Source organism: Ahaetulla prasina, chromosome 1 (assembly GCF_028640845.1).
Source record: "Ahaetulla prasina isolate Xishuangbanna chromosome 1, ASM2864084v1, whole genome shotgun sequence".
Taxonomy (NCBI): Eukaryota; Metazoa; Chordata; class Lepidosauria; order Squamata; family Colubridae; genus Ahaetulla; species Ahaetulla prasina.
In genome coordinates, this window is record NC_080539.1 from 1,410,075 (window position 1) to 1,480,918 (window position 70,844).

At 45.2% G+C, this 70,844-nt stretch overlaps 3 protein-coding genes across 4 annotated transcripts in view; 1 reads left to right on the forward strand and 2 right to left on the reverse strand.

Moving 5' to 3' along the window:
- The window catches only part of LOC131188595 (dehydrogenase/reductase SDR family member 13-like), an 8,727-nt gene extending 4,063 nt beyond the window's left edge, over positions 1 to 4,664 (forward strand). Inside the window, exons 3-4 of the mRNA XM_058163948.1 lie at positions 197 to 508; positions 4,141 to 4,664. Of these exons, the coding sequence (XP_058019931.1) occupies positions 197 to 508; positions 4,141 to 4,400 (572 nt within the window). The 3' untranslated portion in view covers positions 4,401 to 4,664. The remainder of the gene's footprint in view (positions 1 to 196; positions 509 to 4,140) is intronic.
- A 16,257-nt stretch (positions 4,665 to 20,921) lies between these two features.
- On the reverse strand, positions 20,922 to 35,798 carry LOC131188593 (dehydrogenase/reductase SDR family member 13-like). Its single transcript, XM_058163945.1, has 5 exons — positions 35,619 to 35,798; positions 34,075 to 34,193; positions 31,665 to 31,788; positions 27,619 to 27,930; positions 20,922 to 21,433 (listed from the first exon to the last, which is right to left on the reverse strand). The coding sequence occupies exons 1-5, from the start codon at positions 35,752 to 35,754 to the stop codon at positions 21,174 to 21,176; spliced, it is 951 nt and encodes a 316-aa protein (XP_058019928.1). The 5' UTR covers positions 35,755 to 35,798; the 3' UTR covers positions 20,922 to 21,173.
- Positions 35,799 to 41,279: 5,481 nt separating this feature from the next.
- On the reverse strand, positions 41,280 to 54,517 carry LOC131187820 (dehydrogenase/reductase SDR family member 13-like). 2 transcript variants are annotated; one of them, XM_058162483.1, is made up of 5 exons: positions 54,352 to 54,517; positions 49,041 to 49,159; positions 47,220 to 47,343; positions 43,826 to 43,972; positions 41,280 to 42,526 (listed from the first exon to the last, which is right to left on the reverse strand). In XM_058162483.1, exons 1-5 carry the CDS (start codon positions 54,485 to 54,487, stop codon positions 42,234 to 42,236), a joined length of 819 nt encoding a protein of 272 aa, XP_058018466.1. In that variant the 5' UTR covers positions 54,488 to 54,517; the 3' UTR covers positions 41,280 to 42,233. The 2 variants fall into 2 exon arrangements, with proteins under 2 accessions (XP_058018466.1, XP_058018465.1); XM_058162482.1 differs by having other exon boundaries at positions 41,281 to 42,526; positions 43,826 to 44,137.
- Positions 54,518 to 70,844: the final 16,327 nt, after the last annotated feature.

The following is a 70,844-nucleotide window of genomic DNA, read 5'->3' on the forward strand; positions in this document are numbered from 1 at the left end:
CTATCAGGTGTTTTTGAACAAAAATGCTATAAATTACGATCACCTGACACGTTGCCAAGGACAGGCCAGTTGCTAAGCTCCCAAAACGCGATCGTGCGGCCACAAAGGGGAGCCACTGGAACTTCAGAGCCGGGTTGTAACTGTGAACCTGTTCATAAGCCAAGGACTACTTGTAATCCGCTTATTTTTCTGGCAGGGGTCTTCCAGGCTGGCCAAACGGCTGATGGCTTTGACCAGGCCTTCCAGGTCAACCACTTGGGCCACTTCCTGCTGACCCACCTGCTCCTGGACCGGCTGAAGCGCTGCGCCCCGAGCCGGGTTATAATTCTGTCCTCAAGTGCACACATGTTTGGGAAGATTGACTTTCGGACCATCCACAAGCCGGTGGAGGGAATGTGGAAAGCTCTACGTTCGTACGGTAGCAGCAAACTAGCCAACATTCTCCACGCGAGAGAGTTAGCCAAGCGGCTGGAAGGAACCGATGTTGCCTGCTACGCGGTTCATCCAGGTGAGTGGAAGTCCGGCTCCAAGGTGCCCCAGGTGGAGCCCCCCCCTCCATCCGTATGGGGCTCTGCCAGGCATTTCTCTCCAACTGGGAGCTCCCTCCACCCCTTCTGCAGAAAGACCCCAGGAGTTTCCTCCATCAAGCTCAGCTGGCGAGGGAGAGGTCTCCCACCTTCCCAGGTTCAGAATCCTAGGACCTTAGAGTGGGAAGGGCCCTTGGAGGTCTTCTAGTCCAACCCACTGCCTAAGGCAGGGATGAGACTCTCCCCAGTCTTTTACTCTTCTTCTGCCTTTTCCGCTCCTTCCTTCCTCCTCCTCCTCTCCTCCTCTCCTCCTCCTCTTCCTCCTCCTCCTTTTATTCCTCCTGCCCCCCCCAACTACTCCTCTGCCTTCTCTTCCTCCTCATCTCCACAAACCCATTCCCTTTTAACATTAAGTTACCCAGTTGGGTAATCAAACATCTGCAAGAAAAGAAGGAAGCTCAGAGACCACCAAAGACCCGCCAAGCTCCTCTTCCTCCTCTGTCCTCCATCCTCCTCTTCACAAACCTCACTCCCTTCTAGCACTGATGATGTAACCTAGCTGGGTGATGAAACTTCAACACTTCAACAACCTGAGCTACAAATATTTTATACATTATTATTTAATATTATTTGCTTGTATTAGCCATCCCACTGCAATGGATTCATGTGTTCAAAGCAGCATGCAGGCTCTCTCACACACACACACAAAATCACATACACACCATTAGCGCTCAATGTCAGCTCTTGGTGTTCTGAAAAATTTTCTGTGTTGCCCAAATGGCCCATGATTCCTGGGGAGGCGGGAGGGAGGGAGAGGTGCTGTGCGAAGGGGTCATACAGGATCTCGACTCCTCCCCATCTGGGCAACTGGAGCAAGTTGGAGTATTTGTGCAAGTATTTGAATGTTGTGGGCTCCTGGGTGCTCTCTGAGCTGGGTGGTTTTCTTGCAGATGTTTCATTACCCGACTAGGTGACATTATCAGAATCGGCAGATTTCTGGACAGACTGAAATTTAAGATGCCAGGAGCTGACAGGATGAATCCTTAGTGATGCTGGGGGAGCAACCAGATCCAGAGAGTCCTTTAAATCCTGTTTGTTTGTTTTTTCACTTCCTTTTGCTCCTCAGTAGAAAACGAGCATTCCTGCCAGTCGAGGTGGAGACTTTTCACCCTGCATTCTTAGAATTATTTTCACCCTGCATGATTAAAAATTATGGGAGGCCAAAGGAAGGATTTGTTCAGAAGGGCTGAGCTACTTTTCTATCTCTTTCTGGAGCCTTCCAGCCGATCCTGGGCACGGAGGGTCCTGGCAGCCAGAAGGCTGGGTATCGTGGCCTGAAACAGGGGCAGGATTGTTCCTCTGTCTACGGAGATTTTCCGTCATCCAGGTCAGGGTTGTCCCAAAGGTGCTTTTTTCAAGAGGCAACTGGACTTTCTGGTTTTTTTGCTTTGAAGATATTTCGCTTCTCATCCAAGAAGCTTCTTCAGCTCTGACCGGATGATGGGGAACGGAAGGATTTCTACTCCTTGCAGGCAGCTGGTTATTTGCATCCTTTTAGAGCAGTGGTTCTCAACCTTTATAGTGCTTTATAGTCCTTTCATACAATTCCCCACGATGTGGCGACCCCAACCGTAAAATTATTTTTTTTTAGGCAGCGATCTCAGCGCACCTCAGCAGCCGCAGAAGGGGGGGGGGAAGCGGCAAACTGTGTTTTTTTAAATTTATCGCGCCTGAAGCCGTATTGGCTAGCGATCTGAACTGCTTGCGATTGCCTTGAGGACGGAGGCATTAAAGCGGAGACTCCTCCCCTATTAAGTTTATCGCGGCTGAAGCCAGATTAGGCTAGTGATTGGGAGTGATTAAAGCTGGCTTGAGAGGGAGACATCAGAGCAAAGATTTCTCTCTTTTTTAATTCATCGCACCTGAAGCCGAATTCGGCTAGCGATTTGAAGAGCCTGCAGCTGGCTTGTGGGGTCAACCATTGGAGCACGATTCTTCGACTCGCAAGTATACTTCCCATATTTCCGATGGTCTTAGGCGACCCCTGGCAAATCGTCATTCGACCCCCAACGGGGTCGCGACCCACAGGTTGAGAACCGCTGTTTTAGAGGGTCTTTGAGGTCCCTTGGAGATTTCTCCAAGTGTTTTCTGCTCTATGTTATCATCCTGCAACCAAGAAGGCTCCACACCCATTTGCACCACTCAGGTGACCCTGAGGACACCGACAAACCTCCAGGTGGCCTCAACGACCCTCTAAAAGGATGAAAATGACCAGCTGTCTGCAAGGAATGTAAATCCTTCCCTTCTCCACCATCCTCTCAGAGCTGAAGAACCTTCTTGGACGGCAAGTGAAACATCTTCAAAGAAAAACCAGAAAGTCCAGTTGCCTCCTAAAAAAGCCCCTTTGGGTTTGTTCCTGTGGGCTTTGAGGCTCTGAAATTACTGGATGGGGGCCTCCTCCTCCCCCCACCCCAATGATTGCAGATACTCATTATGGACAACCTAGTTTTCTGCCATATGGAAGCAAGAAAAGAATAACAGGGAAGGAATAACTTCCCCACAGTTGTTTCACGTTTACACCCACATCTTCTAACCAACTCGGGGAAAAGACAGAAAAGTCATTATACAGGGACTCTGGGCCACTGTAACCGTCGTAGATATGAGTCAATTGTGCCAAGTGGCTGAAATTTGATCATGTGACCCTTGGGGATGATGCATCAGTTGTAAGTGTGAAAAATAAGTTACTTTTTTCAATGCCATTTTAACTTTGAATGGTCGCTAAAGAAAAATATGATAAGTTGTGGACTGCCTGTATTAGCCAACTAATTCCTATGGATTCGTGTGTGCAACCACACACAGATATATGCACTATTTTAACCAACTCAGGGAACAGACAGATGATTATGTAATATTATCTATTTGAATCTATTAGCCACACAATGAAAATGGATTCAGATGTACAATGCAGCGCACACGTGTTCACACACACACAAACAAACTCCCTTTGCACCATTGCCCACTCACTTCAGCGTTGGGTCTTCCAAAAAATATTTAGAAGTTGCCCCAAGGCTGCCAAAGGGCAGTAGTAGGTTTCAAATCCCCTCGCTACCGGTTCACTCGTGAATGCTCATGTGTGCGCACAATGCTTCTGTGCATGCTCAGAAACATCCGGATGGGTGGGCGGAGCCTTCCACCTGTCACCTTTGGAAGCCATTCTAGGCCGGAAGCTTCTGTGCTGCCACTTTCTCATGTGTAGGAAAATAGGAGCTGGGATTTAGTAGAGGAGCCCATTAGACATAATAACATTCTTCCTGCCAGTCAAGGCCAGGCCAGTCCTGCAGCTGGAGAAGGACTGATGTCTCGAAATGGGATGGTTGGCGATTGGAGCATGTGATCGGCAGAGGAGTCAGGGGGTGGTTTTGGAGTTTTGGTTTGACCACTGCTACCAGTTCACCCGAACTGGGATGAACTGGTGGCCACCCACCACTACCAAAGGGGCAACAGGGGTTGTGCGAAGGGTTCATTCGGGATCTTCTCCTCCATCTGGGTCACCTTGAGAGGTGCTTCCTTCCGTCCTGGGCTGTTCACACAACCAACTCTCTTTTGCTTTCAGGATCTGTTAGAACTGAACTTGGTCGCTCTTTTTTACGGTGGGTATTTCGGGTGTTTGGGTTCATGAAGCTGTTTAGACGAGATTGTGATGCTGGCGCTCAGACGACCATCTACTGTGCCACTGAGGAGGGCATCGAGAGGCTGACCGGGAGATATTTCGTGGACTGCCGGCCGAAGGTACCCTGGCCACAAGCCCATGATGACCAGCTGGCCAAGAAGCTCTGGGAATTCAGTGAGAGGCTGCTGGGACTGACCACTTAAGACGGGAAGAGACAGAGACAGAGTTTGGGGTCACCGAAAGCTGGCATCCTATTAACCTGGAAGATCAAACTGCAGGGAATCTGGAAACTTCCGAGAGGTTGTGGTGTGGCTGAGACAACCGTTGAATTTCCAAGAACTTAAAAAACTGGAAAGTGTTGTGGGGTTTGTCGTGGAGAGTTGCTAAGCATTGGCCATAAGAATCTTTTAAATAAAAAAATAACTCTATCAAGTTGTTGGTCTCTGTTTTCTCCACCAGTGCTGGAAGGGAGGGGAGCTTGCCAGGAGGAGGAAGAGGACGAGTCTTGCAGAGATTTCATAAGCCAACTTGTAGTGGCCTGTAGGCCGCCCTTCCAGCAGTCAAATCAGAGGAGGAGGTATGGGAGTCAGGATCAGCTTCAGGGCAACCTGAGAGCTCTGAGGGGGAAGAGGGAATGGAGCTGGCAGAGAGAGAGAGAGAGAGGCGAAGCCTGGGCCATCCATCAGCCCTCCGATGGAGAGTCAACAGCCCCCAGGTCTGGAGGTGGCTGATGAGGAAGAGGAGGAGCAGCTGGGTCCAGTGTCTGATGTGCCGATGCACAGAAGGCAGAGGAGAGGAGAGCAGTGGAAATCTATGGGCCGGCCCTTGGGACGGAAGAGCCACCACTGCTAGTGAAGCTCTACCCCAGCCCTAGGAATAAAAGGCAGGGCATGGAGATGAGTAGGTGTGGTAGACAACTATTCATCTCCCTGCCTGACAGTCTTGTTAGCCTGCTGTGAGACAGAAACTTTTTGCTGCTGGAGCTCCTAATAAGGAAGCGTTGATTGATTACAGAGGATTTGTCATGTTTGGGGAGCTGGGTCAGAACACAACTAGATAATGTCAGAAGGCAGTGGCATTTGCTCTCTGTTTACCTACAGTGGGGTTTTCCTCTTGGTATTGCCTTGATTAGGCTGCTGTTTACTGTGAAGCCATTGGTGAGCCACTTGTAGATAAACAGAGAGAAAATCCCCCTTCCTTCTAGCATTGATGCTGTTACCTAGTTGGGTGATGAAATGTCTACAAGGAAAGAGATCAGAGAGCACCTAGGACCCCACAGCCCACCTCCTCCTCCTCCTCCTCCTTTAGAATTCACTTCTAGTTGTACCTGGATATTGTCCAACAGCAATTTTGGCTCCTTGTGAAAACAGACCTCCGGAAGGTAGCTACCTACTTCATTCTACAGGTAATCCTCGACTTTTGACCACAACGGAGCCCAAAATTTCTGTTGCTAAGCGAGACAGCTGCTCATTGAGTTTTCCTCCATTTTATGACATTTCTTGCCCCAGCTGTTGACTGAATCACTGCAGTTGTTAACTTAGTAACACAGTTGTTAAGTGAAGCTTTCCTTATGTGTCTAATCACACTTGGCCAATAAAAATTCTATTCTATTCTATTCTATTCTATTCTATTCTATTCTATTCTATTCTATTCTATTCTATTCTGTTCTGTTCTGTTCTGTTCTGTTCTGTTCTGTTCTGTTCTGTTCTGTTCTGTTCTAAAATTCATCAGTGAAACAACTTGCCTCCAGAAGTTGTATATGCTCCAACACTGGAAGTGTTTAAGAAGAGATTGGATAACCATGTGATGCAATTAACACTTAACCGTGGCAAAAAGGTCATCAAACTTGCCACAATTCACTTCACAACTGCCTGGCTTAGCCATGGGAATTCAGGTCCCAAATTGCAGTCGTAAGTCGAGGACTACTTGCACTTGCAACCTATGGAGGAATTTTTGACCCGGGCAACTCAAAATGAAAAAGACCTCCCCCACCACCACCACTTGAAGATCTGCAAAAGACCCGCTGCCTCATTGCTACAATTTCAGGCTACATGAACCAAACGGTTTAATTCCCAGTTCTGGAAGGAACCTCAAAGGTCATCTGTCCAACCCTGCCAACCCCACTCCCTTCTAGCACGGATGACATTACCTAGTAAGGTAATGAAATGTCTCGAGGGATGGGAAGAAGTAGCCCTTTTCAAGACTAGAAAAAAAAAGGCCAGGATGGAAAAAAGAGAGACCAGCAACTGGAAGGAGTTTCTTTCTTTATTTAAAGGTTTCTTATGGCTGCCCACCTTCAAAATCAACACTGGGCGGACTTCCGGTGGCTCCGCGGATCGTTGATGGTGGTCTTTTGCAGACCGCCAGTCCCGTGATCTCGTAAAGCCGCTCAGACAGCGAAAATCAGCTGTCTGGCGGCTTGGAAGCCTTCCCCTTGGGTGAGGCTTAAGGGAGGGAGCTCCTTCATTAGCCCGGAAAAAGGCTCCGGATGATCAGGAGGCGCCTCTGCCTTGTGCACAGCCAAACGTCGCGTCCACATCTGCGTTCAATTTTGGATTATAAATGGATTTCTACGCAGACGGAGCAAAACCAGAAATATTGGCAGTTGCAAGTTAAAATTTTAACTCCCCAGTTTGTGGATATGACGTATGATCGGAGAAGAAGAAAGGAAATGGTGTCTTTGTAACAAGGCCATGAAAGTGAAAGTTAAGGAAGCTTTCACTAATGGTGCTGGCGTTGATTTTACAGTAAGAAGTTAAAGCAAAGAGGAGTATAAATAGACTTATTTAATCCAATTACATTGTTAAAGAGAGGATTGGAAGATTTACTGAATTTTTACTTTTTCTTTCCTTTTTCTTTTTTTCTTTCCTTTGGACTTTGTAGAATAAAGTTAAGGAGAAATGGCTTCTAAGCAAACAGAGTTAAGTGTTGCTAAGAACGTTGAAAGAAGACATGAAAGAATATTTAAAAGCTCTTCTAAAAGAAGTTTTTGAGTTTCAGACTTCGGTAATAGACCAAAAGTTTAGTGAAATTGAAAAAGATGGAAGAAACTAATCAAATTAATTTGGATTTGCAAAAGAAAATAGAAGAGGCCCAGAGGGAACAAAACAATTTGCATTTGAAATACAAAATAGAGGAAGTACAGTCTAAGGTTTTCTAGGAGAGGTGCTAACTGCCTACAATATTATATAAAATAACTATCTTTGGCACATATAGGAATCTTTGGCAGCAGTGCACGGGTGCACATTCCCAAAACAATTATGACAGCCAAAGGCAAGGAAATTGATAGGTTATCGATCAGGATCAAAGGCATATATATTTACAGATGGGACGCAAAAACATTATTATTTCACATTCTGCAAATTTTTCTGAACATGAGGATTGGGAAGAGTACATGACAATACTGAAATTCTTGTTCCTCTTAGTCGCAGGTCGCCAATAACTGAACATTCACACAGGCAAATTAAACAGAAATCCGAGCGAGGCTGAGGGCCTGAGAATAGCTCAGAGCAGGGGTCCCCAACCTTTCGGACCTCAGGGACCACTAAATCATAATTTTAAATCCCGTGGACCACTAATATGATCTGCCTAATGACTGGCTGGGTGGGCGTGGTTAGGTGGTCATGTGACTGGGTGGGCGTGGCCAACTCAATGTCACTCATGTCAAGGGGCGCCTCACCAGCCCCTCCCCTCCCAGGCACTCCTCCCCTCCCCGCCCGGGCTCCTTAGGGCCCCAACAGGAAGCAGTTGTTGGAGCTAAGCAGCCACCATGAGAAATAGTTGGCAAAATAGCTCAGTTCAAACTGGATCTGACCGAGAAGGAGGCTTAGCAGAAGCACCTCACTGAGGACTATGAGCATAGGCTTTCCAAGCAGAGGGAAGACCTGCCTCTGAAGGGAGTGCAAGGCCAGATGCCGGTGCCTGGAGACCCAGCAGGCTGAGATGGTCAGCCAGTTCCAGGCCATGATGCAGTCCCACTGGAACAAGGCCCTCTTTGCCACCAGCGGTGCTTCCCTCCAGTCTTCGCCCAAAGCCCTGCACCAGGAGGCTGAAGCAGACCCCAAGTCAGAATTTCTCCCCCTCCTGACCCGTAGAAAAAGACCCCGAAGGGGGAGACTCTGCTGCAACACAAACATTCATTGCACGTATCTGCCCCAGGGGCTATAGTTTGATGACTTCTGATTTTAATGCAATATAAAATAATGTAAATAATTTTTCTGCGGACCACCAAAATTTTCTCGCGGACCACCAGTGGTCCACGGACTACCAGTTGGTGACCGCTGGCTCAGAGGAATTTTTGGAGAGTGAGATTCCAGTGAAACGGGAATATTTTATTCAAGGAGGTCTGAAAGAGTAAACAAAGGAGACCCTCCAGAAAGATTCACAGTTGATGAAGTAAAAAGCGTGCAACCATTTTTACGATTGTTATAAATTATATACGGTACTTTTCAGAGTGTAAGATGCACTTCCCCTAAAAGAGGGTGGAAATGTTGGTGCGTCTTATACACCAAATACAGCCATTTTTGGCTTCCCGAAACCCCGCCCTGCGGCGTCCCATTTTTATTTATTTTATTTTATTTTTTATTATTCATATTTGTATACCGCCCTATCTCCCGAAGGACTCAGGGCGGTTCACAGGCAAATAAAACATTCATATACACATTAAAATAACCATTAAAAAACTTATTCTAATGCCAAATTTTAAAATATAAATATTAAAACCCATTTAAAACCCCAATAAATTTAAAATCTAGGCCAGTCCTGCACAGATGAATAAATGTGTCTTGAGCTCACGACGGAAGGTTCGGAGGTCCGGAAGTTGTGAGTCCTGGGGAGTTCGTTCCAGAGGGTGGGAGCCCCCACAGAGAAGGCCCTTCCCCTGGGCGTCGCCAGACGGCACTGCCTAGCTGACGGCACCCTGAGGAGTCCCTCTCTGTGAGAGCGCACGGGTTGGTGAGAGGTATTAGGTAGCAGTAGGCGGTCCCGTAGATAGATAGATTTTTGCCAAAAACAGGCCCGTTTTTCACAAAAACTGGATGCGCAGAGGGTTTGGGAGGCCTGCAGAGTGCTCCTGGGGGCTGGGGAGGGCAAAAACTAATTTTTTTCTTGTTTTCCTCTTTGAAATCTTGGTGCATCTTATACTCCGGTGCGTCTTAATAGTCTGAAAAATATGGTACTTCCAATCAATAAATAATAATAATAATAATAATATTTTAATTTATAGACCGCCCTTCTCCCGGAGGACTCAGGGCGGTGAACAGCCAGTTAAAATACAAAACAAACCCATACAATAATTAAAAACTACCCCTAAAAAACTTATTCAATTGGCCAAGCTAAAATACAATTACACCCTATAAAATCACTAAAATTTAAAAACCCCAATAAATTTAAAATCTAGGCCAGTCCTGCACAGATGAATAAATGTGTCTTGAGCTCACGACGGAAGGTTCGGAGGTCCGGAAGTTGACGGAGTCCTGGGGGGAGTTCGTTCCAGAGGGTGGGAGCCCCCACAGAGAAGGCCCTTCCCCTGGGCGTCGCCAGACGGCACTGCCTAGCTGACGGCACCCTGGGGAGTCCCTCTCTGTGAGAGCGCACGGGTTGGTGAGAGGTATTAGGTAGCAGTAGGCGGTCCCGTAGATAGATAGATTTTTGCCAAAAACAGGCCCGTTTTTCACAAAAACTGGATGCGCAGAGGGTTTGGGAGGCCTGCAGAGTGCTCCTGGGGGCTGGGGAGGGCAAAAACTAATTTTTTTCTTGTTTTCCTCTTTGAAATCTTGGTGCATCTTATACTCCGGTGCGTCTTAATAGTCTGAAAAATATGGTACTTCCAATCAATAAATAATAATAATAATAATAATATTTTAATTTATAGACCGCCCTTCTCCCGAAGGACTCAGGGCGGTGAACAGCCAGTTAAAATACAAAACAAACCCATACAATAATTAAAAACTACCCCTAAAAAACTTATTCAATTGGCCAAGCTAAAATACAATTACACCCTATAAAATCACTAAAATTTAAAAACCCCAATAAAACCATTTAAAAGTTTTTAAAAGTTAAGCCAGTCCAGCAAGATGAAACAAATAGGTTTTAAGTTCGTGGCGAAAGGTCCTAAGGTTGGGCAGTTGTCGGAGTCCAGGGGGAAGCTCGTTCCACAGGGTAGGAGCGACATTGTTTGGCTGACGGCACCCTAAGGAGACCCTCTCTGTGAGAACGCACCGGTCGTTGGGAGATTGAAGCCGGCAGAAGACGGTCCCATAAGTATCCCGGTCCTAAGCCATGAAGCGCTTTAAAGGTCGTCACCAATACCTTGAAGCGCACCCGGAAGACCACAGGTAGCCAGTGCAGTCTGCGCAGGATAGGTGTTACGTGGGAGCTCCGTGACGCTCCCTCAATAACCCGCGCAGCTGCATTCTGGACTAACTGGAGTCTCCGAGTGCTCTTCAAGGGGAGCCACATGTAGAGAGCATTGCAGTAGTTCAGGCGAGAAGTAACGAGAGCATGAGTGACTGTGCATAGGGCATCCCGGTCCAGGAAGGGACGCAACTGGCAGATCAGGCGAACCTGATAAAAAGCTCTCCTGGAGACGGTCGTCAAATGATCTTCCAAAGACAACCGCCCATCCAGGAGCACGCCCAAGTTGCGCACCCTCTCCATCGGGGCCAAATTGGAAATAAATCAATACTTCCAAAATTACCTGGAAGTATTAAATTTATCTCCAGAAGAACAAAAGAAATGGAAAGAAGCTATGGATCAGAGGTGGGTTTCAGCAGGTTCTGACCAGTTCTGGAGAACCGGTAGCGGAAATTTTGAGTAGTTCGGAGAACCGGTAGTAAAAATTCTGACTGCCCCCATCTATTCTCTGTCTCCCGAGTCCCAGTTGATCAGGAGGAAATGGGGATTTTGCAGTAACCTTCCCCTGCCACACCCACCAAGCCACGCCCACCAAGCCACACCCACAGAACCAGTAGTAAAAAAATTTGAAACCCGCCACTGCTATGGATGAAGAGATGTTGTCTATGCAGAAGAAAACAAGTTTTCCTTCCAATGAGGTTACCAGAAGGAGAAAAGAAAGATGTTCATTAGGACTAAGTGTTTGTGCTTACATTGAGGAGTGAAACCGTAAGACTAGCTTTAACCTTGGCACCATCGGAAACTTATAAGGTGCATCCATGGAATCCTTCTCAAGCTCCCTCTGAGTTTATTGAAATTAGCTCTCTTGAAGTCCAAGACTCTAATTTGACTTTGTTCTACTACTTGTGTTTGCATAATGTTGAATTCCACTTGCCCCCAAGATTCCTATAGCTTCAACACCTTCTATCATTTCATCTCTGTTAGTGAGCATTAAGTCCAATACAGCTGATCCCCTTGTTCCCTTGTATACACTTGTAGTTGAGTGCTGCCTCCTGCATGAGGCAATCGAAGCTACGATTGGTTGCTGTGGGTGTAAAGGGGGAGTTTCCCTTTTTTCCCGCCTTTTTCATCTGTGGGCTTTGTTTACTGTTTAATTTACCTCATGATGTTCCTGTATTACTGACTATCTTTTCTGCTGTAGATACAGATCTTAAATAATATATTCATTTATATAAAACTACAGGTTCGTGTCAGTGTCTCTGATTTCATTTGGACAGTTGCCGCGCAGTTGCCTGACCCAGATCCAACAAAACCACTTCCAGGAATGTGGCTGCCCCAAAAAATATGGAGCCCCCTGAATAGAACCAGGACAAACCGTGACAGAAATAAGGCAAAGCTCTTTAAGTGGAGAGTGGCTGAGAGTCCGCAGTGCGACTGGGCTGCATCGGAACTCTTGGGACATTGAACTGAGTGGCTGGAACAGTAAAGTGTACAGTGGTAGATGATTGGTTGGAGGTTGCTGCCTCCTGCATGAGGCAATCTAAGCTATGATTGGTTGCTGTGGGTGTAAAGGGGGAGTTTCCCTTTTTTCCCGCCTTTTTCTTCTGTGGGCTCTGTTTAACTGTTTAATTTACCTCATGATGTCCCTGTGTTGCTCTCTTGTCTGCTGTAGATATAGATGTTAAATATATTTCTTTATTTATATAAAACTACAAGATTGTGTCAGTGTCTCTGATTTCATTTGGACAATTGCTGCGCAGTTACCTGACCCAGATCCAACGAAACTACTTCCAGGAATGCGGCCGCCCCGAAAAGTATGAAGCCCCCTGAATAGAACCAGGACAGGCCGTGACAGAGTTTAAGGCGAAGCTCTTTAAGTGGGGAACAGCCGAGAGTCCGCAATGCGACTGTGGTGCATCGGAACAAACAATAACGCACATAGTCCAACATTGTCTCTTCAGGAAATTTCAAGACCCCTGGGATGATCTCATCGCAATCACAGCAGAAGGAGTTAGATGGTTAGATATCAAATGACGTTGTTCTCGACATACCACCACAACTGAGCCCCAAGTTTCTGTTGTTAGGCAAGATAGCTATTAAGTAAATGTTGCCCCAATTTACGACCTAGCTTGCTACAGTTGTTAAGTGAATCACTTAAGTGGTTGTTAAATTAGTAACAAGGTTGTAAATTGAATTCCCCACAGACTGTTTTTTTTTTAAATTTGAATTTATATCCCGCCCTTCTCCGAAGACTCAGGGCGGCTTACATTGTGTCAAGCAATAGTCGTCATCCATTTGTATATTATATACAAAGTCAACTTATTGCCCCCAACAATCTGGGTCCTCATTTTACCTCCCTTATAAAGGATGGAAGGCTGAGTCAACCTTGGGCCTGGTGGGACTTGAACCTGCAGTAATTGCAAGCAGCTGTGTTAATAACAGACAGACTTAGTCTGCTGAGCCACCAGAGGCCCTGACTGTGTTTGTCAGAAGGTTGCAAAAGGGGATCACATGACCCCAGGACACTGCAACCGTCATAACTATGAGTCAGTTGCCAAAGGTCTGAATTCTGACCATGTGAACATGGGGATGCTGCAATGGTCGTGCAAAAAATGGTCCCAGATCATGCCATTGTAATTTTGAACAATCACTAAATGAATTGTTGTAAGTCAAGGACTACCTGTATAACATCAATCGCATTGTGACTCTATGGGGGCCATATTATGGAGATTTTATCATGATTGTATCCTAACCTAATATTTTACCTCCTCTGTCCACCCATTTGATATACAAGTATTTGTTGACGTTTTATTTAAACATACATTTGTGTTTGTGTGTATAGTGTGTTTTATCTGTGTTGCATATCAGGGATCGCATGATCGCTTTAGATGCCACATGCTAAATAAATAAATAAAAATAATCAGGCAAATACCTGGATGCAGGGGAACAGAGGAACGGAGAGAACCTCACGGCAGGCGCTTACCCGTCTAATGTCGTACACGGCCGATTCTCCTCTCGCTTTGTTGCGGCATGCCAGAATGACCCGGGCGCCTCTCTGGGCCAGATCCACCGCTGTGGCCTTCCCGATCCCTGCATTTCCACCTAGGAAAGGGGCAAAGAAAAGATCCATGGAGATCGCCCAACCTTTGATGGGGATTCAGGAGCCGGGACTGCATTCCTGTGCCTGCAGTTTTTGTGGTGTTGCAAAGTGAAGCATTTCTTTGTCAGCGTTTCTCAACCTTGGCAACTTCAAGATGGGCGGACTTCAACTGCCAGAATGAAGGTCAAGGTCACCTGAGTGGTGCAGACGGGTGTGGAGCCGTCTTGGAACTGCTGAAAGGACTGTGTTGTAGAAGGCTCCACACCTTCTACATTTGCATTACTCAGGTGAGGACAGAGACAAACCTCCAGGTGGCTTTAACAGGGGTGTCAAAATCAATTTCATTCAGGGCCGCATCAGCTCGATGTCACTCATCAAGGCTCCGTTTTCAGCCCTGACAGCCTCCTGCAGCCCTCTGTCAGCTAAAACGGCGCTCGGGGGAGGCCACACATGGCTTGACTTCGTTTTTTGGTGGCCGAGGCACCAGGGGCCGGTCCTTTGCTATTTCCAGGATGGGCCCGCAGGCCACATCTAAGCACCGCGTGGTCTGGATCTGGCCCACGGGCCTTGAGTTTGACGCCCTTGCTCTAAAAGAATGCAGCTGACCAGATGCCTGCAAGGAATATATTATATCATCAGAACAGAACAGAATAACAGAGTTGTAGGAGACTTAACACCATTTCTTGCACATGGCAGTCCAGTCAGAACTGAAGAAGCTTCTGGCATGAGAAGCGAAACATCTTCAAAGAAAAACCAGAAAGTCCAGTTGCCTCTTGGGGAAAAAAAGCACTTTGCGGCATTCCTATACCTAACTTTGGAGGAGGGCAGGGAAAGGATTCACTGAGATCACCCAGCCTTTGATGGGAATTCAGGAGCTGGGACTGCATTCCTGTGCCTGCAGTTTTTGTGGTGTTGCGCAGTGAAGCGTTTGTTTGGCAGAGTTTCTCAACCTTGGCAACTTTAAGATGGGTGGACTTCAACTCCCAGAATTAAAAGAGTGCAACATCTTTAAGCTGCACAGGTAGAGAAATCCTGGCTCAGGGCATGTTTTTCACAACCGTTCCATAGCAGTCTTATATCATTTAAAAATAGCTTAAAATTATTCAGGTGTAATACAAGTAATCCTCGATTTACAACCATTCATTTAGTGACTGTTTGAAGGTACAACAGCACTGACATTTTTTTCATAGGGTTCCAATATTTCAAACACATTTAACCTGGAACTAAGGCGGAAGATCCTGAGAGTGAGAACAATTTGCCTCTGGGACCCGTTGTGGCTGCTCCACCCCTGGAGGCTTTTGAGAAGAGCCTGGGCGGCCCTTGGACTGGAGTGGTGGGAGGGAGGGTCCAGCTTGGGAACTTTAAGACTTAAGAGCTTAATAGCTGCCTGGGGGATTCTGGGGTTGAAGTCCACAAGGTTGGACAGCCCTGGTAGAGGGTCTCCTGCTGGAGCAGGAGGGTTGGACTAGAAGACCTCCAAGGTCCCTCCCGACTCTTGTTATTCTATTCGTCCTTCCGAGGCTCCCCCTGGCTGGTCCAAGCAGGCTCTCCAGCAGCCCAGCCCAGCCTTTCCCGCGGCTCTTCCGCACCGGCCTTCCTTCCTTCCTTCCTTCCTTCCTGGCCGGGGCTCCAAGGCAGCCCCGGGGACGGCTGGCATCTGCGGAGCCTCCCGGGTCAGTTCTCACCCGGTTTCTTCCCGAGGGGCTTTTTTTGGCCGGACTTTCTCGGCTGCGTCTGAAGCGCCTTTGGGGCAGGCAGGACCTGATGGGGCAGAAGCTGCGCGGACTCTGTGGGTCGCGCTGCGCTTTTGCTCCGGGATTCTGATCCTGCGCGGAGCCATCGAGGTGGGAGGAGGGTTTATGGAAGGAAGGACGAAAGAGAGGCAATGCCCCCCCCCCAGGACCCCCCCTCCACTTCCCTCCCAGCTGACCTGTGATGAGCACCGTCTTGCCCAGGGGTGAAATGCTCCCGGATTGGACGGGATCGTGCGATCCGGTAGCGATTGGTTCGGAGGACCGGTAGCAAAAATCCCTGGTTCCGCCCTCCCTGCCTCTGCTGAGCCGCACCATCTGCAGAGGTTGGTTTTTTTTACTTTTAAAAGCCAGTTTTGCTTCAGCCGAAAGAGGCCTTTAAAAGTAAAAAAAAAAGCCTTTGAGGATCCCGCCCCTCAGCTGAGATCGGCAGCCTTTAAACTTAAAAATTAAAATTAAAATTAAAGGCTACTCTGGGGATCTCACCTGAGTTCCTCATCAGCAGAACCTTAAAAAACATGTTTTCTGTAGAAAACATGTAGAAAAACTCCTTTTAAAAGAGTCTAAGCCACTTACCTGATTACTGATCGACCTCATGGCTCTGCTCACAGCCCGAAAGCCCCAGTTTCACTTTTAGCACAAGACAGAACTAAACTTAGCTAATCTATTTCACCACTGAGTGATTAATGCTGTCTGGCTGAGGAACTCTAGGAATTGAAGTCCACAATAAAATAAAATAAAATAAAATAATAAAATAAAATATTTGTGCAGCTTTCTGAGATTTGGTGTGTTTCTGTAGTGTTTCACTCTAACTACACAAACACACAAAATCTCAGAAAGCTGTATGTGGTATTTTGTGTGTGTGTGTGTGTGTGTGTCAGTTGTGTGTGTGTAAAGTGTGAAAGTTGGTTTTTGAGCTTTTTGTGGCTGTGAAGTGTGAAGTGCAGCTGCTTTTACATTGTGTGTGAGTCAGTTGTGTTGTGTTGTGTTGTGTGTGTGTAAAGTGTGAAAGTTGGTTTTTGGTACCTCTTATTGTTTTTTATACTTTGTTTATTATTTTTATTATTTATTATTGGCCACGCCCACCCAGTCATCTGACCACCAAGCCACGCCCACCAATTAAGCCACGCCCACAGAACCGGTAGGGACAATTTTTAGATTTCACCCCTGGTCTTGCCCCGCAGGCTGACCGCATTCCGGCACCAGGTGGCCGGCACCAAGTAGTAGTAGAGGAGCCCGTAGAGCCCCAGCAGCAGCGCCGCCCCCGCCGCCAGCGCCCCCGCCGCCTCCATGGCCCGATCCCCGCTGGCCCCGCAGCCCCACACCGCTTCCCTTTGTATCTCCCAGGGCCCCGTCCGGCCCAGTCCCGCCTCCCGCCCCGCCCGGGCTCGGGAGAGCCATGGCCACCCGCAACGCTTCCTTCCTCTGGCTCCCCTCCAGGCTGACAAGGGAAGGAAGGAAGGAAGAAGGAAGGGAGGGAGGGAGGGAGGGAGGGAGGGAAGGAGGAAGGAAGGAAGGAAGGAGGGAGGGAGGGAGGGAAGGAAGAGAGGGAGGGAGGGAGGGAGGGAAGGAGGAAGGAGGAGGAGGGAGGGAGGAGGAGGGAGGAAGGAAGAAGGAGGGAGGAGGAGGGAGGAAGGGGGAAGGAAGGAAGGAAGGAAGGAAGGAAGGAAGGGATGGAGGGAAGGAAGGAAGGAGGAAGGAAGGAGGAAGGAAGGAAGGATGGAAGGAAGGAGGATGGAGGGAAGGAAGGAAGGACGGAAGGAAGGAAGGAGGATGGAGGGAGGGAAGGAAGGAAGGGATGGAGGGAAAGAAGGAAGGATGGAAGGAAGGAGGATGGAGGGAAGGAAGGAAGGACGGAAGGGAGGGAGGGATGGAGGGAAGGAAGGAAGGAAGGAAGGGAGGGAGGGATGGAGGGAAGGAAGGAAGGGATGGAGGGAAGGAAGGAAGGGATGGAGTGAAAGAAGGAAGGATGGAAGGAAGGAGGATGGAGGGAGGGAAGGAAGGAAGGGATGGAGTGAAAGAAGGAAGGATGGAAGTTGGAAGGAAGGAAGGGAGGGAGGGAGGGATGGCAGGAAGGAAGGAAGGAATGGAGGGAAAGAAGGAAGGAAGGAAGTTGGAAGGAAGGAAGGAAGGAAGGAAGGAAGGAAGGGATGACAGGAAGGAAGGAAGGAAGGGATGGAGGGAAAGAAGGAAGGGAGGGAGGGAGGGATGGCGGGAAAGAAGGGATGGAGGGAAAGAAGGAAGGATGGAAGGAAGGAGGATGGAGGGAAGGAAGGAAGGAAGAGATGGAGGGAAAGGAGGAAGGAAGGAAGGAGGATGGAGGGGGGGAGGGAAGGAAGGAAGGGAAGAGGGAAAGAAGGAAGGAAGTTGGAAGGAAGGAAGGAAGGGAGGGAGGGAAAGAAGGAAGGAGGGATGGAGGGAAGGAAGGAAAGAAGGGATGGAGGGAAGGCAGGAACGAGGAGGGAGGGAAGGAAGGAAGGGAGGGAGGGAAAGAAGGAAGGAAGAAATTTGGAAGGAAGGAAGGAAGGAAGGAAGGAGGATGGAGGAAGGAAGGGATGAGGGAAAGAAGGAAGGAAGTTGGAAGGAAGGAAGTGATGGAGGGAAGGAGGAAGAGATGGAAGGAAAGAAGGAAGGAAGGAAGGAGGATGGGGGGGGGGAAGGAAGGAAGGGATGAGGGAAAGAAGGAAGGAAGGAAGTTAGAAGGAAGGAAGGAAGGAATGGAGGGAAAGAAGAAAGGATGGATGGAGGGAAGGAAGGAAGGGATGGAGGGAAGGAAGGAAGGAGGATGGAGGGAAGGAAGGAAGGAAGGGATGGAGGGAAAGAAGGAAGGAAGTTGGAAGGGAGGAAGGAAGGAAGGAAGGAGGATGGAGGGAAGGAAGGAAGGAAATGGTTGTAAGCTGGTTTGAGGGGACTTACACTTGGCCCCCAGCAGCTCTGCTGCACACTTGCCATCCCCTTGCCCCTTCCTCCGGGCCTCTCCTGGTGGTCTCCCATCCTATCCCTGAGGATGCCTTGCTTGCAAAGCCGCATGGAAAGGGAATGGGCCTCTCTCTAACCCCCAGGCTCTGCCTTCTGCTGCTGCATGTCAAGGTTCCAGAAAAACCTCTTCTGCATAAAAAACTCAGAAGCCATTGTTTTTCAGAGTTCTTTACTAGCATGAGGAAACTGGCACACGATGAGTGAAATTCCAAAACTGAATTTCCGGATTCTTTTCCCAGTTATACAAACCCCAAGAGTCCCACCCCCCTGACCCCTTTGATGGTCACATGGTCCCACGTTCTCCCAGTTCATTCGAATATCTTCTTGCCACTCTTCCTGCAGATGTGAACACCATCCGACCTTGACCGCTTGAAGAATGTTACCATACCCCTCAACCCCCCTTCTTTCCCTCAGGGGAAAAATGTGGCAGCATCTGGAACCCTAAAGTCTAATATGGTTTCCAGGCCTGACACTGCATGCCTGTCCCTTGGCCCTGTGCCCAGCTCCTAAGGCAGCCCCTCCCTTGAGAAAGGTGCACCATATTCGAGGGGCGCCCAATCTTGTCGATCAGAAAGTCTGGGTAGTGAACATGGCAGTGCCTGCAGACCACCAAAGAGGAGAGAAGGAACTGGAGAAGATCACAAAATGCACAAACATCTGCAAATGGAAAGCAAAGTTTGCACCAACAGCAATAGGCGCCTCGGGTGCAGTCCCAAAACATCTGGCGCATCACTTGAACACTCTCTGCATTAACAAATTCACCACCCAGTGACCCCTCTTTCAAACCAGCGGTCCCCTCTGTCCATAATCTTGCCCTGATGGGTTTGTTCTTCTATGCTGTGCCATGTGTTTGTGAAGTGGTTGTTTTGTTTCTCCAATGTACGGATCTGTACAGGTCTCACTGCTTTGTACTGCATATATCACATTGCTCAGTTTGTGACCGGGCATTTTCTCCTTGGAGTGGACAAGCTTCTGCCTTAGTGTATTTTTGGCTTTAAAGTGTGTAGGTATGTTGTGTTGGTTGAAAATCGTCCTGAGCTTCTCAGATATTCCTGCAACGTACGGAATGACAGTGTTGCTTCACTTATTGTTCTCTTTGTTGTCTGTTATGGAGTTGCTCCTGCTCAGTCCTTTTTTGGATTTGATGAAGGCCTAGTTGGGATAGCCATAGGTTCTGAGGACTTCCTTGTTGTATTTTAGTTCTTTTTTCTTTTCCCTCTTTGCTGGTAGGCAAACTTTCAGCCCACTGGGGCAGGGTTCTGATCACTTCTGTTTTGTACTCCAGTGGGTGTGAGAATCAAAATGTAAATACTGATCTCTCTCTCTGTGTGTGTGTGTGGGGGGTTTCTGTAAACTTTAGTATTGAGGCTTCTGTCTTCCTACTGCACTGTCAGCCTCCACTCCAATCCTCACATATTTTTGTACAATTTATATTCAGTAGTTAGAATGTAATGGGTTCTTTCTGTAATGTAAAATAGTTTAAGGATGTAAGATGTATCACTGCCCTATACAGGGTAAGGGAAGAGGGCCCTTTAAGAGTGTTGTCTGACATAACAGAAGGGGAGGGGTGATTAACGGTTGAATCCGCAAGAATGTTAGAGCGGGCTTTTTCAACAGAGACTGCATTCCTGAGATGATTAACAGCTAGAGACCAAGCGGAAGAAGATTACCACGGGGCGGAGAAGGAGCTGGCATTGGACCAGACCAGCCTGACCTCCTGAGGAGAGGAGGGACAAATGGGGGGATATGGAATGTTAGCCATATTTTGTCTCAGATCCAACTTTATACTGCTGCAGTCCAGATATATCTAGTAAAAGTACTTTTCTTTATTTGCAAATGAAATCAAGGTGTATTCTTTCCTAGATATAATCAGAGGCAGCCTGACATGCACAGTCCAGGAAATCCAGCATGTTTTCCTTGACATCTTCCTGAGTGAACTTAATGTACCTGCCCATAGAATTGATGTGTTTGTTGAAGGCTTCCAATTCCTGTGTCTTAATCTTGACCCAGGTATTGTCCAAAAAGCTATACCACTGGGTATACACATACCAGTAGGGGTATGGGGGGTATCCTTAGCATTATTCCCTCAAGGCTCAGACTGGGAGAGGCTGAATCCCCTTCGACAGGGGGGCTCCTGTGACAGAATGAAATGGGCCAGATGCCCAGGAAGGAGGGAGGGAGGGAGGGGTGCATTCTAGAGGAGGAAGAGGCAACATAGCATAGATATTATATGTGGGAGAAAGAGGCTCAGGCTGGCTCCTCCTTATAATATGCAGCTAATATGCATCTTGTACATAGTAAACTGCTTCGATCTGGCAAGATTCTGTCTCTAGGTATTGAACTATCAAGGAATCTTTTTGACATAATCACTGCCTGTCTTTCTTTGTTTTTGGATCCTGACATTTCCTGACTCATCTCTGTGCTCTGCTCTATACAGGTAGTCCTCGACTTACGACAATTGAGCCCAACATTTTTGTTGCTAAGTAAGACCGTGTTCTGACCCAGCCTTCACAAGCAATGAGAAACCACTTGCTCACAAGTAAAACGTGCCCCTTTTAAAACAGGGCAGGAACAGTCTTTATTCACAAATGAGAGTCTTTGGGCAACACTGGGCAACTCACCGTGACACATCCCACAATGCTTTCCAATTTTTAAACTTCTTGGAAATTCAACCCTTCAATTTCCACATCAAACACAACCTCTGGGTAGCTTCCAGATTCCCTGCAGTTTCATCTCCCAGTTTAATCGGACTCGCGCTTTCAGTTACTGCAAACTGCAGTAACTTTCCCATCTTAAGTGGTCAGTCCCAGCAGCCTCTCACTGAATTCCCAGAGCTTCTTGGCCAGCTGGTCATCGCAGGCCTGTGGCCAAGGCTCCGAGAGCCGGCAGTCCATGAAATACCGCCCACTCAGCCTCTCGATGCCCTCCTCGGTGGAGCAGTAGATGGAGGTCTGGGCACCTGCGTCACAATCTCGGCTGAACAGGTTCATGAATGAAAGCGACCGATGCAACCACCATGGAAAGGAGCGACCAATTTCAGATCTAACAGCTCCTGAAAGCAAAAGAAAGTTGGTTGTGTGAATGGCCGGGATGGAAGGAAGCACCTTCCCAGAGGTGACCCAGAGAGAGGAGGAGGAAATTCCGAATGAACAACACCTGTTGCCCATTTTAAATATTTTTTCGAAGACCCAATGCTGAAGTGAGCAGGCAATGGTGCAAATGGGGTGTGTGTGTGTCTGTGAACATCTGTGTGCTGCACTGCAAACCTGAATCCACTGTCGGGTGGCTAATAGATGCAAATAAATAATATTACATAATGATGATCTGTCTGTTCCCTGAGTTGGTTAAAATAGCATTTGTGTCTTTGTATGTGTTGTCACACACATGAATCATTGGAATTAATGATATAGGTAGTTGTCAACTTACCACAGTTTGTTTAGTGACCATTCAAAGTTACGTGTCGAGACGTGTGGCCAGCATCATAATGAGACGATGCGAACCATGGGAGCTTCGGAAAGAGTGTTGAAATTCCATTTGATTTGGGAGTCCTTAATGGACCATAGCTGTCCTGGAGGGACAGCGAAGAAAGAAGGCACCAGCCGGTGCGAATAGGGAAATTGCGAATTCCCAGTAGCATCGGCACCCAGCCTTCGACCCAACGACAAGAAAAGGCAGCCATTAGGAGCTGCTAAAGTTGGGACAGCCACACAAAAAGATTGAGCAGGAGGGAAGATCAGAGCAGAGTATTGTTACCAGACGAGCGATTGGCCAACTCACAGGTAAGAAGAAATTTTTTTTTTAAGCTCAAGAGATTTTTTTGGCTTGAATTTAGCAGCTAATTGGCACGCGGAAATTTAAAGTGAGAGGAAACAAACAGCAAAGAGGATTTTTAAGACAAAAGCCCAAAAGAACTAATGTTCCATCTGGAAAATTGGTTTTGGAAGAAAAAATAAATATTAAAAGGAGAAGAAAATTGAGAGAAAGCATATTTTGCTAACAAAAGGATTAAATAGAGGAAGACAAAGGAATTAGTTTTGTGGATTAACATTTTGTTACTGGGAGTTGTGGATTGGAAAGAAACATCACTGGAGAGAAAAAAAACAATATTGCATTGTTTAGACAATTAAGAGAAAAAGGAACACCGAAGGAGTACTCGTTTAAACAGCTGTGGCATAGCTTCAAAAAACTGGAGAGATCTAGATTGGAACTAGGACGACCCGGGGAAAAAAAGGAAAAAAAACATCTGAACTGGCTTGCATTTGGAAACAGAAAAAAAAGGGCGGGGAAGAGACAATATTTTGGACTTGAATGTGGACTATACATAAGTTAAAATAAATAAATTTAAAAAGTTTTTCTCCTTATATTGAAAACATGGAGAATTGGGAGGAATTATGGGAGATGCTTCAAATGGTGCGAGGATCCTTTAAAGGGAATAAACAAGGAGAGCTGTGACTTAAAAATAAAAAAAGAAACAATGAAGAAATTATGGGGAAACGAGAGCAACAAGAATATAATGCTGAAAAAGAAATGAGCGAGGATAAAAATACAGATGATCGTATTGGGATTGATAGTGGGAAAATAGAAATGAAGAGGGGGAAGGATACCTTGAAAAAGAAAGGGGAAAAAGAAAGAAAAGATTGAAGGGAAAAACTAAAAGAGTGAAAAAAATAGATGATTACACTGGGATTAGCAGTGACAGAATAAAGAGAAGAGGAGGAAATGGAGAAAAATTGAGGGAGGAAATTAAAAGAATAAAAGTTAGAGAAAGGAGATGGAAAAGAAGATATAAGAAAGAGAAAAAAAGAAGATAAAAGAATGGGAGAAAGGGAGAAAAATATTAAGAGATGGGATTTTGGAGAGACTGAAAGAAAATGGTTAAAGGAGGAAAAAAATGAATAATAGAAAAGAAATTAAAATAGTAATAGAAATTGTTAAGAATGATGGAAATTAGAAGAAATATATAGAAATATATAGATTATTGTAAAAGAGGGTGAAATGAAAGGGTGAAATGAAGTGAATGAAGGGATTAAAAAAAAAGGAATATATTGTTTAATGTAAAATGGAGAAGTAGATGAAATGTGGAAGATATAATGGGATATATGTTGTTTTTTCTTTTTGTGTCTGAGAATGAATGGAATGAGAGAGAATTATAGTTGATGGTAAGGAAATAAACTTTAAATATATATAAGAATGGAAAAATTAATAGAAGTTAAGATACAAAATTGTAAAGAAGGTTAAAAAGAAGAAATATATTGTCTTAAAAAAATAATAACAAATAGTCCAGCAGACGGAATATGAAAGACAGTATGGTTTATAAGTGAAAATGACTGTTATTCAGATGTAAAAGGAAATAAAACTGAAATGTTAGTAAATGATATATAATATTGGAAGAGAATAATAATTATTGAAATTGTGAACAAAAACTCTAAGAAAATAAGAGGTGGAAGGCTGTATTAATTGATTGTAAGATACAAATGCAATAAGATGAAGACAATGTTAATAACTAAAATATATGAGGGGAGGTTTGAGAAATATATTCAATAAATGAGAAAATCGGGACACCATCGGGACTGCCTGGACACCAGAAGTATTGAAATGAAAATAAATACAGCAATGGAGAGAGATAAGAAGAAAGAGAGAGATGGAAAGGGAGAAGGAGGGAGAGAGAAAGAAGAAAGGGAAGAGGAGAGGAGGAAAGGTAGGGGAAATAAGAGTAGGAGAGAAGGTTAGATAGGGAGGAAGTGGGGAGGAGGGGGAGAAAGGAAGGGGAAGTAGAGAAGGAGTAGGAGAGGAGAGAAGAAAGGAGGGAGGAAGAAAGGAGGGAGGGAAAGGAATGAGAAGAAGAAAGGATTGCTGTGAAAAGGAAAAGATGAAATGGAAGAAAGGCAACCCCGAATATATTTGAAAATGTTAGAATAAAAATTGAAATAGTTAAAATAAAAAGGAATGAACGAGAATGAATACTAATAAAAATGGAGAAATTAGAACTCGAGGGCGAAAGAAGATGTGACTTAGTGAAATGAGCAAGGAAATATTAGGATATGGATAAAAATTATGAAAAAAAATATTTCGGCAAAAGCTGTAACTAAGTAAAATATATTTGAATAGATTGAATTGTATAAGACATGATATGACCAATACTCTGTTCTTAAGCCATGTAGGGGGGAAATTAAAAAATTAATAAAAATTGAAATAGTTAAAATAAAAAAGAAACAATGAAGAAATTATGGGAAACGAGAGCAACAAGAATATAATGCTGAAAAGAAATGAGTGAGGATAAAAATATAGATGATCATATTGGGATTGATAGTGAAAGAATAGAAATGGAGAGTGGGAAGGATACTTTGAAAAAAAGGGAAAAAGAAAAGAAGAAAAGATTGAAGGAAAAACTAAAAGAGTGGAAAAAATAGATGATTACACTGGGATTAGCAGTGACAGAATAAAGAGAAGAGGAGAAAATGGAGAAAAACTGAGGGGGAAAATTAAAAGAGTAAAAGTTAGAGAAAGGAGGTGGAAAGGAAGATATAAGAAAGAGAGAAAGAAGAAGATAAAAGAATGGAAGAAAGGGAGAAAAATATTAAGAGATGGAATTTTGGAGAGACTGAAAGAAAATGGTTAAAAGGAGGAAAAAATGAATAGTAGAAAAGAAATTAAAATAGTGGTAGAAATTCTTAGGAATGCTGGAAATTAGAAGAAATATATAGAAATATATAGATTATTGTAAAAGAGGGTGAAATGAAAGGGTGAAATGAAGTGAATGAAGGGATTAAAAAAGAAGGAATATATTGTTTAATGTAAAATGGAGAAGTAGATGAAATGTGGAAGATATAATGGGATATATGTTTTTTTTTCTTTTTGTGTCTGAGAAAGCATGGAATGAGAGAGAATTATAGTTGATGGTAAGGAAATAAAATTTAAATATATAAAAGAATGGAAAAATTAATTGAAGTTAAGATATAAAATTGTAAAGAAGGTTAAAAGAAGAAATATATTGTCTTAAAAAATAATAATAAATAGTCCAGCAGATGGAATATGAAAGATAGTATGGTTTATAAGTGAAAATGACTGTTATTCAGATGTAAAAGGAAATAAAAATTGAAATGTTAGTAAATGATATATAATATTGGAAGAGAATAATAATTATTGAAATTGTGAACAAAAACTCTAAGAAAATAAGAGGTGGAAGGCTGTATTAATTGATTGTAAGATACAAATGCAATAAGATGAAGACAATGTTAATAACTAAAATATATGAGGGGAGGTTTGAGAAATATATTCAATAAATGAGAAAATCGGGACACCATCGGGACTGCCTGGACACCAGAAGTATTGAAATGAAAATAAATACAGCAATGGAGAGAGATAAGAAGAAGAGAGAGATGGAAAGGGAGAAGGAGGAGAGAGAGAAGAAGAAAGGGAAGAGGAGAGGAGGAAAGGTAGGGAAATAAGAGTAAGAGAGAAGGTTGGACAGTGAGGAAAAGGGGAGGAGGGGGAGAAAGGAAGGGGAAGTAGAGAAGGAGTAGGAGAGGAGAGAAGAAAGGAGGGAGGAAGAAAGGAGGGAGGGAAAGGAATGAGAAGAAGAAAGGATTGCTGTGAAAAGGAAAAGATGAAATGGAAGAAAGGCAACTCCGAATATATTTGGATATATTAGGATAAAAATTGAAACAGTTAAAAAAAAAGAATGAACGAGAATGAATACTAATAAAAATGGAGAAATTAGAACTTGAGGGCGAAAGAAGATGTGACTTAGTGAAATGAGCAAGGAAATATTAGGATATGGATAAAAATTATGAAAAAAAATATTTCGGCAAAAGCTGTAACTAAGTAAAATATATTTGAATAGATTGAATTGTATAAGACATGATATGACCAATACTCTGTTCTTAAGCCATGTAGGGGGGAAATTAAAAAATTAATAAAAAATTGTTTTTTAAAAAAGTTACGACGTGTCAACCATCCCGTTGGCAAATGGAGCCAAAGAAAGCCCTGAGACATTATTTCACCAAAGGCCCAAGTCCAGATCAGGTGAGACCTGGCTCAAAGACAGACCCTGGGAGAGGGACCTTGGAGTCCTAGTGGACGATTATTTTTATTATTATTATTTATTTGATTTTTATACCGCCCTTCTCCTGAAGGACTCAGGGCGGTGTACAGGCAAGATAAAACAATACAATATACAGATTAAAATACCATTTAAAACTTATTTAAATTAGCCTGAAATTAAAATTTCCGTAAACTAAAAACCCCGTTTAAAAATTAATAAAATTTCACATTTAAAAAATCCAATTTAAGCCAGCCCCGCGCAGATAAAAAGATGTGTCTTTAGTTCGCGACGGAATGTCCGAAGGTCAGGTATTTGACGTAAACCCGGGGGAAGCTCGTTCCAGAGTGTGGGAGCCCCCACAGAGAAGGCCCTTCCCCTGGTCACTTAAAGACAAGCCAGCCATGTGTGGCAGCTGCCAAAAAAGCTAATACAATCCTGGGTTATTTATTTATTTATTTATTTATTTAATCAAATTTATATAAACAGAGGCATAGAATCAAAATCACGTGAAGTATTAGTGCCGTTTTAAAAATCCTTAGTAAGGCCACACCTGGAGTATTGCGTGCAGTTTTGGTCACCACATTACAAAAAAGACGTTAAGATATTGGAAAAAGTGCAAAGAAGAGCAACTAGGAAGATTAAAGGCCTGCAGATTAAAACATATAAGAACAGTTGCAAGAAGTGGATTTGGCCAGTCTAGAGAAAAGAAGGATTATAGGTGACAGTGTTTGAGGGGCTGCCACAGAGAAGAGGGGGTCAACTTATTTTCCAAAGCACCTCAAGGCAGGAGAAGAAACAACGGATGGAAACTCATCAAGGCGAGAAGCAACCTGGAATTAAGGAGAATCTTCCTAACAGTGAGGACAGTGGAACAGCTTGCCACCAGAGGTTGCGGGTGCTACAACACTGGAGGTTTTGAAGAAGAGATTGGACAACCGCTTGTCTGGAATGGTATAGGGTCTCCTGCTTGAGCAGGGGGTTGGACTAGAAGACCTCCAAGGGCCCTTCCCACCCTAAGATTCTAGGATTCTGAACTTGGGATGGTGGGAGAGGTCTCCCTCTGCAGCTGAGCTCGATGGACAAAACTCCTGGCGTGTCTCTGCAGGGAGCGTCGAGGGATCCCCCAGTGGGAGAGAAATGCCGGCGGGTGGGGGGCTCCTTCTGGGGCGCCTTGGAGCCAGACTTCCACTCACCTGGATGAACCGCGTAGCAGGCAACATCGGTTCCTTCCAGCCGGTTGGCCAACTCTCTCGCGTGGAGAATGTTGGCTAGTTTGCTGTTGCAATACGAATGTAGAGCTTTCCACATTCCCTCCACCGGCTTGTGGATGGTCCGAAAGTCAATCTTCCCGAAGACATGAATACTTGAGGTCAGAATTATAACCCGGCTCGGGGCGCAGCGCTTCAGCCGGTCCAGGAGCAGGTGGGTCAGCAGGAAATGGCCCAAGTGGTTGACCTGGAAGGCCTGGTCAAAGCCATCAGCCGTTTGGCCAGCCTGGAAGACCCCTGCCAGAAAAGTAATAATAATAATAATAATAATAATAATAATAATAATAATAATAATAATAATAATAATAATAATAATAATAATAATAATAACAACAACAACAACAGAGTTGGAAGGGACCTTGGAGGCCTTCTAGTCCAACCCCCTGCCCAGGCAGGAAACCCTACACCCACTTCAGACAAACGGTTATCCAACCTCTTCTTAAAAATTTCCAGTGTTGGAGCATTCACAACTTCTGCAGGCAAGTTGTTCCACTGATTAATTGTTCTAACTGTCAGGAAATTCCTCCTTAGTTCTAAGTTGCATCTCTCCTTGATTAGTTTCCACCCATTGCTTCTTGTCCTGCCTTCAGGTGCTTTGGAGAATAGTTTGACTCCCTCTTCTTTGTGGCAACCCCTGAGATATTGGAAGACTGCTATCATGTCTCCCCTAGTCCTTCTTTTTGTTAAACTAGACATACCCAGTTCCTGCAACCGTTCTTCATATGTTTTAGTAAGTAAGTAAGCGAATTATATGCCATCCTCAGTTTACAATGGGTTATTTCGCAATCTAATGAAAGGTAACTACAAGCTGCTTCCCAAGTTCCAGTGGCTCCCCCTTGTGGCCACATCACATGATTGCAACCTGGATGCTTGGCAACCAGTCTGACCTTGGAAACATGGGACATGATTAGTGATTTATGACAGTTTTGTCAAAAAAGGCAGTTTTCAACAAAAACACCCGATAGGGTTCGCTTCACAACCCCCTCAAAAAAAGGATGTAAAATCGTGTATGGTCACAGGGGTGACCGGCTTTTCAACTATCACAACTTATAACCATAATTGGCAGGCTTTATCATGGTCACAAGTTGAGGATTGCATGTAAAGTATCCAGTTTGGTCTACTGGTTTAGGCAATTGGCTTTTAAAGTCAGTTAAGTGTAGTGGTTAAGTCTACAAAATGGGAGGACATCAGTTCACGCCTTAAGCCATGAAAGCCAGCTAGGTGACATCATCATCATCATCATCATCATCATCATCATCATCATCATCATCATCATCATTATTATTATTATTATTATTATTATTATTATTATTATTATTATTATTATTATTATTTATTTGATTTTTATACCGCCCTTCTCCCGAAGGACTCAGGGCGGTGTACAGGCAAAAATAAAAACAGGCAATACAATGTACAATTTAAAATGCAAATTAAAAAACTTATTTTATAATTAGCCTAAAAAGTTTAAAATATATAATAAACTAAAACCCCATTTAAAATTATTAATAAAAATTTAAAATCGATAAAATTTAAGCCAGCCCCGCACGAATGAAAAGATGTGTCTTCAGTTCGCGACGGAAGGTCCGAAGGTCAGGTATTTGGCGTAAACCCGGGGGAAGCTCGTTCCAGAGTGTGGGAGCCCCCACAGAGAAGGACCTTCCCCTGGGGGCCGCCAGCCGACATTGCTTGGCGGACGGCACCCTGAGAAGTCCCTCTCTGTGAGAGCGTACGGGTCGGTGGGAGGCATGCGGTAACAGCAGGCGGTCCCGTAAGTACCCAGGCCCTAAGCCATGGAGCGCTTTAAAGGTCGTAACCAAAACCTTAAAGTGCACTCGAAAGGCCACAGGTAGCCAGTGCAGTCTGCGCAGGAGCGGTGTTACGTGGGAGCTACGTAGCTCCTCTATCACCCGCAGCTGCATTCTGGACTAACTGAAGCCTCCGAGTGCACCTCAAGGGAGCCCCATGTAGAGAGCATTACAATAATCCAAGCGAGAGGTAGCAGGCGCAGTGACTGTGCACAAGGCATCCCGATCAAGGAAGGCGCAACTGCGAACCAGGCGAACCTGGTGGAAGGCCCTCCTGGAGACGGCCGTCAAATGATCTTCAAACGACAGCCGTTCATCCAGGAGGACACCTAAGTTGCGCACCCTATCCTTTGGGGCCAGTAACTGGCCTCCAACAGTCAGCTGCGGCTGCAGCTGACTGAATCGGGATGCTGGCATCCACAGCCACTCCGTCTTGGAGGGATTAAGCTTGAGCCTGTTTCTCCCCATCCAGACCCGTACGGCTTCCAAACACCGGGACAGCACTTCAACAACTTCATTGGGGTGGCCCGGGGTGGAAAAGTACAGCTGGGTGTCATCAGCGTACAGCTGGTATCTCACCCCGAAGCCATGATGATCTCACCCAACGGCTTCATATAGATGTTGAACAGAAGGGGCGAGAGAATCGACCCCTGCGGCACCCCACAAGTGAGGCACCTCGTGGTCGACCTCTGTCCCCCTGTCAACACCGTCTGCGACCGGTCGGAGAGATAGGAGGAGAACCACTGATACACGGTGCCTCCCACTCCCAATCCCCCCAACCGGCGCAGCAAGATACCATGGTCGATGGTATCAAAAGCTGCTGAGAGGTCTAATAGGACCAGGGCAGAGGAGTAACCCCTGTCCCTGGCCCTCCAGAGATCATCCACCAATGCGACCAAAGCTGTCTCCGTGCTGTATCCGGGTCGGAAGCTGGACTGGAACGGGTCTAGATAGACGGCTTCATCCAGGTATCGGGGTAGCTGTCGCGCCACAGCACTCTCTACAACCTTCGCAACAAAGCGAAGGTTGGAGACTGGATGATAATTGCCCAAAATAGCTGGGTCCAGGGAGGGCTTCTTGAGGAGGGGTCTCACCACCGCCTCTTTCAAGGCGGCAGGGAAAACCCCTTCCAACAGAGAAGCGTTGATAATCCTCTGGAGCCAGCCTCGTGTCACCTCCTGAGTGGCCAGTACCAGCCAGGAAGGACACGGGTCCAGTAAACATGTCGTGGCGTGAAGCCTCCCCAACAACCTGTCCACGTCCTCGGGAGCCACAGGGTCAAACTCATCCCAAACAGACTCGACAAGACGTGCCTCCTCTCTCTCGCTTGGATCATCCCAATTTTGGTCCAGACCGTCCCGGAGCTGAGCGATTTTATCGTATAGATAACCACTAAACTCCTCGGCTCGTCCCTGCAAAGGGTCATCCCGCACCTCCTGTACAGATTACAGGACCTTACCGTACAGATCGAACCACCCTCTAGTCCTGGTACAGAGCCCTCCCCTCCTGCCTTCAGACCAGATGAAGTAGTGCCGCGAACAAGCACAGGGGCTGGATCCCTCCCCGACGGGTTCTCTCCCCCACCCGTCAAATCCCTCCCCCCCTTAAAAGACCCTTATTTAAAAATCTATTTAAAAATCCCCAAAGGTTCTTCTTGGCCGCATGCCACCTCTCTGGGTCCCAAGACCCTTCATTAAGGTAGGCCCTTGATAACGTGGAGGGCCATTCTTGCGAGGCGGGGGAATCTCGCAAGCGAAAAAGTTGAGCTAATCACCAGGAGACGGGAGTTCTAGTCCCGCCTCAGGCATGAACTGAGTGACTTGGAGCCAATCACCAGGAGACGGGGAGTTCTAGTCCCACCTGAGGCACAAAAGCCGGCTGGTGACTTTGGATCAGTCTCTCTCTCTCTTTCTGCCCAACCCACCTCACAGGGTTGTAGTTTAGAGGAAAATAGGAGGAGGAAAGAGCATTGGATCTGTTTGCCACCTTGAGTTACTCATAAAAATAATAAGGCGCTATACAGAAAAAATGAACAGCCACAAATGGGAGAGAGCCGCTTCTAGAGTTATGGCCAAATTCCCAAAGGAACGAGAAACACCGGAGACGGCCAGAATATTCTCCCCTTCCTCGCCCGGAGACCCTGGGGAGGGTCTGCTCTGCCCCCACCTGCATTGTTGATGAGGATGTCCAGACGGGGCTCCGATTCCAAGAAGGTCTGCGCAAAAGCTCTCACGGAGCTCAGGCTGCCCAGATCCAGGATCATCGGGATCACCTCCGAGTTCCCACTTTCCTGGAAAAGGAGCGGAAGGAATCCTGAGCCTCGGAATCCGGTGTGAATTCAAAGGCTGATCCCCGTTTACTTACCTTCTGATCTCTCTGGCTGGTGTGTAATAAAACAATACCGGCAGTCCTTATGACCGTTGGTTTAGTGACCCTTCAAAGTGACCGTGCCAATGACAAAAAGTGATTTATGACCAGTCCTCACACATACGACCCTCGCAGCACCCCCAGGTGTCACGGTTCCAAACCAAGCCAGCAAAAGAAGAGGCCGCACTGTGAGTAGAATGGGTCTCTTTACTGGAGTCTCAGCTTGGCACTCGGTGAACAATAAAGTCAAAGAGTCTTTAGCCCAGGGGTCTCCAACCTTGGCAACTTTAAGACTTGTGGACTTCAACTCCCAGCTTTGCTGGCTGAGGAATTCTGGGAGTTGAAGTCCACAAGTCTTAAAGTTGCCAAGGTTGGAGACCCCTGTTTTAGCCAACATTAATGGCTTCTGCTAGCCAGTTAGCTTATGGACTCAGCACGCTCCCCCCTCCTCTTCCTGGTTTCCACACACCCCCGGGGCTGGCTCCAGCAAATACTTTTTTGCAGTGGTGAAATCTGAACCGGTCTGCCACCGGTTCGCTGGCATGCCAAGCACGTGCTCTGTGCGTGTGTATGCGCTGTGCATGCCAAACGCATGGTGTGCCGCATGCGCAGCGCGCACCAAACACATGCTGGGTGTGGAAAAAGGAGGCTTGGGAAGGTAAGTAGAACAGTGAGGAGATGGAGAACAGCTGGGCCCCGTAATTTAGATTGGTCTGAAATACTGGTAGAGATGAACCAGTAGCTTTTTTTTACTGCCGGTTCGCCTGAAACTGTGCGAACCGGTAGCATTTCACCATTGCTTTTCTTGGCCCAGCTCCAGCAAGCCCTCCTGCAGCCCGATTGCTCTCTGGCTGGCTCCAGCAAAAACTCTTCAGGCCTGGGTGGCTTCTGAACCGACCGCAGCTGGCTTGCCTTCCAGCATGAGTCCCATCACCCGGCACCCATCTGTGGCCCCATGCATCCCCCTCCCCCTAGGCGTGTGCGGCAACTCCCAAAGAGCGCCTTGTGGCCACTTTGAACGGAGCGCTGTCTCGGACGTTGACACCAGGGTCATGTGATCAAAATTTGGGTGTTTGGCAACCAGCAATATTTCCAATGGTGGTGGAGTCATGTGATCACTGTTTGAGAGGATTTGGACAAGCAAAATCAATGGGGGAGAGAGCTGGATTCACTTAACAACCATGTGATTCGCTTAACAACCTTGGGGGGAAAAAGTCACAGAATTGGGTCATAAAACAACCGTCTTATTTAGCAACAGGAATTGTGGATTCAACTGTGGTCCTAAGTCGAGGACTGCCTGTATATAGCCGCCAAACTTATAATCAACCCTGGGCAGCTCTGACTCTAAAGTTAAACAACATAAAAACCGTAATAAAACTATAAAACTGGAAAAAATGCTCAAATAGATACTGGCGACCTTAAGGCCAACTTTGGGGGGGATCTGCAGTGGGAGAACAGGAGGGTGAGGCACCTCTGTAGGGGTGCATTGAGAGGGTGTTACGGGTAGTCCTCGACTTATGACTGCAACGAGCCCAAAATTTCTGTTGCTAAGTGAGAGATTTGTTAAGTGAGTCTAGCCCCCATTTTATGACCTTTCTTGCTGCAGTTGTTAAGTTAGCTACACAAAGTGAATCCGGCTTCCCTCATTGGCTTGTCAGAAGGGGATCACATGACTCTGGGACACTGCAACCGTCATAAATATGAGTCAGTTGCCAAGCACCTGAATTTTGATCACATGACAAATAGGGATGATGCAATGATCATGTGAACAATGGTCATAAGTCACTTTTTCAGTGGCGTTGTAACTTTGAACGGTTACCAAATGAACGGTTGTAAGTCAAGGACTACCTGTGTAACATCTATTCTGTTGTGACTCCATGGTGCCATATTATAGAAATTTCATCACGGTTTTACATCTATCGCATTGTGACTCTATGGGGCCATGTTGTGGAGATTTTATCATGATTGTACCCTAACTTAATGTTTTATCTTCTCTATTGCACAGTCCACTTATTTGATATTCACGTATTTGTTGATGCTTCATTTAAACACAGATGTCCGTTTGCATAAAGAGTGTGTTTTATCTGTGTTGCATATCAGGGATCGCATGATGTCTGCTGATGCCATGAATTAAATAAATGAATAAAAACCATCAGGAAACCATGCAGAAGAACGGAGGGACGGAGAGAGTCGCACGGCAGGCGCTTACCCGTCTAATGTCGTACACGGCCGATTCTCCTCTCGCTTTGTCACGGCATGCCAGAATGACCCGGGCACCTCTCCGGGCCAGATCCACTGCTGTGGCCTTCCCGATCCCTGCATTTCCACCTAGGAAAGGGCAGAGAAAAGCCTTTGATGGGAATTCAGGAGCCGGGACTGCATTCCTGTGCCTGCAGTTTTTGTGGTTTTGCAAAGTGAAGCATTTCTTTGTCAGCGTTTGTCAACCTTGGCAACTTTAAGATGGGCGGACTTCAACTGCCAGAATGAAGGTCAAGGGCACCTGAGTGGCGCAAACGGGTGTGGAGCCGTCTTGGAACTGCTGAAAGGACTGTGTTGTAGAAGGCTCCACACCCATTTGCATTACTCAGGTTAGAACCTCCAGGTGGCTTTAACTACTCTCTAAAACAGGGGTGTCAAAATCGATTTCATTCAGGGCCGCATCAGGGTTGTGTTTGATCGGGTGGGGTGAGGTGGGGCATGGCCAGGGATTGTGGCCAGCTTGATGTCACTCATCAAGGCTCCGTTTTCGGCCCTGACAGCCTCCTGCAGCAAAAACGGCGCTCGGGGGAGGCCACGCACGGCTTGCCTTTGTTTTTTGGTGGCCGAGGCACCAGGGGCCGGTCCTTTGCTATTTCCAGGATGGGCCCGCAGGCCACATCTAAGCACCCCGTGGTCTGGATCTGGCCCACGGGCCTTGAGTTTGACGCCCTTGCTCTAAAAGAATGCAGCTGAGCAGATGTCTGCAAGGAATATATTATATCATCAGAACAGAACAGAATAACAGAGTTGTAGGAGACCTAACACCATTTCTGGCAGATGGCAGTCCAGTCAGAACTGAAGAAGCTTCTCGGATGAGAAGCGAAACATCTTCAAAGAAAAACCAGAAAGTCCAGTTGCCTCTCGGGGAAAAAAAGCACTTTGCGGCATTCCTATACCTAAACTTTGGAGGACGGCAGAAAGTAAAGGCCGTTCCCTCGCTGCGCTTCGTTGCGCAACGCAAACCAAGAAATCCTCCACTTTTGCCTCCGCTGCGATCCTTTCCTCCCCAGCCAGCAGACACCGCCAGAGTTTACCGCAACGGTTAATGCTGGCAAGGAAGCAAAGCAGGCGCGATCTTCGTCCTTCGGAGGCTCCCCCTGGCTGGTCCAAGCAGGGTCTCCGGCAGCCCAGCCCAGCCTTTCCCGCGGCTCTTCCGCACCGGCCTTCCTGCCTTCCTTCCTGGCCGGGTCTCCGAGGCAGCCCCGGGGACGGCTGGCATCTGCGGAGCCTCCCGGGTCAGTTCTCACCCGGTTTCTTCCCGAGGGGCTTTTTTTGGCCGGACTTTCTCGGCTGCGTCTGAAGCGCCTTTGGGGCAGGCAGGACCCGATGGGGCAGAAGCTGCGCGGACTCTGTGGGTCGCGCTGCGCTTTTGCTCCGGGATTCTGATCCTGCGCGGAGCCATCGAGGTGGGAGGGGGGTTTATGGAAGGAAGGAAGGAGGAAAGAGAGGCAATGCCCCCCCCGAGACCCCCCCTCCCCTTCCCTCCCAGCTGACCTGTGATGAGCACCGTCTTGCCCCGCAGGCTGACCGCGTTGCGGCACCAGGTGGCCGCCACCAAGTAGTAGTAGAGGAGCCCGTAGAGCCCCAGCAGCAGCGCCGCCCCCGCCGCCAGCGCCCCCGCCGCCTCCATGGCCGGATCCCCGCTGGCCCCGCAGCCCCACACCGCTTCCCTTTGTATCTCCCAGGCCCCCGTCCGGCCCAGTCCCGCCTCCCGCCCCGCCCGGGCTCGGGAGAGCCATGGCCACCCGCAACGCTTCCTTCCTCTGGCTCCCCTCCAGGCTGACAAGGGAAGGAAGGAAGAAGGAAGGGAGGGAGGGAGGGAGGAAGGAGGGAGGGAGGGAGGGAGGGAAGGAGGGAGGAGGGAGGAGGAAGGAAGGAAGGAAGGAAGGAAGGAGGGAGGAGGAGGAGGAGGAGGAGGGAGGAAGGAGGAAGGAAGGAAGGAAGGAGGAGGGAGGAGGGAGGAAGGAGGAAGGAGGGAGGAGGGAGGAGGAAGGAGGAAGGACGGAAGGAAGGAAGGAAGGAAGGAGGAAGGAGGAAGGAAGGAAGGAGGAGGGAGGGAGAGAAGGAGGAAGGAAGAAGGAAGGAGGAAGGAGGAAGGAAGGAAGGAGGAGGAGGGAGGAAGGAGGAAGGAAGGAAGGAGGAAGGAGGAAGGAGGAGGAGGGAGGAAGGAAGGAAGGACGGAGGGAGGAGGGAGGAAGGAGGAAGAAGGAAGGAAGGAGGAAGAGGAAGGAAGGAAGGAAGGAGGAGGGAGGGAGGAAGGAGGAAGAAAGGAAGGAAGGAGGGAAAGAGGAAGGAAGGAAGGAAGGAGGGAGGGAGGGAGGGAAGGAAGGAAGGAAGGAAGGAGGGAGGGAGGGAAGGAGGAAGGAAGGAGGGAGGGAGGAAGGGAGGGAGGGAGGAAATGAATGGTACCCAGATGCCTCACTGTTCATGTATTGATATTGATGTATATTTTTTAAAAAAAGAGAATATTAAATAATGACTTTTCTGTCTTTTCCCCAAGTTGGTCCGAAGAGTGTGGGTATAAACATGAAATAATCGTGGAGAAGTTATTCTTTCTCTTTTATTCTTTTCTTGCTTCCAAATGATAGACATCTAGCTTGCCCATGGTTAGCATCTGCAATCGTCAAGTGGGAGGGGGCATAGCCGCAGACCCTCCCTCTCCTGAAGTCCCAGAGCCTCGGATGGCACAGCAACAATCCTGCCCCTGTTTCAGGCCTTCCGGCTGCCAGGATCCTCCGTGCCCAGGATGGGCTGGAAGGCTCCAGAAAGAGAGAGAAACAAATCCTTCCTTTGGCCTTCCATCATTTTTAATAATAGAAGGTTGTCTCACACAGTGGCCAGCTCTCTTCAGCCAATTAGCTACAACTGTGTGTTCTTACTCAGTATCCAACCCTTCAGTGCTCCAGCTATTAAATATCTTAACCCCCCTCCAATTTATAGCTGGATGGCATTATTTCACAAGATCCTTGGGTTTCTGTATACAGAATGTCATGAGGTCAGCCAAATTATCTTCTGATGGACAATAAATTAGGTCTACAGGTAGTCCTCGACTTACGACCATAATGGAACCTAAATTTATGTTATTAAATGAGACATTTCTTAGGTTTACCCTCATTTTATGACCTTTTTTGCCTCGGTTATTAAGTGAATCGCTGCATTTTTTAAGTCAGTAACCCGGTTGTTAAGTGAATCTGGTTTCCCCATTGACTTTCCTTGTCAGAAGGTCGCAAAAGGGGATCTCGTGACCCCCTTTATGACGCTGCAGCGGTCATAAATATGAACCCCTTGCCAAGCACCTGAGTTATGATCATGGGGGTGGCTGTAAAGCTCATAACTGTGAAAAAACGGTCATAAGTCACTTTTTGCGTGCCGTTGTAACTTTGAATAGTCACTAAGTGAACTGTTGTAAGTCGAGGACTACTTGTATTGCGTTTTATTTCATTGCTTCAATATTTTACGTGTTTGCTTCCGGTTTTTTAGCCTCTCACCGGTTGCCATCTGTCCACATGCTCACCCATCTTCAAACACAGATGTACTGTATTTTTCGGACTATAAGACGCACCTACATTTACAGGAGGAAAACGAGAAAAAAATAGTTTTTGGCCTCCGCGCATCACATTTTCGCCCTCTCAGACCCCCAGAAGCCCTCTGCAGTGCTCCGCATGGCCCATTTTCAAATAAACTTCTGTTTCGCTTTTTAATAAATACCAAACCAAGAGGGAACATTAACAATTACCAAAGCTTATTTGGCCCCTTCCATTGATGGAGATGAGGACCAATTAAATCAGCATGAAGTTTTTTTTCCCCAGATTTTCTAGCCCTCCTTTTGCCGACGGGGTCTACTTTCGATTTGGCCTCTTTGCAAATAGCACAATCCAAATTGTGGTCACCACCTTTCACATTCAAACCTATAGCCAGGTCAAGTATTTTCTGCAATTTCGCAAAGTTTGCATGACTCAGCCTTCTGGGCAACAAATGTGCACACCCATAATGATGCTTTGGTTCATTAGAAAAAAAATGTCTGTGCACGGCCACCAGTTTCCTTGTGGTTCAAAACATATAAATTGTTCCGTTTCAAATGTCGTGCACACAGCCTGTTTTTCTTTATGACCCTGCGTGTACCTTTTGCCAATGTTATCTCATGCCCTTCATTGTCTAAGCCAGACACACTCAGCAATTTATGATCTAAATCTGGTACACATAAAACTTTATCAAACGACCATGGTGCATGTACTGTTCCTGGCAGAGGAATGAGTACATATTCCTGAGCAAGTGGTCCCAGACTGGGCAAAAGGTGTGGGATATTTACAATAGGCTCACTAGCCCCACCGTCCAACAATCAAATGTCTTTGTTGTTTTTGTTGTTTGCCTTCACCGCAGAAATCTGTGTGTCTTCCTTTTCTTCCGTCTGCTTCCTCTTTCCTGTTTGAAACTTAATTTTCTTACTGGACAATTTCTGGATTTGCTGAGTAGATCCACAAGCAAAGCAGTGTTTTACACTCCAGACTTTCTCTCCCACCTTGTTATCTACCTGGAATTTACTGAGGTGTAAATTACTTTCCTTTCCTTTTATGTTCTTCCTCCAAAAGGCTAAATAGTTAAATAGCTCATAGTTAATTCACACTCCTCCATGGATTCAAGGCTTGTTACTAACACGTCCCAAGATTCATTACGAGAACTAAGCACAAATACCATTCCTCGCTCTTCTAATTTTTATTTTTATCTCTTTTGTTTCTTTTTGTCATAACAGTATACACAAACATTGTCATGAATAAAACAACATATCTTGAAGAAAATATATATCTATATATAAGTAAAAAAATATGCATCAACTATATTAATTTGATATAATGAAGGGAACAATAAGAAAGGAACGGTAGGCACTATTGTGCTCTTATGCACGAAGCTTTCCCCGATAAACTGGCGATGATCTGACAGACTTTCTCCAGACTGTAGCCTTGCTCCATAAAGTTTTCTGGTAACTTTGCTGCTTGCCATTTCCATTATATAAATTCTGTATAAGGCCAGCCAGCATTCTCTAGCACAGGAGTCTCCAACCTCGGCAATTTTAAGACTTGTGGACTCAACTCCCAGAGTTCCTCAGCCAGCAAAGCTCTGGGAGTTGAAGTCCACAAGTCTTAAAGTTGCTAAGGTTGGAGACCCCTGCTCTAGCAGATGTAAGCCAGTGGTGGGTTGCTCCTGGTTCTGTCCGGTTTATTTATTTTATTTATTTATTTTGTCACAACATCATACAAAAAGATTATATAGTATATAAACATATAAACATATATAGGAAGAAGAAAAGAAAAACAATAGGACAGGAACGGTAGGCACGTTTGTGCGCTTATGCACGCCCCTTATGGTCCTCTTAGGAATGGGGTGAGGTCAATAGTAGAAAGTTTTTGGTTAAAGCTTTTAGGATTATGGGAAGAGACCACAGAGTCAGGTAAAGTATTCCAAGCACTGATGATTCTGTTGCAGAAGTCATATTTTCTGCAATCTAGATTAAAGCGGTTAACATTAAGTTTAAATCGATTGGTTGCCCTTTTATTATTGCAATTAAAGCTGAAGTAGTCTTTGACAGGAAGGACATTACAATAGATGATTCTGTGAGTTAAACTTAGGTCTTGTCGAAGGCGACGGAGTTCCAAGTTTTCCAAGCCCAGGATTTCAAGTCTGGTGGGATAAGGTATTTTGTTGTTTTCAGAGGAATGGAGAACTCTTCTTGTAAAATATTTCTGGACACGTTCAATTGTATTGATGTCAGAGATGTGGTGAGGGTTCCAAACAGGTGAGCTGTATTCTAGAATTGGTCTAGCAAATGTTTTATATGCTCTGGTTAGTAGTGTGGTGTTTTTGGAAAAGAAGCTACGCAAAATTAGGTTTACAACTCTTAGAGCTTTTTTTGCTATGTAGTTGCAGTAGTTCTATAGAACCGGTAGTAAAATTGGCGGGAGCTCTGCCCACCCACCCCGATATCATAAATAATAATAATAATAATAATATTTTAATTTGTATACCGCCCTTCTCCCGAAGGACTGAGGGCGGTGAACAGCGAAATAAAACAACAATCAAATATACACAATACAAATAAAACAGTAGCTAAAAAACTTATTCCAATTTGGCCCAAATTTAAAATACATTTAAAATCCCAAAAAACTAATTAAAAATTAAAAACCCATAAAAGCATCTAAAAATTCTATGCCAGTCCCGCGCAGAAAAATAGGTACGTCTTAAGCTTGCGGCGAAAGGTCCGAAGGTCAGGAAGTTGTCGGAGTCCAGGGGGAAGTTCGTTCCATAGGGTGGGAGCCCCCACAGAGAAGGCCCTTCCCCTGGGGGCCGCCAGCCGATCTGCGTGCGCCCCTGTTGTGAGCTGGTAGTAAAAATAAGTAGAACCCACCCCTGATGAAAGCCCGTGCACAAGTACAGGTAGTCCTCGACTTACAACAGTTCATTTAGTGACCATTCAAAGTTACAATGGCACTGAAAAATGTGACTTACGACCATTTTTCAATTACGACCTTTGCAGCATTCCCACGATCATCTGATTCAAATTCAAATGCTCGGCAAGTGGTTCATATTTATGGCCGTTGCTGTGTCGCCTTTTGCAACCTTCCGACAAGCAAAAGTCAACGGGGAAACCAGATTCGTTTAACAACGGGTTTACTAACTTATCCAATGAAGTGATTCACTTAACAACTGTGGCAAGAAAGGTCGTAAATTGGGGCAAAATGCACTGAACCAATGTCTCATTTAACAGTGGAAATGTGTGGCTCAATTGTGGTCGTACGTCGAGGACTATTTGTATGACTATCTTCCAAGCACAAAATTCTGCCAGCTGGTGCTTTTTCATTTCCTCTTTGCCCCTCCTTATTGAGACCCGCTGGAGGATTGCTTAAAACAAGTTGTAAATTGCTTAAAACAAGTTGTAAATGCTCCCAACACTGGAAATTTTTAAGAAAATGTTGGATAACCATTTGTCTGAAATGGTGTAGGGTTTCCTGCCTGGGGAGGGGGTTGGACTAGAAGACCTCCAAGGTCCCTTCCAACTCTGTTATTATTATTATTATTAAAATAGTCCACAAATCCTCCCTAGGATTTGTGGGCTCCATAGGATTTATAGAAATCCTCCATAGGATTTTTTAGAATTTTTATTATTGATTTTTTAAATTTTAATGGGGTTTTATGGTTTTACGCATTTTTAACTAGGGCCAAATTGAATAAGTTTTTTAATCATTGGTTTTATCTGTATCGTATTTATTTATGTTGGTTTTTACTTGGCTGTGAACCGTCCTGAGTCCTGTGGGAGAAGTGTGGTATAAAAATTAAATTATTATTATTATTATTATTATTATTATTATTATTATTATTATTATTATTATTATTATTATTATTATTATTATTATTATTATTCTGCAGAAATATCTCCATCTTTAGCCTCCATGAGAGATCATTCGTTGCACTAAGAGGAGCCACAGGAAATCCTCCTCCAGACAGAGAGAACATCCTGTTGTCTTCACAGGCCAGTAGTCCTCAAGCTCCCACAGGTTCGCGAAGAAACTTTTACCTCAGAAAAATACAACTGGCATTTCAGGGCGTTTCTGGTCCCATAACATGTCAAGCAATTGCACAACTGGTTTCCAAAGGAAGACTGACACATAATGGTTTTATATCAATAAATATATTTACAGTAAAGCAAACAAGAGCATAGTCAGGTAAACTTCAGCACAGCAGGGACATCCGGAGGTAAACCATAGAACACAGAAGGGGAAGAAAAAAAAAGGCGCAGGACGGTTGTTAAGTGCCCAATTTTGCAACCTTTTTGCCATGGTTGTTAAGCGAACCAATTTGGTTATTAAGCGAATCATTCAGTCGTTAAGTGAATCTAGCTTCCCCCATTGTAGGAAGGCTGCTGGGAAGGTCACAGATACGCCGCTCACGTGACCCCAGGAGTGCTGCAACCGTCACAAATAGATGCGGGTTGACAAGTGCCCGAATTTTGATCGTGTGACCGTCGTAAGTGCAAAAACTCACTTTTTTCCCCAGTGGTGTTATAGCTTTGAACGGTCACGAGGTGGATGGTTATAAATCGGAGATTATCACTTTCGGTTACCCCGAACACCGTTTCTGTCCTTTCCTGTCCAAAGCGGTCAGTCCCAGCAGCATCTCATTGAATTCCCAGAGCTTCTCGGCCATCAGGTCATCACGGGCTCGTGGCCAGGGCACCTTCGGTTGGCAGTCCACGAAATATTGCCCGCTCAGCCTCTCGATTCCCTCCTGGGTGGCGCAGTAGATGATGGTCTGGGCACCAGTTTTCCCATCTCGGAGGAAGGGTTTGATGGTCCGAAGCAGCCAAGCTACCCAACGGGGATAGGCGTGAGCAATTTCGGCTTGAACAAATCCTGAAAATAAAGGCCGTGAAAGTAAGGCGGGGAGGAAAGATTTTCCAGATTTGGTGGGTGGGTGGAGGGGAAGATCCCAGATGAACCCTTCGCACAGCACCTCTTTCCCCCCCAGGAATCATGGGCCATTTGGGCAACACAGAAAACTTTTCAGAAGACATTGAGTGCTAATGGGGCATATATCAGGGGTGAAATCCAGCAGGTTCTGACAGGTCCTGGAGAACTGGTAGCGGAACTTTTGAGTAGTTCGGAGAACCGGCAAATACCACCTCTGGCTGGCCCCAGGAGTGGGGTGGGAATGGGGATTATGCAGTATCCTTCCCCTGCCATGCCCACCAAACCATGCTCACAGAACCGATAGTTAAAAAAAAATTGGATTTCACCACTGGCATATATGATTGTATTTGTATATGTGCATATATGTGTGTGTGTGTCAGCTGCTTCGAACACATGAATCCATTGCAGTGGGGCGGCTAATACATTCAAATAAATAACATTAAATAATAATGTTCCGATAGGATATTTGTAGCCCAAAATTGAAGTATGGAAGGGTTGAAGTTTCATCACCCAACTATCTTACATCATCAGTGCTAGAAGGGAGTGGCGTTTGTGGGCAGGAGGAAGAGGAGGAGAAGTGGGGAGGAAAAGAAAGAAAAGGAATAAAAGGTGAAGGAGAAGGAGGAATAAGAGAAGGAGGAGGAAGGATGGGAGGAACAGAAAAGGCAGAAGGAGGAGGACAAGAGACTGGGGAAAGCCTCATCCCTGCCTTAGGCAAGGGGTTGGACTAAGGTAAAGGTAAAGATTCCCCTTGCATATGTGTACTGGTCATTCCCGACTCTAGGGGGCGGTGCTCATCTCCGTTTCAAAGCCGAAGAGCCAGCGCTGTCCGAAGACATCTCCGTGGTCATGTGACCAGCATGACTCAATGCCAAAGGCGCAGGGAACGCTGTTACCTTCCCACCAAAGGTGGTCCCTATTTTTTCTACTTGCATTTTTTACGTGCTTTCGAAACTGCTAGGTTGGCAGAAGCTGGGACAAGTAATGGGAGCTCACCCCGTTACACGGCAGCACTAAGGATTCGAACCGCTGAGCTGCCGACCTTTCGATCGATAAGCTCAACGTCCTAGCCCCTGAGCCACCCTGAGAAGACCTCAAAGGACCCTTCTCACCCTAAAATTCTAGTATTCTGGACTCAGGAGGGTGGGAGACGTCTCCCTCCCCAGTGAGCTCTGCAGAGGGGGTTGAGGGAGTCTCAGTGGGAGAGAAATGCCAAGGCCTTGGGGCTGGATTTCCACTCACCTGGATGAACAGCGTAGCAGGTGACATTGGTCCCTTCCAGCCGTTTGGCCAACTCTCGCACATGGACAATGTTGGCTAGTTGGCTGTTGGAGTACGATCTCAGGGCCTGCCACATCCCTTCCGCCGGCTTGTAGATGGTCCGAAAGTCTATCTTCCCAAAGAAATGCATATTCGAGGCTACAAATATGACCCGGCTCGGGGTGCAGCCCTTCAGCCGTTCCAGAAGGAGGTGGGTCAGGAGGAAATGGGCCAAGTGGTTAACCTGGAAACTCTGATTAAAGTCATCAATGGTTTGGCCACCTTTAACGACCCCTGCCAGAAAAATAAGATTACATGTCGTCCTCGGCTTACGATGCAACATTTCGGGATCATTGGAGGTTACCACGGATGTAATAACCAAAAGGTAATTACGACCAGGTTCTGAAGTTCTCGCAGAGAGGGACTCCTTGGGGTGCCATCAGCCGAGCAATGTCGGCTGGCGGCCCCCAAGGGAAGGGCCTTCTCTGTGGGGGCTCTTACCCTATGGAACGAACTTCCCCCTGGACTCCGACAACTTCCTGACCCCCGGACCTTTCGCCGCGAGCTTAAGACCTACTTATTTGTCTGCGCGGGACTGGCATAGAATTTTTAGATGTTTTATGGGTTTTAATTAGTTTTTTGGGATTTTAAATGTATTTTAAATTTGGGCCAAATTTAAATAAGTTTTTTAGCTATTGGTTTATTTGTATTGTGTGTTTTGATTGTTGTTTTTATATGGCTGTTCACCGCCCTGAGTCCTTCGGGAGAAGGGCGGTATACAAATTAAAATATTATTATTATTATTATTATTATTATTATTATTATTATTATTATTATTATTATTATTATTATTATTATTATTATTATTATTATTATTATTAAGTTCCAGTGGCTCCCCCTTGTAGTCACATGATCACATTTTGTATGTTTGGAAACAGGCCTGCCCTTGGCAATGATTGCAATTTATACTACCGTATATACTCGAGTATAAGCCGAGTTTTTCAGCACGTTTTTTGTGCTGAAAAACGTCCCCTCGGCTTATACTCGAGTATATACGGCTTATACTCGAGTTTGTTTTTTTTTAAGCCCCTCGGCTTATACTCGAGTATATACGGCTTATACTCGAGTTGTTTTTTTTTTTTCACATTTTACGGACGGTTGGGAAGCCCTGCGGTGCAGTGAGAGGGCGGGCGGGAGCCGCCAGCCTTCTCAGCTGAGGAGGAGGTTTCAACCGTAGGTGCCTCATTTCCCACCCTCGGCTTATACTCGAGTCCCCAGTTTACCCCAGTTTTTGGGGTAAAATTGGGGACCTCGGCTTATACTCGGATCGGCTTATATTCGAGTATATACGGTACTTTGAATACAGCTCATCTGTCTGGAACCCACATTGCATATCGGACATAAATACAGTCGAGAGATCCAGAGATATTTCACGAGAAGAGTCCTCCACTCCTCTGCTCACAACAAAATACCTTATGGCCACCAGACTCAAAATTTAGACAACTTAGAACTTCGCCGTCTTCGGTCTGACCTAAGCATAGCTCATAAAATCATCTGCTACAACGTCCTACCAGCCAATGACTACTTCAGCTTCAACCAAACAATTCAAGAGTATACAATAGATACAAACCAGGGATGAAATATAAAATTTGTTGCTACCAGTTCTGTGGGTGTGGCTTGGTGGGGGGGATAATGTGACTGGGTGGGCATGCCCAACTTTTTTCTAAATTTTTTTTTTTTTAGTAAAAAAGTTTTATTTCCATTTTCCAACAACCTATTCAATATACAGTCTGTTATCCAACACTAGTCATTAACTTTCATTTGTTACTTATTCGGACCTGCCCAGCTACCACTTCCTTCCTTAACTTCCTTTCCTCCTCCCTTCTCTACTTTCTTCTACTTTCTTCATCCTTCCTCTCCTTCGCTTTTCTACATCCTCTCCTCCTTCCCTACTCTTCTCTTCCACCCTTTCTAACCCTCTCCCCTTTCTTCTTCCTCTCCTTTCCCCCTCTTCTACCTCTCTCTTTCCTACCTACTTTCTTCCCTAAAAAAAAAATTTTTAAAGCATTTTTTAAATGCTTTTAAAAGGCTCCTCTGACGATCCCAGCTGAGTTGCCTGATCGTTGGAGGCTTTTCTTTTCTTTTAAAAGCATTTTTTTTTGCCTTTAAAAGAAAAAAAAAGCCTCTGATGATCAGGCAACTCAGCTGGGATCGTCAGAGGAGCCTTTTAAAAGCATTTTTTTCTACAACCTCTTTGGCCGAAGAGGTTGTAAAAAAATGGTTTTAAAAGCCTCTGATGATCCCAGCTGAGCCGCACGATCACAGAGGCTTTTTTTTTTACTTTTAAAAGCATTTTACCGGCTGGAGAAAAAATGCTTTTAAAAGTAAAAAAAAAAAGAACCCCTGATGATCGCACGGCTCAGCTGGGCATGGGGAGTGGAGGACAGAAATTTTTGCTACCGGTTCTCCGAACCACCTGCCATCATCGCTACCGGATCGAGTGACTCTTTGGCTTCATCCCCAAACCCCCAAAACTTTATAATAATAATAATATTATAATTTTATAATATATATAATATATATATATATAATAATAATAATATATATATTATAATAATAATAATAATAATAATAATAATAATAATAATAATAATAATAATAATAATAATAATAATAATAATAATAATAATAATAATTTAATTTTTATACCGCCCTTCTCCCAAAGGACTCAGGGCTTTAACCTTAGATTGTCTGCTGTTGACCTCACCCCATTCCTAAGGGGGTTAGGGTGAAATTTTCAGCAAAAACATCTGATAGTGAACAAAAAATAAAAGTAAAATTGCATTGGTGACAGGAGCGACTTGCCTTACCGCCATCACAACTTATGACCATAATTGGCAGACGCCATCATGGTCGTAAGTTGAGGACTAGCTGTAAAACATATAGCTTGGTCTAATGATGAAGGCAACAGGCTTTCTAAGACAGCTAAGGGAGTCTGGTCTAGTGGTTAAGCCTGGAAAATGGGAGGCCATGAGTTCAAATTCCACCTTAGTCCTGAAAGCCAACTGAGTTGCTTTGGGCCAATCACCAGGAGACAGTAAGTTCTAATCCTGCCTTAGGCATGAAAGCCAGCTCTCATCCCAACCCACCTCACAGGGTTGTTGTTTGAGAAAAATAGGAGGAGAAAGTTGTGTTGGATCTGTTCACTTTCCTATTTGTAAAAATAATACTAAAGGCAGTATACGAAAAAACGAACAGCCACAAACGCGAGAGAGCCGCTTCTCAAGTTATGGCCAAATCCCCAGAGAAAGAGACGGCCAGAATATTCTCCCCTTCCTCGCCCGGAGACCCCGGGGAGGGTCTGCTCTGCCCCCACCTGCATTGTTGATGAGGATGTCCAGACGGGGCTCCGATTCTAAGAAGGTCTGCGCAAAAGCTCGCACGGAGTTCAGGTTGCCCAGATCCAGGATCATCAGGATCACCTCCGAGTTCCCACTTTCCTGGAAAAGGAGCGGAAGGAATCCTGAGCCTCGGGATCATCTCTCTGGGTGGTGTGTAATATAATAATACAGGCAGTCCTTGACTTATAACCATTCACACTTTCGACTCCTCGCAGCATCCCCAGGGTCATGTGATCAAAATTTGGGCGCTTGGCAACCAGCAATATTTCTGATGGTGGGAGTGTCCCGGGGTCATGTGATCACTATCTGTGATTGTCCCATGAGGATTCAGGCAAGCAAGGTCAATGCGGGTGGAGCTGGATTCACTAAACAACTGTAGTGATTTGCCTAACAACCATGACAAAAAAATGGGTCTGGCTGACTTAACAACTGTCATGGATGCCTCAGCTCAATCCCTAGGAAAGAAAAACCATCGACTCCACAGAATTAGAGAAAAGGTACTTATACTCGGAAAGAACTGAATACAGCTAACTCAGGCAAGATCTGGAGCAAAAATCCATGATGCACCAAATTGAAACAAACCCTAGAGCCCGTCCACCCCCAGTAGCCAGGCAACCAGAGTTCAATCATTGGCCAAGAAGATGTTTTGGGAAATTCTTTGATTCAGGTGCACTGTTCTTTCCTCCTGCGTACCGAAGCAAGGAGAGTCACCCTTGAGGATGGTAAACAAAACCCAAAGTCCCATCGCTTCTCGAAAATTTCCACTTTTACCTCTTGCACCCTCCCCACATCATGTGCCAACTGCTCCCCCTCCCACCATCTCCATGGCAGCTGGAAAGAAAGCGAAGATGCACACTGACAACAGCTGTCTTATTTAGTGACAGTAATTCTCACTTCAACTGTGGTTGTAAGTCAAGGAGTGCCTGTATATAGCCATCAATCTTATAATCAGCTCCGAGCAACTCTCAATCAAAACTTAAAACAACATAAAAACCGTAATAAAATTATAAAACTGGAAAAAATGCTCGAATAGATACTGGGATCGGGAAGGCGACCTTAAGGCCAACTTTGGAGAGGATCTGCAGTGGGGGAACAGGAGGGTGAGGGACCTCTGTAGGGGTGCATTGTGAGGGTGTTACAGGTAGTCCTCGACTTATGACTGCAATCGAGCCCAAAATTTCTGTTGCTAAGTGGGACAGTTGTTAAGTGAGACTTGCCCCATTTTACGACCTTTCTGAATCACAGAAGTTAAGTTAGTAACATATTAAGGGAATCTGGTTTCCCCATTAACGTTACTTATCAGAAAGTCACAAAAGGGGATCACAGGAACCCAGGGCACTGCGACCGTCATAAATATGAGTCAGTTGCCAATCATCTGAATATCGATTAATGACCATAGAGATGCTGCAACGGTCGTAAGTGTGAAAAACGGTCTTTGGTCTCTTTTTTCAGGCCTGGTGTAACTTTGAAAGGTCACTAAATGAATTGTTGTAAATCGAGGATTACCTATATAACATCTACCCCATTGTGATATTATGGCAATTTTATCATGGTTTTACCATAAGGTAATGTTTTATCTCGTCTGTTGTACTGTCCACCTATTTGATATACACGTATTTGTTGACGCTTCATTTAAACATAGATTTCCATTTCCACGTATCGTGCGTTTTATCCGTGTTGCATATCAGGGATCGCACGACCTCTGCAGATGCCACACGCTAAATAAATGAATAAAAACCATCAGGAAAACACCTGGATGTAGGAAGAATCTAGAGAACCTCACGGCAGGCGCTTACCCGTCTAATGTCGTACACGGCCGATTCTCCTCTCGCTTTGTTGCGGCATGCCAGAATGACACGGGCGCCTCTCCGGGCCAGATCCACCGCTGTGGCCTTCCCGATCCCTGCATTTCCACCTAGGAAAGGGCAGAGAAAGGATCCATGGAGATCGCCCAGCCTTTGATGGGGATCCAGGAGTTGGGACTGCATTTGTGTGCCTGCAGTTTTTGCGGTGTCGCACAGTGAAGCTTGTCTTTCTCAACCTTGGCAAGTCCCAGAATTAAAGTTAAGCAACATCTTAGAATTGCACAGGTGGAGAAATCCTGGCTCAGGGCACGATTTTCAGAATCTTTTCAGATAAATCTTACGTCAGCAAAGAACAATGAATTAAAATTATTTAGGGATAATATAAGTGGTCCTTCACTTAAAACCATTCATTTAGTGATTGTTCCAAATTACAATGGGACTGAAAAGGTGATTTATGACCATTTTTCACATTTATGACCGTTGCAGCATCCACCTGGTCTTTGAAAGAGTCGCTTTGCACCGAGATGGGTGGCAAATAAATTTAATAATTTAAAAAAAGGAAAAAGGGAAAGGCATTTCAAAAACAGGATGCAGTGCTTCCGTCAGACCAGAAGATGGCGCAGGTCTCCCAACACCGGCTCTGCAGGATGTCACTTGACTGACACAAGTTACAAAACAATCTGAAGGCCAATGGTTGCATTCAGACACAAATGAGAGTAGCTAACTAATCTTCCTTTCTGTCTGGTATGGTAGGGCAACCAGACAGGACAGGTGCAGACTCCAACGGATACTTAGGACTGCAGAAATAGCGATTGCAACAAGCCTTTCCTGGAAGACCTGTATCCTGTGCGGGTCAGAAGGAGGGCTGAGAAAACTCCTCCCCTCAAGATAGCGCCGGAGGGCTTTGCATCCCAAAACAACTAGACACAGGGACAGTTTTTTCCCTCCTTCCATCACTCTGTATTGTGCAAAAGTTGGGCAAAAATGCTGCAAATTAAGTATGCTTTCAGAAATAGAAGTGATCATTATTTATTTTTCTTAATAGAATAGAATAGAATTTTATTGGCCAAGTGTGATTGGACACACAAGGAATTTGTCTTGGTGCATATGCTCTCAGTGTACATAAAAGAAAAGATACGTTCATCAAGGTACAACATTTACAACACAATTGATGATCAATATATCAGTATAAATCATAAGGATTGCCAGCAACAAGTTATAGTCATACAGTCATAAGTGGAAGGAGATTGGTGATGGGAACTATGAAACGATTAATAGTAGTGCAGATTCAGTAAATAGTCAGACAGTGTTGAGGGAATTATTTGTTTAGCAGAGTGATGGCCTTCGGGAAGAGACTGTTCTTGTGTCTAGTTGTTCTGGTGTGCAGTGCTCTATAGCGTCGTTTTGAGGGTAGGAGTTGAGACAGTTTATGTCCAGGATGTGAGGGGTCTGTAAATATTTTCACGGCCCTCTTCTTGATTCGTGCAGTATACAGGTCCTCAATGGAAGGCAGGTTGGTAGCAATTATTTTTTCTGCAGTTCTAATTAATTAACAAAGTGTAAAGTAAATGAGAAATCCAAATCAAATCCATATTTGGGGCGACCACCCTTTGCCTTGAAAACAGCCTCTATTCTTACACTTGCAAACCTGCACAAAGTCAGGGATTGTGCAGGATTAGAGTCAGGTAGACCAGGGGTCTCCAACCTTGGTCCCTTTAAGACTTGTGGACTTCAACTCCCAGAGTTCCTCAGCCAGCTTTGCTGGCTGAGGGACTCTGGGAGTTGAAGTCCACAAGTCTTAAAGGGACCAAGGTTGGAGACCCCTGAGGTAGACGATTCACCAATTATACCAGGCAGGGGCTAATGGTCATCCATTTTGTAGGTAGGTTGAAACAAAGTCAGTAATTGAGACAGAAAGAGCGGGGTCGGAGGCTTAACACCGGGTGAGGAACAGGTGAGGGTTGTGGAAGGCACTTTCACGTCACAAGTCACACACCATGGCAAAATTGAGCACAGGAAGAAGACAAAAGGTAGTTACACTGCAATCCGTAAGGTCTCTCCCAGGCAAAGAATCTTAATCCGAATAGAGCTGTAAGGGACCTCGGAGGTCTTCTAGTCCGGGCCCCTGCTCAAGCAAGAGACCCTCTATCATTTCTGACCGATGGCAGCCCAGTCTCTTCTTCAAAGCCTCCGGGGATGGAGCGCCCACAACTTCTGGTGGCCAGCTGTTCCACTGGTTCATTGTCCTCACTGTGAGGAAGTTTCTCCTTAATCCCAGGTTGCTTCTCTCCTTGATGAGTTTCCCTCGGTTGCTTCTTGTCCTGCCTTCAGGGGCTTTAGAGAATAAATTGACCCCTCCTCTTCTATGGGGCAGCCCCTCAAATATTGGAAGATGGGGGTTTTTATTTTTGTTAGAACAAATTTTTATTGATTTTTTAATTCCCCCCCCTACACACATACATGATTTATGAACAGAGTATTGGCCATATCATATCTTATGCAATTCAATATATTCAAATACATTTTACTTAGTTACAATTTTTGCCAGATTATTCTTTTTTCATAATTTTTATTCATATCCTAACATTTCCTTGTTCATTTCACTAAGTCATCTCTTCTTTCGCCCTCGAGTTCTAATTTCTCCATTTTTATTAGATTCATTCTCGTTCATTCTTTTTTTTAACTGTTTCAATTTTTATCCTAATATATCCAAATATATTCGGAGTTGCCTTTCTTCCATTTCATCTTTTCCTTTTCACAGCAATCCTTTCTTCTCCTCTTCCTCCCTCCTTTCATCCTCCCTTCTTTCTTCTCTCTTCTCCTACTCCTTCTCTAGTTCCTTTCTCCCCCTCCTCCCTTCTTCCTCCCTATCTCTCCTACTCTTATTTCCCCTACCTTTCCTCCTCTCTTCTCCTCTTCCCTTTCTTCTTTCTCTCTCCCTCCTTCTCCCTTTCCATTGCTCTCCTTATCTCTCTCCAATATTGGAAGATGTTATCATGTCACCCCTTGTCCTTCTTTTCTCTAGACTGGCCATACCAACTTCTTGCAGGCCAGTCCTGAGAAAAGAAGGACGAGCGGGGACATGATAGCAGGATTCCAGTATTTGAGGGGCTGCCCCGAAGAAGGAGGGGGTCAACTTATTCTCAGAAAGAGCCTGAAGGCAGGAGAAGAAGCTTCAGATGGAAACTAAGCAAGGAGAGAAGAAACCTGGAATTAAGAAGAAACTTCCTAACAGAACAATTAATCAATGGAACAGAAGTTGAGAACAGAAGGTGAGGAACCCTTACCACATTTCTGACATCAATACAATTGAGCATGTCCAGAAATATTTTACAAGAAGAGTTCTCCACTCCTCTGAATACAACAAAATACCTTATCCCACCAGACTTGAAATCCTGGGCTTGGAAAACTTGGAACTCCGTCGCCTTCGACAAGACCTAAATTTAACTCACAGAATCATCTATTGTAATGTCCTTCCTGTTAAAGACTACTTCAGCTTTAACTGCAATAATACAAGAGCAACCAATAGATTTAAACTTAATGTCAACCGCTTTAATCTAGATTGCAGAAAATATGACTTCTGTAACAGAATCATCAGTGCTTGGAATACTTTATCTGACTCTGTGGTCTCTTCCCATAATTCCAAAAGCTTTAATCAAAAACCTTCTAATATTGACCTCACCCCATTCCTAAGAGGACCATAAGGGGTGTGCATAAGAGCACAAATGTGCCTACCGTTCCTGTCCTATTGTTTTTCTTTTTCTCCTTCACATACATATACATATACATATACATATACATATACATATACATATACATACATACATACATACATACATACATACATACATACATATATATATATATATATATATATATATATATATATATATATATATAGGTCTTTGGTTGTTCGGGTTTTCTCCCGTGTAAAATTGGAAGTGTCTTGGCGACGTTTCGACGAAGTCTCATTCGTCATCTTCAGGCTTCAGCTTCGTGCTTCTGGGAGCAATGTGTGATCGCAGGGGTTGGGTCCTTTTGGCTGCTAGTGGGGGTTTGAACTGATTGGGTGGGAGCTTGGCTGTGCGCTGATTGGATGGGGTTTTCTGTGCTCTGATTGGATGGGGTGTGTCCTGTGTTGGTGGGGGCTTGGTTGTGCTCAGTCTAGTCTGTGCTGCAGGGGGATTTGAGCTGGTGAGCTGCATAGCTGTTGTTTGGCTTTGTGGTCGTGCTACATCTTCATAGTGGGTGTCAGTCTGCTGCATGAATGGATTGGAGGGGTTTGAAATGGCTAATGTTGCAGCTGCGGTCTGGCTTCTGGTCCTTGGTCGTGCTTCATGATCAGTGTGGGTTTGGGTCTGCTTTCTTTGGGTCTGGGAGCAAATTGCTCCCAGAAGCACGAAGCTGAAGCCTGAAGATGACGAATGAGACTTCGTCGAAACGTCGCCAAGACACATCCAATTTTACGCGGGAGAAAACCCGAATAACCAAAGATCTACATACATATACATACATACATACATATATACATATATATATATATATATATATATATATATATACTTATTCCTCCTAATATTTACTCATATATATGTTTATACACTATATAAACTTTTTTGTATGATACTTAGATATATTGTTGTGACAAAATAAATAAATAGATAGATAGATAGATAGATAGATAGATAGATAGATAGATAGATAGATAGATAGATAGATAGAAGTTGCCTCCAGAAGTTGTGAATGCACCAACACTGGAAGTTTTTAAGAAGAGATTGGACAACCTGGAAAGGTATAGGGTTACCTAAATTCTAACCGTACTTGAGCAGGAGGGTTGGACTAGAAGACCTCCAAGGTCCCTCCCGACTCTTGTTATTCTATTCGTCCTTCCGAGGCTCCCCCTGGCTGGTCCAAGCAGGCTCTCCGGCAGCTCAGCCCAGCCTTTCCCGCGGCTCTTCCGCACCGGCCTTCCTTCCTGCCTTCCTTCCTGGCCGGGGCTCCGAGGCAGCCCCGGGGACGGCTGGCATCTGCGGAGCCTCCCGGGTCAGTTCTCACCCGGTTTCTTCCCGAGGGGCTTTTTTTGGCCGGACTTTCTCGGCTGCGTCTGAAGCGCCTTTGGGGCAGGCAGGACCCGATGGGGCAGAAGCTGCGCGGACTTTGTGGGTCGCGCTGCGCTTTTGCTCCGGGATTCTGATCCTGCGCGGAGCCATCGAGGTGGGAGGGGGGTTTATGGAAGGAAGGAAGGATGAGAGGCAATGCCCCCCCCCCCCGAGACCCCCCCTCCCCTCCCCTCCCAGCTGACCTGTGATGAGCACCGTCTTGCCCCGCAGGCTGACCGCGTTGCGGCACCAGGTGGCCGCCACCAAGTAGTAGTAGAGGAGCCCGTAGAGCCCCAGCAGCAGCGCCGCGCCCGCCGCCAGCGCCCCCGCCGCCTCCATGGCCCGATCCCCGCTGGCCCCGCAGCCCCACACCGCTTCCCTTTGTATCTCCCAGGCCCCCGCCCCCGCCTCCCTCCCCTCCCCTCCACTCCCCTGGAGTATATCAGGGATTGCCTGACTCCGAGCCAGAGCTTCCATCCTCTCCTCCCAGGCTCTCCTGGTGGCCTCCCGTCCTAAGCCCAAGGGGGTCCCTGAGCAGCAGCCCTAATAATAATAATAATATTCCTCCCCCTGAGGGAGGAAGGGAGGAATCCCGGGAGGGAAGGAGGAAGCAAGGAAGGAAAAGTTTGAAAACTGGTCTGAGGCGCCCTGGGTGCCTTGCAGTCCCAAAACTTCTGGCGCATCACTTGAACGCCCTCGACATTAACAAATTCACCACCAGTCAGTTGCAAGAAGTTGGCTTTATTGCACTCACACGGCAGCACCACATATTAAGAGTTGCCAAGGTTGAGAAAGATGGCTTTACAAAATCACTGTTGTAACACGGGCAGCTTTACAACGCTTATAAACAAATAACATCTAATAAATAGTGGCATTAAGAGGCTTACCTCATATCTTAAATTGCAAGGCCTGTTGTTGCAGGATGGTATTTTTTTAAATTTATTTTTATTTATTTATTTATTTATTTATTTATTTATTTATTTATTTATTTATTTTGTCACAACAATATATGTAACTATCATACAGAAAGGTTATATAGTATATAAAGGTATAAGCATATATATATATAAATATATATAGGAAGAAGAAAAGAAAAACAATAGGACAGGAACGGTAGGCACATTTGTGCGCTTATGCACGCCCCTTATGGTCCTCTTAGGAATGGGGTGAGGTCAATAGTAGAAAGTTTTTGGATAAAACTTTTAGGATTATGGGAAGAGACCACAGAGTCAGGTAAAGTGTTCCAAGCACTGATGATTCTGTTACAGAAGTCATATTTTAATCTAGATTAAAGCGGTTGACATTAAGTTTAAATCTATTGGTTGCTCTTGTATTATTGCAATTAAAGCTGAAGTAGTCTTTGACAGGAAGGACATTACAATAGATGATTCTATGAGTTAAACTTAGGTCTTGTCGAAGGCGACGGAGTTCCAAGTTTTCCAAGCCTAGGATTTCAAGTCTGGTGGGATAAGGTATTTTGTTGTTTACAGAGGAATGGAGAACTCTTCTTGTAAAATATTTCTGGACACGTTCAATTGTATTGATGTCAGAGATGTGGTGAGGGTTCCAAACAGGTGAGCTGTATTCTAGAATTGGTCTAGCAAATGTTTTATATGCTCTGGTTAGTAGTGTAGTGTTTTTGGAAAAGAAGCTACGCAAGATTAGGTTTACAACTCTTAGAGCCTTTTTTGCTATGTATTTGCAGTGGGCTTTGGCACTGAGATCATTTGACATGAAAACTCCAAGGTCTTTAACGGGATGGGGGTCATCTGTGAGGTAATGTCCATCAAGCGAGTACTTAGTGTTTGGGTTCTTTTTTCCTATATGTAAGACTGAGCATTTGCTGGTTGAGATTTGGAGTTGCCAAGTTTTAGACCAAGCGGTTAGATGATCAAGGTCTTTTTGAATGATAGATGTATTATCAGTGGTGTTAAATAGTTTGACATTGTCAGCAAAGAGAACACAATTACTTGAGATATGGTCACAAAGATCATTAATGTATAGTATGAAGAGTGTTGGTCCAAGGACGCTGCCTTGAGGAACGCCACTCTTGACAGGAACAGGATTTGATAGAGCATTGCCAATTTTGACCACTTGTTGTCTGTTAGACAGAAAAGCAGATATCCATTTGTGAAGGGGTCCTGAGATGCCATAGGATGTTAGTTTTAGGAGAAGTTTATCGTGTACTACTGAGTCAAAAGCCTTGCAGAAGTCTATGTAGATTGCATCTATTGTTTTGCCTTGATCGAGATTTGTAGTCCATATGTTTTTACAGTGGAGAAGTTGTAAGTTGCATGATAATTTTTTCCTGAAACCAAATTGTTTATTGGAGAGTAGGTTGTTTGCTTCTAAGTGTGAGGTAATGGATTGGTTGATGATTGATTCCATGACTTTGCAGGTGACGCAGCATAGAGAGATTGGTCTGTAATTTTCAACTAAGCTGGGGTCTCCTTTTTTGAAGATAGGGATGACTGTGGCCAGTGACCAAAGTTTGGGAAGGGAACTGGTAGTGAAAGCTTTATCAAAGATTATGCTTAGGGGTTCTGCTATATTAGTGGAAAGTTTTTTTAAGAAGTAGACACATAGTCCATTGGGTCCAATAGATAGCGATGGTTTTATGTTATGAAGAGCTTTTCCAACATTTTCTTCTGTGAAGTCTATATGAGTTAAGTCATCATGTTCATTGCTGGTACGTTTGTGGAATGTCGGATATGTGTCATCGCTATTAACAAAAATTGAGCCAAAAAATATGTTGAAGAGGTTGGCTTTAACTGTTTCGTCATTGCATTCTTTGTTGTTAGAATCTTTTAGTGGGATGGATCTTGTGTCTTTAAGTTTATTGTTAACAAAATTATAAAAGGCACGATTGGAATTTGTACGCAGAAGGTCCTCTTCTTGTTTGGTGTGGTAATTTGTGCATTCAGTTTTTATTTGGTTGCATATATTTCTGTAGCGGTTTTTGAAATTTGCTACAAAGCCTTTTTTGTTTCTTTTCCAGAGGGATTTTTTTTTTGATTGAAGCTTTTTTATTGATATGGGTAGTTTGCTTTTCGTGATCATGGTTGTCATTTGTGGTACATATAGTTTAATGACTATTGATTTCAAGTAGGAAAATTCTATAGTGGTCTTCAGTAGTTATGCAGTTTGCAAACAGATTTTGCCAGTCCAGAAGTGAAAGATCGTTGTTTATAAGGTCGTAGTTGGCTTTTTTGAAGTTGTAGATGGGGATACTATTGTTATGACGATTTGAGTATTATGGACCTTGACGGGCAAGGGCGGAGCAGGGGTCAGTCAACACCCCCTCTTGATGCTGTTGCAACTGTTTGACAAGCAAAGTCAATGGGAAAGCCAGATTCACTTAACAACCGTGTTCCTAACTTAATAATGTGGCAGGAAACCCAAAGCGGTGATAGTAACAATAACACTATTACAGAGTGGGAAGGGACCTTGGAGGTCTTCTAGTCCAACCCTCTGCTGAAGCAGATATCATTCCAGACAAAATGCTGTCCAATCTCTTCTTTAGAACCTCCATGTTGGAGCACCCACAACTCCCACTGATGGATTAATTAACAGAATAACATCCTATCCCATCCTGTGCATTTGGTTTTTCTTGCCTAAATGTAAAACCTTACTTTTCTCACCATTGAATTGCATTTTGTTAAATAGGGCCCTGTGTTCAAGTGTGCCGAAATCCTTCTGGATCTTGTGCTGATCTTCTATAGAGTTGGATGTAACCTCCAGCTTGCTGTCATCCTTAGCTTACAACCCTTCATTTAGTAACTATTCAAAGTTACAACAGCACTGAAACAGACAGATTAATAGAGTTGGAAGGGACCTTGTAGGTCATCTAGCCAACCCCCTGCCCAAGCAGGAGCCCCTACACCATTTCTGACCGATGGCAGTCCAATCTCTTCTTGAAAGCCTCCAGTGATGAAGCTCCCACAACTTCTGAAGACAGCTTCTGTTCCCTTGGTGGCATTGCTGTCAGGAAATTCCTCCTTATTTCCAGGTTGTGACTTACATTACAATCAGTCCTCACAGTTATAACTGTCGCAGCATCCCCGTAGTCACATGATCAGAATTCGGGCGCTTAGCAACCGGCATGGATTTACGATACATTGCACTATCTTGGGGTCATGTGATCGCCATTGGCAACCTTCCGACGAGCAAAGTCAATGGGAGAAGCTAGATTTTCTTAATGACCAGATGATTCACTTAACAACCATGGCAAAAAAGTTAGACACCCTTAACCACTGCCTTGCTTAGCAGCTGCAATTCTACTCCCAATGGTGGTCGTAAGTCAAGGACTACCTGTAGCATCAAAGCCACTGCTGAGGAGGAAGGCTCTTTGCTCTCTGGGGAGAAGCTGGGAGGGGGTAGCATCTTTAGTAGCCTTCTCTCCACGGTCAGGTGGGAAGGGGCCGAATCCCCTTCGGCAGGGTGTTTTGTTCCTTTGGCTTGGCGCCTTGCCAGCATCCTGCCGTCAAAAGTTAGCGGGGAGGGAGCCCAGGGGAAAAATGGGCAATCAACTTGTATGGGGGGTGATGGGAAGCGAAAGCTTGACGAAGACCAGGGAGGCGCGGAACCGGTTTTTTTGCCAATGTTGAAGGCCACGCATGGTGACCCAAACATCTCAGCGATTCTCAAAACTCTTCTCCATTGGATGAAGATGAAATGGTCAAGGGGAAAAGGCCGGGATGAGGATGAAAATATGTAACCTTCTGCCCAGGAATCTTAACGACTTTACGTAGGCAACTTAGCAAACATATTGTATGTGTGAGAAAGAAGATCAAGGCATCTGGCTCCTCCCTTATAATTTGCAGATGATATGCGTTTTGTAGATGATAATCTGCTTCACTTTGGCAAGATTCTTTCTGTAGGTATTGAACAATCAAGAAATCTCCTTGATGGGATCGGTGCCTCTCCTTCTTTGTTCTCCTTTGTCCTGACCATTCCTGATTCATCTCCATGCCCTGTTCTACATAGTCCTTGACCAACAAGGCTGACTTGTGACTCACAACTTGACAACAGAAACAAAGGGAGAGGGAGGAGAATGCTTGGGATGTATTGGGACCTGAGAGGGAGACAAGGAATTTACGTGAGCCTGACACTTCAGGGTCGAGTGATGGGAACCTTCCGGAGGCACAGGCTGTTTTCCCAAAATAAAAGAACAGATTTTTTTTTTTTAGATTTTTTTTTTAATTGGCCAAGTGTGATTGGACACACAAGGAATTTGTCTTGGTGCAGATGCTCTCAGTGTACATAAAAGAAAAGATACCTTCATCAAGGTACAACATTTATAACACAATTGATGGTCAATATATCAATATAAATTGATATATTTATCAATATATCATGGAAGGGGGGGTGCCCCTTGTCGAAATGTGCCCACCGGGCTTCCGTGCATTTCATCAGCCGAGGGCCCAGGGTAGGGGTGGCGGTTATTATCAACAAAGGTCTGGAGCCGAGGGAGGTCACTGTACCGCAGATAGCCGGTTGTGAGTTTCTCTTTGTGAAGTGGGGTCATGGGATGCAGGTGGGCTTGCTGATTACGTACCTGGCTCCTTGCTGCGTGCCTGGCCTAGTGGATGCCCCTGGCCTAGCGGTGTAACAGCTTCCCCCATCCTCTTTTAACCACCCCTTGGGACTGTATAATGAGGGGTTGGTGAAACTGACTTAATCATGGCGGTGTTATCCATCTACCGCCCAAGAACTATTCCTCAACTGTGCTCACCCAGAATTGCCGGTATTATCAGTTATCATCTTGACTGGTCCAGGATGGGCCTGTTTGCCGGACTCTTACTATGCGGACATTCACAGCGGCTGACCTTCTTGCCCTGCGAGATTCCCCTCTCTCGCGGGTTTGGCCCCCTACACTATCGAGGGCCCATCTTGAGGACGGGTTTTGGAACCCCGAGAGGTGGCATGCCAAAAATAGGAGACTTAGAGGATTTTTAATTAACTGTTTTAACCGTTTTTTAAGGGGAGTTTTAATGGGAATTTTAAGGGGGGGGTGGATGGGTGGGGGGGCAGGGAGGGGGCTAGGTCCACCATGTGTTCGCGGCGGTAACTTAACTTAAAACATATTTATTCATTCAAGCAGGACTGGCATAAATAGTTGATTTTAAATTGGGGTTTTAGTAATATTTTAAATTTTTAAATCTTTTAAATTACTGGCCGTTTAGTAATAGTTTATTTTAATTTCTTTTAATTGTATATATTCTGTATTTTATTCCGGCTGTACACCGCCCTGAGTCCTTCGGGAGAAGGGCGGTATAAAAATTTAATAAATAATAAATAATAAATAGGTCCTAGGGTTGTGGAGAGGGGTGTCGTTCCAGTTTGTCAGGGTCGAGCTATTACTACGGTAAGTGGGAGAGGCAGATATGACGGAAGGGAGGGGCCACATCAGGTTTCGGGGGCTCGCTCGCGCTGTTTACGAGCGATTGCGTGCTCCGGCCCCCCAGGAATTTCCCGTGACCCGAGTGGCCAGAGTAATCGGGACCTGGGCCTTCGGCTGATGTTATGTAATGCCAGGTCCGCGGTTAATAAAGCCCCCCTGATCTCAGATCTTATTCAGGAAGGGACCGCAGACGTTATGGGCATTACGGAGACCTGGTTGGGCACCGAAGGGGGGGTTCCCCTAGTAGAGATGTGCCCTCCAGGTTTCCGAGCATTCCATCAGCCGAGGGCCCAGGGTAGGGGTGGCGGGGTGGCGGTTATTATTAAGGAGAGTCTAGAGCCGAGGGAGACCACTGTGCCTCAGATAGCTGGGTGTGAATCCCTCTACGTGAAGTGGGGTCGTCGGACTCAGGTGGGCTTGTTGATCACGTACCTGGCTCCTTGCTGCGTGACAACAGCCCTGCCTGAGCTGTTGGAGTTGCTGGCTGGGTTGGCAGTTGAAACCCCTAGACTGTTGGTCATGGGGGATTTCAATTTGCCATCAGCCGGCGTAGCATCCTCGGCAGCTCAGGAGTTCATGGCTTCCATGACGGCCATGGACCTGATTCAATTAATTGACGGCCCTACCCACGTCGGGGGAGGCACCCTAGACTTGATTTTTATCTCTGGCCAGTGGTCTAATGATCTGGTTTTAAATGATTTAGTTGTCGAACCTTTGTCATGGTCAGATCATTTCCTCCTTCGCCTAGACTTTCTGACCGCTACCCACCACCGCAGGGAGACGGAACCAATGCGTTGGTTCCGTCCCAGGCGCCTGATGGACCAGGAGAGGTTCCTGACGGAGCTTGGGCCGTTTCCCGAGCACCTGGCCCACGACTCGACTGAAGAATTAGTTGCGGCCTGGGAACAGGCCGCGACTGGAGCTTTGGACCATGTCGTGCCTTTGCGGCCTCTGACCCGGCGTCGGTCTCAACCAGCTCCTTGGTTCTCTGAGGAGCTGAGGGAGATGAAGCGCCGGAGAAGACGCCTAGAGAGTGTCTGGAGATCCAGCCGTTCTGAGGCTGACCGGACACTAGTTAGGTCCTATAATAGGACCTACCTAGTGGCAATGAGGGTTGCGAAGCGTTCCTACATTTCCTCCCTCATTGCGTCGGCAGATAACCGCCCGGCCGCCCTGTTTCGGGTAACCTGCTCGCTCCTTCAACAGGAGGGGCGGGAGGACCCCCTACAAGGGCGTGCCGAGGAGTTTAACGGTTATCTATACGACAAAATCATTCAGCTTCGGGACGGATTGGATCAAAATTGGGTAGATCCAGGCGAGGGTTCCGAGACCCGTCTTGTTGAGGTGGTTTGGGATGACTTTGATCCTGTGACTCCGGAGGACATGGACAGGTTGCTGGGTAGGCTGAACGCCACCACATGTTTACTGGATCCGTGCCCCTCCTGGTTAGTACTGGCTACTCAGGAGGTGACACGAGGCTGGCTCCAGAGGATTACAAATGCTTCTTTGCGGGAGGGGGTCTTTCCCGCTGCCTTGAAAGAGGCGGTGGTGAGACCCCTCCTCAAGAAGCCTTCCCTGGACCCAGCTGTTTTAGGGAATTACCGGCCAGTCTCCAACCTTCGCTTCACGGCGAAGGTTGTAGAGAGTGTGGTGGCATGTCAGCTACCCCAGTACCTGGATGAAGCTGTCTATCTAGACCCGTTCCAGTCCGGCTTCCGGCCTGGATACAGTACGGAGACAGCTTTGGTCGCACTGGTGGATGATCTCTGGAGGGCCAGGGATAGGGGTTGCTCCTCTGCCCTGGTCCTATTAGACCTCTCAGCGGCTTTTGATACCATCGACCATGGTATCCTGCTGCGCCGGTTGGAGGGGTTGGGAGTGGGAGGCACCATTTATCGGTGGTTCTCCTCCTACCTCTCTGACCGGACGCAGACGGTGTTGACAGGGGGGCAGAGATCGACTCCAAGATGCCTCATGTGTGGGGTGCCGCAGGGGTCGATTCTCTCACCCCTCCTGTTCAACATCTATATGAAGCCGCTGGGTGAGATCATCAGTGGCTTTGGGGTGAGATACCAACTGTACGCTGATGACACTCAGCTGTACTTTTCCACCCCGGGCCACCCCAGTGAAGCTGTCAAAGTGCTGTCCCGGTGTTTGGAAGCCGTACGGGTCTGGATGGGGTGGAACAGGCTCAAACTTAATCCCTCCAAGACGGAGTGGCTGTGGATGCCGGCACCTCGGTACAGTCAGCTGCAGATGCGGCTGTCTGTCGGGGGTGAGTCATTGGCCCCGATGGAGAAGGTACGCAACTTGGGCGTGCTCCTGGATGGTTGGTTGTCCTTTGAAGACCATCTGACGACCGTCTCCAGGAGAGCTTTTTATCAGGTTCGCCTGATCCGCCAGTTGCGTCCCTTCCTGGACCGGGATGCCTTATGAACAGTCACTCATGCTCTCGTTACCTCTCGCCTGGACTACTGCAATGCTCTCTACATGGGGCTCCCCTTGAAGAGCACCCGGAGACTTCAGCTAGTTCAGAACGCGGCTGCGCGGGTTATTGAGGGAGCGGTTCGGAGCTCCCATATAACACCTATCCTGCGCAGACTGCACTGGCTACCTGTTGTTTTCCGGGTGCGCTTCAAGGTATTGGTTACCACCTTTAAAGCGCTCCATGGCCTAGGACCAGGCTATCTACGGGACCGTCTACTGCCGGCTTCTATCTCCCATCGTCCGGTACGCTCCCACAGAGAGGGACTCCTCAGGGTGCCGTCAGCCAAACAGTGTCGACTGGCGGCCCCCAGGGGGAGGTCCTTCTCTGTGGGGGCTCCGACCCTGTGGAACGAACTTCCCCTCGGACTTCGACAACTACCTGACCTTAGGACCTTTCGCCGCGAACTTAAAACTTATTTATTTCGTATGGCTGGACTAGCTTGATTTTTATCTTTAAATTTTAATTGAATTTGATGGGTTTTTAAAGTTTTGTAATTTTATGGGGGAGTGTGTTATTTTAACATTTGGGCAAATTTAATTTAGTTTTTTAAGGGATGTTTTAACTATTGTGTGTATCTGTATTTTATCTGCCTGTTCACCGCCCTGAGTCCTTCAGGAGAAGGGTGGTATACAAATTAAAATATTCATTCATTCAATTGGAATTTGGCCGATTAAAAATAATATAAAACGTAATGAAGTGATTAAAGAGGAAAATATAGAAATTATTAGAGATTGGATAAAAGTTATGGGAAATGAAAGGAGGAATAAAGAAATTATTGAAAAGTTAGGGTTAAGTTGGTTTGAAAAAATACAGATAGAAAAATGGACAAAAAAACTAAAGGAAAATTATTCGATAAATAGATGTGAAACTGAATTTGAATATTTAGTATCTCGGATTATGAAAGATGAAATTGGGCTAAAGGGACTCGTTAGTAGGGTTTATAAGATTATAAATTCTGATGAAAAATTACAAAGAGTGATGAGGACAAATTGGGAAAAAGATCTCAATATTGAAATACCAGAGTCAGATTGGAATGTGAATTGGAAGAGTAGAATTATGAGAACTTTATCTATAAGGATTAAAGAGCATAATTATAAAGTTGTTTGGAAATGGTATTTGACTCCAGTAAGATTGTCACAAATGGATAAAAAAATTAGTAAAAAATGTTGGAGATGTGAGATGGAATTGGGGACTTATGAACATATGTGGTATAGTTGTGATAAGGTTAAAAAGTTTTGGCAACAATTGGAGAAAATGATATTTGAAATGATGGGGAAAGTAATAATATTGAGAGTGGAAACTATATTATTGTTGGTAATTAAGGAAATAGAATTAACAAAATATGAAAAAGAATTGATTAGAATTATGATTATAATAGGTAGAATTATAATAGCTAGATATTGGAAACTAGATGTGATTTTTAGAATAGAAGAGTGGAATTTTGAAATGTGGAAACTAGCTTTAAATGATAAAATGACATGTGATATTAAAATTAAAAGTGGTGTGTATAAAGAAGATATTTTCTGGAAGACTTGGAAACCATTTGTGGACTTTGCGCTTGGAACATTGGACGCTTCAGTACCTGTACCTCGAGAACGTGGATTTTGGCAATCATGAGGATATATCCGAAGACCCAAATCTTCCTTTTATGTATAGCACAAGGGTGTAATAATGTATTTTCTTTTTGTTTGTTTGTTGTAAAAAAAGTAATAAAAAATAAAATAAAATAAAATAAAATATTCATTCATTCATATTCATTCATTCATTCATTCATTCACAGCAGCCCTGCCCGAACTGCTCGAGGTGATAGCCAGGACGGCGGATGATACCGTTCGGCCAAAGAGGTTGTAGAAAAAATGCTTTTAAAAGTAAAAAAAAAAAAAAGCCATCCCCACAGAACCAGTAGCAACAAATTTTACATTTCACCACTGATCCAAGGTCCTTTTTTTTCAAAAGGCAACTGGACTTTCTTGGTTGTTTTCCTTGAAGACGTTTCGCTTCTCATCCAAGACGCTTCTTCAGTTCTAACTGACTGGTGGGGAATGGGAGGATCTATATACTTTGCACTCATCTGGTCATTGGATCTTAAAAAAGCAAAACTGGAAGAAAATTGACTCATCTGAGCTGCGGTGCTGGAGATATTCCTTGCATAGCCACAGTTACTAACAAACAAGTTCTGGAGCGCATAACACCAGACATGTCACTAGAAGGCAAAATTACGAAACTGTGTTACTTTGGCCGTGTTGTACAAGGGAATCCACTGAAGAAAATTTGGAAGCGAGAATGGTGAAAGGAAACCAGCCAGCCGAACAACACGGTGGCTGGACACCATCAAAGCTGACACCGGACAGAGCATAGAATGACTCAAGAGAAGTAGTGCAAAATCGGAAGATTGTGACCGGCCCCAGGGAATTGCTAAGAGTTAGACATGACTGAACGGATAACACCAATAGGAGGCTACTTACGGGTTTATCTGTATCCTCAGAGTCACCTAACTCAGAGTGCAGATGAGTGTGGAACCGTCTTGTGATTGCTGAAAGGATTGTGTTGTAAATAGTATTTATTTTATTTTATTTATTTATTTTATTTTATTAGACTTTTATACCGCCCTTCTCCCGAAGGACTCAGGGCGGTGTACAGCCGAAATAAAATACAGAGTATATACAATTAAAAGAAATTAAAAGAAACTATTAATAAATGGCCGATAATTTAAAAAATTTAAAAAATTTACAAATGTTTAAAATCTCTAAAACCCCAATTTAAAATCAACTATTTATGCCAGTCCTGCTTGAGTAAATAAGTATGTTTTTAGCTCACGACGGAAGGTCCGAAGATCAGGAACTTGACGTAAGCCAGGGGGGAGTTCGTTCCAGAGCGTCGGTGCTCCCACAGAGAAGGCCCTACCCCTGGGAGCCGCCAGCCGACATTGTTTGGCGGACGGCACCCTGAGAAGGCCCTCTCTGTGAGGCGTCTGGTCGATGGGAGGCATACGGTAACAGCAGGCGGTCGCGTAAGTACCGGGTCCTAAGCCATGGGCGCTTTAAAGGTGGTAACCAGGATCTTGAAGCGCACCGAAGACTACAGGAAGCCAGTGCAAACTACGGAGCAGTGGTGTTACGTGGGAACCTCGAGCGGCTCCCATTACCACTCGCGCAGCTGCATTCTGGACTAACTGCAGCCTCCGGGTGCACCTCAAGGGCAGCCCCATGTAGAGAGCATTGCAATAATCCAGCCGAGACGTAACCAGAGCGTGAGTGACCGTGCATAAGGCATCCCGGTCAAGGAAGGGACGCAACTGGTGAACCAAGTGAACTTGGTAAAAAGCCCTCCTGGTGACGGCCGCCAGATGTTCCTCAAAGGACAGCCGGCCATCCAGGAGGACGCCCAAGTTGCGAACCACCTCATCATATCCCTTCCCCTCTGTTGAAAGAGGAGTATTCAATTTTAACATAGATGGCTTGTTTGACCCCTTTTAAAAAACAGTGTGTATAGTCAAGGCTCTGGTTTTCCCAGTTGCAATGGATGGCTGTGAAAATTGGACCATAAGGAAGGCTGAGCACCAAAGAATGGAGGCCTTTGAACTCTGGTGCTGGAGAAGACTCCTGCGAGTCCCTTGGACTGCAAAGTGAACAAACAAGTCAGTCCTAGAGAAGATCAACCCTGACTGCTCTTTAGAAGGCCAGATCCTGAAGATGAAACTGAAATACTTTGGCCACCTAATGAGAAAGAAGGACTCACTGGAGAAGAGCCTCATGCTGGGAAAGACTGAGGGCAAAAGAAGAAGAAGATGACAGAGAATGAGGAGGCTGGATGGAGTCACTGAAGCAGTCGGCATGAGCTTAAATGGAGTCCAGAGGATGGAAGAGGACAGGAAGGCCTGGAGGAACGTTGTCAATGGGTCGGACACAACTTCACAATCAACAGCAACAAAAACCAGTGGTTCTTTCTGTCCAGAATGTATGTGTGACCTTGTCTTTCAAATGCAGATAAGCTGCTAAATCTTGTCCCGATGGGTTTGTTCTTCTATGCTGTGCCATGTGTTTGTGAAGTGGTTGTTTTGTTTCTCCAACATACAGATCTGTACATGTCTCACTGCTTTGTACTGCATATATCACATTGCTCAGTTTGTGTCCGGGCATTTTCTCCTTGGAGTGGACAAGCTTCTGCCTTAGTGTATTTTTGGCTTTAAAATGTGTAGGTATGTTGTTTTGTTGAAAATCATCCAGAGCTTTTCTGCAATGAATGAAAAGACAACGTTGCTCCATTTATTGTTGCCTGTTATGGAGGTGCTCCTGCTGGGTCTCTTTTTGGATTTGATGAAGGCCTAGTTGGGATAGCCATAAGTTCCGAGGACTTCCTTGTCCTTTTTTAGTTCTTTTTCTTTTCCCTCTTTGCTGGTAGGCAAACTTTCAGCCCACTGGGGTAGGGTTCTGATCACTCCTGTTTTATGTTCCAGTGGGTGGTGAGAATCAAAATGTAAAATACTGATCTCTCTGCGTGGGGGTTTTCTGTAAACTTCAGTGTTAAGGCTTCTGTCTTCCATAAGGTGTACGGCATAGTCCAGGAAAGCCAGGCTGTTTTCCTTGACATCATTCCTTGACAGCTGAAGTTAAATACCCAGACTCTCTTCCAATTATTCTGGGAGATCTAAACATTTTCACCATGTCAATTGGTCCACCAGAGGCAATAATACTTTAGACCATTGCTACACAACACTAAAAGATGCTTATCGGTCTTTACCACGAGCAGCTGTAGGACACTCTGATCATTGCATGGTTCACCTTGTACCTGTTTACAGGCAAAGATTTAAAACCACAACACCAACAATTAAATCAGTGAAGACCTGGACGGAGGAGTCAAAATTAAAGCTACAGGTTTGCTTTGACTGCATTAATTGGAATGTTTTTGAAGTTACCTCTGCAGACCTGGATGAACTCACAGATACTGTAACATCAGCTTCTGTGAAGACCTATGTGTACCGACCAGGAATTTGTGAACATACAGTAACAACAAACCTTGGTTCACACCTAAACTTAAAAAAGCTACGTCATTCCAAAGAGGAACCTACAGGAAAGGTGATAAAATGCTGTACAATCAGGTTAGAAATGTATAAACAAGGGAGATCAGAGCAGCAAAAAGAAGCTACTCTGAAAAGCTAAAGAATCAGTTCTCAACAAATGAACCAGCAGACATGTGGAAAACTCTTAAAAATATCACCGGTTACAGCAAACCTTCTTCCCAAGCTGAAGGAAACCAACTGGCAGATGACCTGAATGAGTTTTACTGCAGGTTTGAAAGGAAACTATAGCCACCTATCTCCACAACCCCCATCTAATAACCAAATAATTGCTACCAACCTGCCTTCCATTGAGGACCTGTATACTGCACGAATCAAGAAGAGGGCCGTGAAAATATTTGCAGATCACTCGCATCCTGGACATAAACTGTTTCAACTCCTACCCTCAAAACGACGCTATAGAGCACTGCACACCAGAACAACTAGACACAAGAACAGTTTTTCCCCGAAGGCCATCACTCTGCTAAACAAATAATTCCCTCAACACTGTCAGACTATTTACTGAATCTGCACTACTATTAATCGTTTCATAGTTCCCATCGCCAATCTCTTTCCACTTATGACTGTATGACTATAACTTGTTGCTGGCAATCCTTATGATTTATATTGATATATTGACCATCAATTGTGTTGTAAATGTACCTTGATGAACGTATCTTTTCTTTTATGTACACTGAGAGCATATGCACCAAGACAAATTCCTTGTGTGTCCAATCACTCTTGGCCAATAAAATTCTATTCTATTCTATTCTATTCTATTCTTCTATCTCAGACATACCAACAACAGCCAAGCCTCCTACAACTGACCCCATTCCATTGGGTTCACAACCCCTAATGATCACAGAAAAGGAAGTGCAAGACCTATTTCACAGACAAAAGCCAGGAAAAGCTCCAGGCCCAGACAAGATAACTCCTTCCTGCTTAAAAGTCTGTACTGATCAACTGGCCCCCATCTTCACTCGCATCTTCAATAAATCACTAGAGATGTGCTATGTTCCTTCCTACTTCAAATGCTCTACTGTCATCCCAGTGCCAAAGAAACTCTCCATCAAGGAACTGAATGACTTCATTCAGACCGGACATCTGTAGTTATGAAGACCTTTGAAAAACTAGTGCTTGGCCACCTGAGAACAATCACGGATCCGCTGTTAGACCCCTTGCAATTTGCATACCAAGCAAATAGATCGACAGATGATGCTGTTAATATGGCTCTGCACTACATCCTACAACATCTTGAATCTCCAAAGACCTATGCAAGGGTCCTCTTTGTTGACTTCAGCTCAGCATTCAATACCATCATTCCAGGTTTTTTTATAATTAAACTAAATCAGCTAACTGTACCTGACCACACTTGTAAATAGATCATAAGCTTCCTAACAGACAGGAAGCAGCAGGTGAAGCTAAGCAGGATCACATCAGATATCTGTACAATTAGCACAGGGGGCCCCCAAGGCTGTGTGCTCTCCCCACTTCTCTTCTCTCTGTATACCAATGACTGCATCTCAAACGATCCTTTTATTAAACTACTGAAGTTCACAGATGACACAACAGTGATCGGTCTCATTCGAGACAATAATGAATCCGCATACAGACGGGAGGTTGAACGACTAGCCTCGTGGTGCGACCGGAACAATCTGGAACTGAACACACTCAAAACCGTAGAAATGGTGGTGGATTTTAGAAGAAAACCTCCTATACTACCACCTCTCACAATACTAGACAACACAGTATCAACAGTAGAGTCCTTCAAGTTTCTAGGTTCTATCATATCTCAAGACTTAAGATGGACAGCTAACATCAAAAACGTCATCGAAAAAGGACAGCAAAGAATGTTCTTTCTGCGCCAACTCAGAAAGCTCAAATTGCCCAAGGAGCTGCTGATCCAGTTCTACAGACGAATGATTGAGTCTGTCATTTGCACCTCTATAACTGCCTGGTTTGGTTCTGCAACCCAACAAGACATTCACAGACTTCAGAGGATCATTAGAACGGCAGAAAAAATAATGGCTACCAACCTGCCTTCCATTGAGGATCTGTATACTGCACAAATCAAAAAGATAGCTGTGAAAATATTTACAGATCCCTCACATCCTGAACATAAACTGTTTCAACTCCTACCCTCAAAATGACATTATAGGGCACTGCACACCAGAACAACTAGACACAAGAACAGTTTTTTCCCAAACGCCATCACTCTGCTTAACAACTAATTCCCACAACACTGTCAAATAATTTACTAAGACTGTATTACTATTATTCTTCTCTTCCTTACAAGCATCTATCTCTTCCCACTTATTACTATAACCAACTTGCTTGTATCTTTCAATTTATATTGTTTTTATTTCTTTCCTAGTACAATTTGATAATTTATTCGTAACTTTGACTATCACTGTTGTATCTTTTTTATTCTTGATGAATGTATTTTATTCTCCTTATGTACACTGAGAGCAGATGCATCAAAGACAAATTCCTTGTGTGTCCAATCACACTTGGCCAATAAAATTCTATTCTATTCTATTCTATTCTATTCTATTCTATTCTATTCTATTCTATTCTATTCTATTCTATTCTATTCTATTCTATTCTATTCTATTCTATTCTTCCTGAGTGAACTTAATGTAGCTGCCCATAGAATTGATGTGTTTTGGTGAAGGTTTCCAATTCCTGTGTCTTAATCCTGACCCAAGTATCGTCCACATATCTATACTAGGGAGTGAGTAGAATTCCT

Excerpts from the sequence above, each read along its gene's own strand:
- LOC131187820 (XM_058162482.1), bottom strand. The coding sequence starts at position 54,487 with ATGGAGGCGGCGGGGGCGCTGGCGGCGGGCGCGGCGCTGCTGCTGGGG. Across the intron at positions 44,138-47,219 it reads CATCCTCATCAACAATGCAG|GGGTCGTTAAAGGTGGCCAA; the intron begins GTGGGGGCAGAG and ends TTTTTCTGGCAG. Across the intron at positions 42,527-43,825 it reads CTGCTACGCTGTTCATCCAG|GATTTGTTCAAGCCGAAATT; the intron begins GTGAGTGGAAAT and ends CTTTATTTTCAG.
- LOC131188593 (XM_058163945.1), bottom strand. The coding sequence starts at position 35,754 with ATGGAGGCGGCGGGGGCGCTGGCGGCGGGGGCGGCGCTGCTGCTGGGG. Across the intron at positions 34,194-35,618 it reads CAAGACGGTGCTCATCACAG|GTGGAAATGCAGGGATCGGG; the intron begins GTCAGCTGGGAG and ends GCCCTTTCCTAG. Across the intron at positions 27,931-31,664 it reads CATCCTCATCAACAATGCAG|GGGTCTTCCAGGCTGGCCAA; the intron begins GTGGGGGCAGAG and ends CTTTTCTGGCAG.